This window comes from Octopus sinensis, linkage group LG3, assembly GCF_006345805.1.
Source record: "Octopus sinensis linkage group LG3, ASM634580v1, whole genome shotgun sequence".
Lineage (NCBI taxonomy): Eukaryota > Metazoa > Mollusca > Cephalopoda > Octopoda > Octopodidae > Octopus > Octopus sinensis.
The window spans coordinates 150,535,813-150,607,901 of NC_042999.1; the positions used below are offsets into that span (position 1 = coordinate 150,535,813).

The 72,089-nt window shown below is 38.3% G+C and overlaps 1 protein-coding gene and 2 non-coding genes across 3 annotated transcripts; 2 read left to right on the plus strand and 1 right to left on the minus strand.

The window, feature by feature from the left end:
• Positions 1 to 10,508: 10,508 nt before the first annotated feature.
• Positions 10,509 to 42,413, minus strand: LOC115209268 (ATPase family AAA domain-containing protein 3). The gene is made up of 15 exons (XM_029777570.2): positions 42,078 to 42,413; positions 36,643 to 36,719; positions 31,512 to 31,673; positions 30,357 to 30,426; positions 28,946 to 29,111; positions 27,666 to 27,735; positions 26,004 to 26,159; positions 25,343 to 25,399; positions 23,526 to 23,651; positions 21,039 to 21,163; positions 17,898 to 17,949; positions 17,389 to 17,459; positions 15,656 to 15,823; positions 12,497 to 12,605; positions 10,509 to 10,968 (listed from the first exon to the last, which is right to left on the minus strand). The coding sequence occupies exons 1-15, from the start codon at positions 42,286 to 42,288 to the stop codon at positions 10,660 to 10,662; spliced, it is 1,929 nt and encodes a 642-aa protein (XP_029633430.1). The 5' UTR covers positions 42,289 to 42,413; the 3' UTR covers positions 10,509 to 10,659.
• A 19,166-nt stretch (positions 42,414 to 61,579) lies between these two features.
• Trnar-ucg lies at positions 61,580 to 61,652 on the plus strand. Its single transcript has one exon. It is a non-coding gene; the product is annotated as a tRNA-Arg (tRNA).
• Positions 61,653 to 63,564: 1,912 nt separating this feature from the next.
• Trnar-ucg lies at positions 63,565 to 63,637 on the plus strand. Its single transcript has one exon. It is a non-coding gene; the product is annotated as a tRNA-Arg (tRNA).
• The last annotated feature ends 8,452 nt before the right edge of the window (positions 63,638 to 72,089 follow it).

Consider the following 72,089-nt stretch of genomic DNA (forward strand, 5'->3'; position numbering starts at 1 on the left):
AAATACAGGATTCATTGTAACTTTTTCCAGTTATCATGTTAAACAATAACTAAAACCAGTCAGGGAAAATACATGTGTGTATGTGTGTGTGTTAAATAAAATCACTCAGGGAATATATATATATAATATATATATATATATATATATATATATATTATATATATATATCATCATCATCATCATCATCATCATCATCATGGGTTGGACGGTTCGACCGGCGATCTGGGAAGCCAGAAGGCTGCACCAGGCTCCAGTCTTATCTGGCAGTGTTTCTACAGCTGGATGCCCTTCCTAACGCCAACCACTCCGTGAGTGTAGTGGGTGCTTTTTACGTGCCACCTGCACAGGTGCCAGGCGAGGCTGGCAACGGCCACGGTCGGATTGGTGTATTTTATGTGCCAACGGCACGGAAGCCAGACGAGGCGGTGCTGGCATTGGCCACGAGTCGGATGGTGCTTTTTATGTACCACCAGACCAGGGAACCTGGCTGGTTCGATTCGATTTCGCTTGCCCCAACATGTCTTCGCAAGCAAGGGGGTTGGCATGGGTGCCTGTCGTACGGTCAGATTGGTGTATTTTACGTGCCACCGGCACAGAAGCCAGTGGAGGCGGTGCTGGCATCGGCCACGAGTCGGATAGTGCTTTTTGGTTTGATTCGATTTCGCTTGCCCCAACATGTCTTCGCAAGCAAGGGGGTTGGCATGGGTGCCTGTCGTACGGTCAGATTGGTGTATTTTACGTGCCACTGGCACAGAAGCCAGTGGAGGCGGCGCTGGCATCGGCCACGAGTCGGATAGTGCTTTTTACGTACCACCAGACCAGGGATCCTGGCTGGTTCAATTCGATTTTGACTTCGATTTCGATTTCGCTTGCCCCAACATGTCTTCGCAAGCATGGGTGCCTGTCGTCGGATGAGGTTCTATATCGACTTCGCTTGCCTCAACAGGTCTTTGTGTCCAAGGGAGGAAAGGCATTCATAAGTGGGCTGGGATATATATATATATATCATCATCATCATCATCATCATCATCGTTTATGATGATGATATATATATAGCATAAAGGTTTCAGATCTTGTTAACACATGGTTGTAGATATTTAAGAAATAATAATATGTAAAACCGCACAGGAAGTTTGTGTAATAAAATGTATGCTAATATTAAGATCATAATGAAAGAGTTGTATTATAACATTAGATAATAAACTGGTAGTACTGGTTTCACGTCTTATGCTAATCAAACCTCTAAGGTCTTAGAATGACTGAAATCTAAGTCCTTGGATGTTTGATAAGCATAAGATGCGAAACCGGTACTACCAGTTTATTATATAATGCAACTCTTTGTTTCATTATGATTTTAATATTAGCATAAATTTTATTATACAAACCTCCTGTACATTTTTATATATTTTTCTTTCAGAGGAGCTTCAGACCTTGGACATAGAAGTAGCTGGAAATTCCTACGGGACAGCTTACTGAGTGCCACAGACCAAGTCTGTGAATGGTGCAAAGTCCTTTCCAGACCTAGAGTAACATGGTGGTGGAATAATACGATAGACAAAGCCGTTAGATCAAAGAAACAGGCCTGAAAAGCCTGGAAGAGTGGCAGTACCAGGGAACTGTACCAGATAGCCAGAAGGGAGGCTGGGTGACAGGTATACATAGCCTAGGGAGAAGCAGAAAAGAAGAAGTTTGCAAATGTCCAGCGAAGTGAGGACAAAAGAACTGAAGTATTTCGGATTGCAAGACAGTGTGTGAGAGAAAATTGTGATGTCACAGGAGAGAAATGTGTCCGCATGGATGATGGTGCACTTGCTTTTAATGATTTGGAAAAGAAAGAGGCTTGGAGAAGCCATTGTGAAAGACTGCTGAACATGGAGAATGAATGGGAGGAGGAGAGCCTGCCAAATGTTGACCCAGTAGAGGGACCAGCTATCCAAATAGAAAGCACTCTGGTAGATAAAGCAATTAGGGTTATGAAGCCAGGAAAAGCCCCTGGCCCATCAGGAATCACTGCTGAGATGCTTAAAACATCTGGTGGTGTGGGCTATGGCTTAGTCAACCATAGTCAACCAGGTAGTTCATGATGGAGTCATACTCAATGACTGGCATAGTAGCACCATAGTCAACTGCTACAAGGGTAATGGTGATGCTTTAGATAGAAATAACTATAGGGGTATCAAACTGCTAGATCAGGTGATGAAAGTCATGGAGAGGGTCATAGCCCAACTAATTAGGGAGAGAATCTGCTTAGGTGAGATTCAGTTGTGGTCCTCATGGATCATTTCAACTTTTCTTATTAATAACTGCATTCTCTCTTTCTAAGTAAACTGATTTCTGACTGTTCAAAGAAGACATCAGAACTAACAACTTGCAACTACTCTTAGAAATGTACAAAATTTTCATTATGGTATTATGAAGTATCTGCAGATAAAAGGGTTTAGCTTCCAACAACATTCATGCTGACATGATTGCTAGATTAAGGGATGATGCTCCAGTTTTATCAACAGTGCAAAAGTTGGCAGCTGAATTTAGGAGAGTCTTTAAGATGACCCAAAGTCTAGATGTCCTGCAACTGCACCCACTGAAGAAAGCATCGATTGTGCTCACCACATGCTGATGGATGATGGGTGATTTATTATAAGTGAAATAGCCAATACTATCAGCATATCCCATGAGAGAGTTGAGAATATTCTACACAATGAACTTGGCATGACAAAAGTTTCCGCTCAGCCAGTGCCACATCTGATGCTAGATCGAAAGGCTGACCACATCATAAGAAAATCTGAGGCAGATTCAGCTGATTTCTTTGAACATTTCCTAACCCAGGATGTGTGTTGGATTGATCACTTCAAGTCAGAGACAAAAAGATAATCCATGCAGTGGAAACACCCCTCCTCACCTGCTCTAAAGAAGGTCAAGATCATTTCATCTGCAGGGAAGGTGATGGCCTCAGTTTTTTGGATTTGAAAAGGAATTATGTTTATTCAAAAGGGCCACATCATTAATAGAGTACTATACCAAGTTGGTGAGGCAATTACGAAAGAGTGTCAAGATCAAATGCCCAGGGAAACTGGTGAAATCTCCATCAAACAAGCCCTTTTTTTCAGTGACTGTTGTGCATGTCTGGCTTTGAAGTAGTTAATCCCCACCCCCTATTCTCCAGATTTGGCCCATCTGACTATCGTCTGTTCCCCGACATGAAAAAACACTTGAATGTGAACCAGTATTGCAGTGATGTTGATGTCATATTTGCTGTTGATGACTTTTTTTGGACCAAAAGGATGAAAGCTTCTTCACCAATGGGATCCAATCACTGCAACACCGATGGAAGAAGTGTGTGGACTGCAAGGAGGACTATGTTGAGAAATAGATATCATTTGGTCATGTTCCATGAGAGTACATTGGTTGGCTTATGAACTTTTCATCCGACCCTCATATGTTGTATGTGTGTGTGTGTGTATAAATAACTTGAAATCATAGAATATAGAATATACTACGTGTGTCAGTTATTAGCTAACCCTAACTGCAGCCTTCAGAAATTTCATGCTTTCTAAAATTTTCCAACACTACTCCTGACTATTTAACCTTTTCTCCTTATGGTTCTTTTACTGTTCCCTTTTCTTCTTTTCATTACTTATTGATGCTTTCTGTCTCTTCTTTTAACCTTTTCCAATGAATTGTAGTGTGCCTGAGCATTGTCTATACTAAGCTCATCATACATGAATAGCAAAATCACAACATTTGTTTCTGCACTGGACAACAGCTTTAAGTTGATGACTTTACACTTACATATTATATAAGATTATTCTTTAGAATTACAAAATAATTAAATATTTTTCAACAACATCTGTGTGTGGAATGAATGCTTGATCACATTTAGTATAATCCTGGTAACAACCAAGTATTAGTGAGGCTGCATTGTGCTCTACAAGGCTTAAGACTCTTCAATACCCTCTATGCTATCTTTATTCACATTGTTCTCTGCTAATATTTTCTAAATGAGAGACAGGAAATGAATTAAAGGAGAGCTAAGAGCATAAAGCTAAAGTTTTGTTCTTGATTACAATTCCTCATCCGTCATCTTTAATCTATATTGGAGTCAATAAAATAAGGACTAGTAACATACTGGGATCAGTTCAATCAACTGTACTCTCTCCCTTGGCAAATGTTAACTAGTGCATTGTCAAAATTAATGTTGTCCATTGTGGGTAGCCAGCAGAGTAAATCCTTGGAATTAAGAGGATAATTTTTTTTTCCCGCTTAGAGTTGCGGAAACATTTTTTCATGCTAAGAGTTGCTGAAGCATGGAACAAACTGCCAGCATCAGTTGTTAGTTGTTGGAGCATTGCATCCTTCAAAACTTCCATGCTTCCTGAGATTCGTCAACACTACACCTGATTTTCTGCCCTCCATTCACACGCAAGCATGTATCTGACTCATACACTGTTTGCTTTCCAGACATTTGTACATTACTGCATATGCTTTATACGCACTTTTGACAAGTTGTGGTGCACCTGAGCACTGTATACAATAATTTCATTATTATTATTTAATCATATTTAATTTATCCCTCTCAGTTGTCACTTCAAATCTTATCAGAGTCAACTTTACTTTTCATCCCCCTCAGGTTGATCAGTTATATACGGAAATTGTGCCCCAAATATTATTTAAGCTGTAAATCAACTTTTATGTCTTTCACAATGTAATGTGAGAAAAATGGTATTTCTTGTCTGATATATTGTATATGCTCTAGTGTTGCGTCGTTTCACTGGTGAAAGCAGGTTTGATTCCGGAACTGGGTGACATGTGCAATTCCTTCAGCTCAACACTTCATTTCATACTGCCTTAGTTTATTCAGCTGAAAGTGTGTACCATAGAGTGTTGGTGCTGCCCTCTTTCTCATCAGCTGTCGCATAAATGTTCCAAGAGGATGTTTATGTATGCTTGTAAATACAGACACAGCATCTGGCAAAGGCATGATTCCTACTAATAGGTCAAAGTTGCTTGTGAATGAAGGCAATGTATTTATCTTGTATCATTTAATAACAAGCCATTTTCCTATCAATCTATCTGATAGCTGTGTAGCATAGAGGAAAGTATATAATGTTCAGTGTAAAGCATAGGAAGAAAGTTCAAACTCAGTTAATTTTAAGTATAAGGTTGTCCTAAAAGTTCGTAGAAAGTCTTGGAAAATAATGGTCTTTATTTTGAGGAATAATTTTTGTTAGTACTTGGCGAGTAAAAATTCAATTTTCGCAAGTGTTTACAAACTTTTGGGACAACCTAATATTATCGTAATTATATATATGTAAAGATTTTTATTTGTTTAAATTTATATATATCGTCACATCAGCATTACTATGGGTATGCAGGAAAAACTTTAAACTAGAAAACCCTACTGAAGGCTGTTACAACATACCATTAAGTTTCATTTAAAGTGGGGGTAAATTGTGATTTCAAACAAAGATGCTGTGAGTAAATGGAGAGTTTAAGTTTCACCTGCAAACTGGACTATTACTTGCTTCTGTTAGTGTGTTTACTTCCCCATAGCTTAGTGATTCAGCAAAAATAATCAATAAAATAAGTTACGTGGTTTAAGGAAAAAAAAAAGAAGTACTGGGTCTATTCATTTGACTACAAATCCCTCAAGGTGGTGCACCAGCATGGCCGCGCCTTATAACTGAAATAAGTAAAAAGAATAAATAATTTAAAATGTACAGCTTCCTTCTAAGCTAATGCCAGGAATAGGTAACTCAGTTGATCGGTGGACTGAGTTACCTGCTCATGTTTGACTGAATCCTCATCAAAGAAACTAACGGGGGCGGGGGGGGTCCATTTTTCATTACACACGCTGTAATATACAGCCTACATAAGGCGATGAGCTGGGAGAAACGTTAGCACGCCGGGCGAAATGTTTAGCCGTATTTCGTCCGCCATTCGGTTCTCAGTTCAAATTCCGCCGGGGTCGACTTTGCCTTTCGTTCTTTCGGGGTCGATAAATAAAGTACCAGTTACGCAAAGTGGTCGACTTAATCCGTTTGTCTGTCCTTGTTGGTCCCCTCTGTGTTTAGCCCCTTGTGAGTAGTAAAGAAATAGGTATTTCGTCTGCCGTTACGTTCTGAGTTCAAATTCCGCCGAGGTCGACTTTTCCTTTCATCCTTTCGGGGTCGATTAAATAAGTACCAGTTACGCAAAGGGGTCGATGTAATCGACTTAATCCGTTTGTCTGTCCTTGTTGGTCCCCTCTGTGTTTAGCCCCTTGTGGGTAGTAAAGAAATAGGTATTTCGTCTGTCTTTACATTCTGAGTTCAAATTCCGCCAAGGTCGGCTTTGCCTTTCATCCTTTCGGGGTCGATTAAATAAGTACCAGTTACACACTAGAGTCGATGTAATCGACTTAATCCCTTTGTCAGTCCTTGATTGTCCCCTCTATGTGTAGCCCTCTGTGGGCAATAAAGAAATAAATATACTGCTTATATTAAAGCAGTGAGCTGGTAGAATCGTTAGCACGCTGGGCAGCGAAATTTTTTCCCTCGAGTGTTCCGGACCACAGTAATGAACTCATTTGCATACCGCCAATCAGAGCTCACCTTGACCTTGTTGTCAAATTAACTAACACACTCTATCAAGTAAACTCTTGACGAAGAATGTTTTTGTAAGTCGACCGGTCGCCAAGTTATACCTATTATCGGATTTTGCTACGGTTGCATATGGTAAAGATGTGGATGGGGGAAAATGTGGATAGGGAGTGTTGTGCCAGAAACCCTCTCCCCTTACTGTTTCACAAAGTGAACAACAACACAAATAATTACGCAGAGGCAGCCATGGTAAAAACAAGAACAAGAAGCATTCTTAAAAAAAAAAAAAAAAAAAAAAAACAAGGTCATTCCTCACTCAAGTGACCTTATCTTATCGCCCAACACTTATGTGCTCGTAAATTAGTTTGATAGTTGAGCACTGATTGGAAGTATGCAAATGAGTTCATAACTGGGGTCCGAAACTTTCGTGGGAAAAAATATCGCCGCCGGGCATAACGCCTAGTGGCATTTCGTCCGTCTTTAGGCTCTGAGTTCAAATTCTGCCGAGGTCGATTTTGCCTTTCATCCTTTCAGGGTCGATAAATTAAGCACCAGTTGCGTACTGGAGTCGATCTTATCGACTGGCCCCTTCCCCCAAAATTTCGGGTCTTGTGCCTAGAGTAGGAAAGTATATACTGCCTACATATACATCCAGTCTTAGTTTTGTAAAAATATAGAAAATTTCAAGTCACCACCATCAACTAAACACAATTCATGCGTCTTATAAACCTGACCCTAAAATTACCATTAGACATTGTACAGTAATTAGATTCATTCATAATTATTTCCCTTTTGGACATTGTATAGTAATTAGGTTCATTCATAATTATTTCCCTTGTTTTCACTCTCGATGCTTAATTTACACTCCCAGAAAACATAGTTTTCTTAAGTGCCTTGAAACTGTTGTTTATCTTATATTTTTTACTTGTTTCAGTTGTTGAACTGTGGACATGCTGGGGCACCGACTTAAAGGGTTTAGTCGAACACATTGACCCCAATACTTATTTTTTAAAGCTGGTAATTATTCTATTAGTTTCTTTTGCTGAACTGCTAAGTTATGGGGAACTAACACATTCACAAACTCTCACACATATATATAACAGCAGGCTTCTTTTAGTTTCTGTCTACTAAATCCACTCATACAGCTTTGGTTGGCCCATTCGCCCAATTGAGAACCATGTTGTTGGGGGGTGAAAATTTGTTCTCACACAGCCATGCCTTCATAAAATTGAATTGAACAATGTCACTTTGATCAGTTTAGGATATCTACATGTAGATTCAGACAATTTGTTCCTCTTTTCTGCTTCACACTGATTCTTCCCACCCACTATGAAATAACGAGCAACCATGAATCTCCTCTACAGCTCTTTCTTTCCGTCATCTAGCACAGTGGTTCACTATCATTTATTGCTTATGGACCCTGATTTCTTCCTGTTTTACTCAAGGAGTGGGGTAACCTCACAACCATTCAATGTCTAATAATTCCTACACATACACACAAACATATGTATACATACACAGCCTATGATAAATGAGTATGGAGATGTAATGGCCCAATGATTAGGGCAGCAGACTTGTGGTCGTGGGATTGCAGTTTTGATTCCCAGACTGGGAATTGTGATTGTTTATTGAGCAAATCACCTAAAGCTCCATAAGGCTCTGGCAGGGGGTGATGGCGAACCCTGCTGTACTCTTTCACCACAACTTTCTTTCAATCTTTCTTCCTGTTTCTGTTGTACCCGTATTTTAAAGGGCCAGCCTTGTCACACTCTGTGTCATGCTGAATCTCCCTGAAAACAATGTTAAGAGTACACGTGTCTGTGGAGTGCTCTTAATTTCACGAGCAAGCTGTTCTGTTGATCACATCAAAGCTGAGGGAGTCCCACGATGAGATGAGTAGTTAAGGAGTGGCCATTAAGTTTACACACACACAAACATGTGTGACACAGATACACAATGTAAACTATTAAGGAGTGGCTCGATATATTCAGACCATTTTCTGCTTCCTGGTAAACCCATATATTGATACCTCAACACATACAGACAGATATACATACATATATAAATACATGTGTACATACTTGCATAGGCGCAGACATAGCGATGTGGTAAGAAGTTTGCTTTCCAACCACATAGTCCCAGGTTCAGTCCTACTGTGTGGCACCTTGGGCAAGTGTCTTCTTCTGTAACCTCGGGCTGACCAAATCCTTGTGGATGGATTCGGTAGATGGAAACTGAAGGAAGCCTGTTGTATATATGTATCTGAGTGTGTCTTTGTATTGGGGTTTGTCCCCCTTCGCCACTTGACAACCAGTGTTGGTGTGTTTATGTCCCCATAACTTAACAGTTTGGCAAAACAGCCTGATAGAATAAGTAGTAGGCTTAAAAAGAAATTAAGTTCTGTGTGTGTGTGTGTGTCTTTTTGTCTGTGTTTGTCCTCCACCATTCTTCAAAGTGGTACTCCAGCATGGCCGCAGACTGAAACAAGCAAAACTTATGATATATATACATTATTACATAGACGTATACATACACACATATGCATACATTCACATCTATACATGTATATACACACATGACTTGCGATGATTGTCTTTTTCTTCCGTGATAGGAATATTTATCGGATGGTCACTAAAACACTATCTGCCACCAGGTCAGGTCCATCATAGGGGCCTATCATTTCCAAGTAGTCCACCAAGGTCCCTTCCACCTATGGATTACGGTGGGGTTTGGAAAGTGCTCTCCTTCTTCTCACTGACTCGTTTTATATGTGTGTGTATGTGTCTTTGTTCCCCGCCACCGCTTGACAACCAGTGTTAGTGTGTTTACATCCCTGTGTCTAGCAGTTTGGCAAAAGGTTCCTGATAGAATAATTATCAGGCTTTAAAAAAAAAAAAAAAGTACTGGAATTGATTCGTTAGACTAAAATTCCTCAAGGTGGTGCCCCAGCATAGCCGCAGTCTAATGACTGGAACTAGGAGAAGATGAAAAATATGTATATATAGGCACAGGAGTGGCTGTGTGGTAAGTAGCTTGCTTACCACCCACATGGTTCAAGGCTCAGTCCCACTGCATGGCAGCTTGGGCATGTGTCTTTTACTATAGCCTCAGGCCAACCAAATCCTTGTGAGTGGATTTGATAGACAGAAACTGAAAGAAGCCCATATATATATATATATATATATATATATATATATGTGTGTGTGTGTATATATATTTATGTATAATGTTCCTTTCAAACATTGAGGCAATGACTGAAACCATTGGCATATGTCGTGCTTCAGAAGACCCATCAAGCTGAGCAAAATCGCAGTCGTGGCAGATACTGGTCTAATGCAAATTAGCACCTGTGCTGGTGGCACATAAAAGCACCCCGGTTTCACATAAAATCACACAGTACATTCTCGGAGTGGTTGGCATTAGGAAGGACATCCAGTCGTAGCAAACCATACCAAATCAGACTTGAGCCTGGTGGTGTGCCAGCCCGGTCAAACCGTCCAACCCATGGACAACAGACGTAAAATGATGATGATATATATCACCATCATTTAATGTCCATTTCCCATGCAGGCATGGGTTGACAGGGGCTGGCTATGCAGAAGACTGCACCAAACTTCACTGTCTGAGTTTGGCAGAGTTTTTACAGCTGGATACTCTTCCTAACACCAACCAGCACACATGGATGTCTCCTTGTCTTGACATTGTATGGCATTTGTAAACAAGTATCACTGTCATTCAAGCTGTGTCTACCATTTAGAATATTCTAAATGGAAGACACAGCAATAGGAAGGGTGTCCAACCCACAGAATATCTGCCTCAAAAGTTTTGTCAGACCAATGCAAGCATGAAGAATTGGATGATAAAATGATGATGAAGTTAGAGGAATGGTAGCCATAACTGGTGGAGAAAAAGAAAATCTTTACATATGAAGGCAGTTTCAAAATTGTTTTAATTTCCAATAATATTCTATCAATTTGTAAAATTCTAATATTTGAAACAATGATTATGTACAACTCATACAAGAATCATCACTCTGAGAGTAAGACTTTTTAAGTGCGAGTCTAATCATGGTCTATTATAATCAGCTTGTAGATGGTGGTGGTGGTGGCGGCGGCGGTGTTGGTGGCGGTGATGGTGGTGGTGATGACAGCGATGCTGTTGTTGATGATGGTGATGATGATGCTGATGATGGAGATGGTGGCTGTGTTGAAGGAGAAGCCTCGCTCTTCAGAACTGAACTGATTAAACTATCTTGAGGTTGAAGGAAGAGACTGGTTTGCTTATCATCTTGCCACAATACTTTCTGGCTATGTTGTCTAATAGCGTTATCTACGATACTATCAATCATTTGTTCTGTCAGCACACCATCATCAGAGGCATAGGCTGTGGCCTGAAAAACAAAAAGGAAACATAGTTTTAATAACACAGCAAAATTTATTAATTATCAAGAAAGTAGAACATTTATCAAACAGCATTTATCCTAAGACGAGGAAGGAGCAACACAAATGGCCACACAGCTAAACTAAATATTTTATCTTAATTACTTTAGGTACAAGCATAGCTGTGTTTTTAATAAGTTTGTTTTTCAGCCATGTGGTTTTGAGTTCAATCCCACTTGTGGCACCTTGGGTAAGTGTCTTCTAATATAGCCTTGGACTAATGAAAACCTTGTGAGTAGATTTAAAAGATAGAAACTGAAAGAGGCCTGTCTGTGTCTCTCTCTCTCACTCACTCACATTCACACACATGTGTATAACACAGACACGGATGTTTGGTAAGAAGTTTGCCTTCCAACCATATGATTTTGGGTTCAGTCCCACTACATGGCTCTTTGGGCAAAGCGTTTTCTAATATAGGTGAAGTCTTGTACTGGGATTTAGTTGACTGAAACTGGAAGAAGCCTGTTGTGTGTATAAGTGTGTGTTTTACTATCACTCTGCCTTGATGTCATGTGATAGTTGTAAGCAGTGTTTCTAATCTTCTGAGACATGTCTAATCATGGGGAGATATTACTTTGCTTGGAAACAAATGGGGTTAGTAACAGGATGGGCCTCTGGTCATAAAAAAATCTGCCCCAATAAACTTCATATGATAAGTCGTACACAGCACTTGTCAATGTTGAAAACTACTGAATGCTTTGTGGCATTTTGATAATAATAATAATAATAATGACTCTTGTGGCTTCTGATCTTAACTGATTGGAAGTGTTATCACGTACATTGTTTTTTTTTTGGTATAAAAGATGGCCTACAGCAAATATTCTGCTCAATACCACAGATTTGCTTGTCAGTTGTTTGACCTTAACCAGTTGAGCATGTCCCTTAGTGGCTGACGATATGTGCATCTCTGATCACGAGCAGTAGTAGTGGGGGGAGCATCAAAGCCATGTGTTGAGAGGGATTCTTTGGGGTTTGAATAATTCACCCCTGGAAACATGAGTGTTTTGTTCAACATCCTTAAACAACCCTTATTCAGGGACCAGAAGAAAATTTTAACTGGGCCCCACCTGCAAAGTTATGTGCTGTTTATCTTGATATGGGATCACCATGTCGTGCACATATGGTTGTGATGCATGTGCCTGGTGTACCCTTATCAGACGGGTAGTCATGATGGGTATACTGGGCTTCGTATATTTTACCCCAGTGTCACTTTGATGGCATGGACTACTCTCTCACTCAATAATAATGAAATTATTGTATACAGTGCTCAGGTGCACCACATTTTGTCTAGCATGCTAACAAGCCTGCCAGCTTGTTATCTTAATAATAATAATCCTATACTGGGAAAAAAAGGTATGGATTTGGGTCAAGAACAATGCCCTCAGTAATGTCATCATTCAGTCTATGTCTGCACAGAAAGTGAATGTTAAACAAACAAATAAAAGAATAAAAGCTGTAATAAAAATTTTCTCAACTAACCTGCCAGGCAACACCTAATTTAGCTATTTCTCTTCCGGAAAGACCATCAGTACGTACTGCAATTTCTGAACATTTTACACCATAATCAAACTGTGCTACCTTTAAACGTCTGCAACAAAAGGAAACAAAAAAAAATCGATTGAATAAAATGACAATTTCTTACATAAGCAGAAGGCCAGATATTTGGAGACAAGGGTTACTTGATTAACTTTTTGGTATTGTGATTATTCTGTCAAATGTTATGCTTAGCTGTGGAGGGAAACTGTGGATGAGGTAGATGCAGGAAAACATGGGATGAAGTAGTGAAGTACCATTACAATCAACACATTTTTGCCAATGAACATTGGGCCTCATGGAGTGACTGAGACCTCTGGCGATATGCTGTGCATGAGAAGATGATATTTCTTTTTTTTATTTTACATCAAAATAAAAATCAAATGGAAATTGTAGTTGTGACTAGCAGTATCGCCCGGTGTTGCTCAGGTTTGTAAGGGAAATAACTATAAAGCATTTTTAGAGAGTTATAGCCAAAAATAGCAAAAAATGGAAAAAAATGATGGTAAATTTTTTTTGAGAGTTAAAAAAGGTGGAGTTGCGCCCCCTAGACGGTCTGTGGTTTGGGTTCTGATTCTCGACCCCATGTCGAATTTATCGATTTTTTCAGAACTGGGGGAACTTTCAAAATTTTCGCTGCGTTAGTTTTGAATTATGACATTGGGCTATGTGTGTGTCAAGTTCATCAGAATCGGTTGAAAGCCGTGGTCAGAGTGAGGGTACAACCTGACAGACACACAGAAACACACACAGACAAACTGCCGTTTATATAGAGAGAGATACCCGTGCTGGTGGCATGTAAAAAGCACCATCCGAACATGGCCAATGCCAGCGCCGCCTAACTGGCATCCGTGTCGGTGACACATAAAAAGCAGTTTTCCAGCCTCCTCTGGCCCCTGTGCCGGTGGCACATAAAAAGCACCCACAACACTCATAGAGTGGTTGGTGTTAGGAAGGGCATCCAGCTGTAGAAACACTGCCAGATCAGACTGGAGCCTGGTGTAGCCTCCTGGCTTCCCAGATCCTGGTCGAACTGTCCAACTCATGCTAGCATGGAAAACAGATGTTAAACAATGATGATGATGATGATGAGAAGACTGGTCAGGCCAAGTGAAATCGTAGTTGTAGCTGTGCTGGTGTCATGTAAATGGCACCCATGAATCATAGTCATGGTTGTTATCAGTGCCATATAAATGGCACCCATGCATGGTAGTCGTGGTTGTAGCTGGTGCCATGTACATGGCACCTATGAATTATAGTCATGCTCATTGCCAGTGTCATGTAAAAGCACCCATTACACTCCTGGAGTGGTTAGTATTAGGAAGGGCATCCAGCTTTAGAAACCATGCCAAATCAGACTGGAACCTAGTGCAGCTCTCCAGCTCATATCAAACTGCCTATCCCATGCCAGCACGAAGAGTGGAGGTTAAATAATGATGGTGATCCTATTATTTATTTTTTAGAATGACATTGTAGAGTATGTATGAAAAGCCAGATCTGGCCAGTTTGAACATAAAACTGATAGAATATTTTAAAACAGATATGGCTGGTTTAAAATGCCAAAGAGTTAAACCAACTCCAGTGCTCGACTGGTATTTTGTCAACCTTGGAAAGTGGGAAAGCAAAATTGATCTGCTGGAATTAGCATCCAAATCCTTCCCAATCTACATCCGACTATCTTAAGAAAACACACATTGAATGATATAGTCCAACATGTGTGTGAGTGTGCCTCCTTGTCTTCACATGGCACACTAACTGTAAACAAATGTTACTGTGAAGCAGAATCATTCATCTGCAATCCTCCATGTAAACAGCTCTGGCTATTGTTCTGTTTGAGTTCATCTGCTTAGAAATAGGTGAGGGTTGGTGACGGGAAGAGCACCTGGCCACACAAAATCTGCCTCAACAAATTTCATCTCACCCATCCTAGCATGGAAAAGATGTTAAAACAATGAAGTCAAAACATGAAACTGGTCAAGGCTTGGTGGATTGCTTCCAACACCACTCCTCATGATCCATTCAGGTCAGTCACAATACCAACTTTCTGTCTTTGGATTACTCTCTTCTTAGTAACCATGGGAACAAAAATTTATTTATAAATTAGGGATATCATATCCCCATGGCATTAACAATTGTTTATACTTTACACCTGCTCCCACTACTTAGCACTCCAACTGACATGCACCCCCACCTGCCACACCAACTCTACAGTTGCTATTTTTCTAGCTTCCACACCCCTCTACCCAGAAACCACAGGCCTACATCTCCACTTCCTTCTGTGACTGTACAACAGCACACACAATTCTTCTTTCTTCTCTTTCTCAATAAATAGTCTGACTTTTAACGATCTGAATTATTCTTTTCCTTACAACTACATATATTTTTGAATAACCACAACTTTTCTAAAGAAATTTGTGAATAGAGTATTAAGCCTTTGACATATACACATTCATTTGTGTTTGTGTATGTCATATGCTTAACCATGTTCATATGAGTTGGACAGACACACAATACCGTTAACTTATTCACTGCTTCATTCCTATAACGTGTTTCCCCTAACACCCAAAGTGCTGATTTTCAAACAGCATATCTCCAACCGATCGTGGGCGATAAAGCACCATCCGAACGTTGCCAGCGTCGCCTTGGCTGGCTTCCGTGCCGCTGGCACGTTAAAAGCTCCAACTGATCGTGGCCGATGCCCCCCCCCCCCCACTGGCACCTGTGCAGGTGGCACGTATAAAGCACCCACTACACTCGCGGAGTGGTTGGTGGTAGGAAGGGCATCCAGCCGTAGAAACTCTGCCAGATCAGACTGGAGCCTGGAGCAGCCCCTGGCTTCCCAGACCCCGGTTGAACCATCCAACCCGTGCTAGCGCGGAAAACGGACGTTAAACGATGACGATGATGATTTAAAATCTAACCCCATTACATATCAAAATCTCTCTTCGACACATCTCTCAATACCTTTGGTACCTGGTACTTTTCTCAGATCTAGTGTCAGTCTTTCTCCTAAGTACACTCTATATATCAAACAAATTATATTTAACTCATCATTCATCTCCAATCTCTCTAAATTCTGAGCCACACCCACACACAAATACATACCTCTTGCCTTCTGTGGCTGGTTTCAACACAAACTCATCAAAGTATTGTCTAACCATACGTTCCCTCTCAGACAATGTGGGTAAGACAAATTCTACCATTTCGTCAAGACGATCGTTAATGGCCCAATCAAATTGTTCAGGTTGATTACTGGATAAGACTAACATAAACCTGAAAAATAAAAACACGAAAATATTAAAATAATTAAAAATAAAAATAGACTCATCTCGAAAACATAATAGTATGAAGGTCTCTGATTTGAAAGTCAAGAAACTGAGAAACAGTGACTGTGAGTTGTATAAACCTCTGAATGATTCAACAGTTCAGTTCTACCTCACTACCCATATTTTTTTCCTGCAGATACAGGTCAGGCATCACTCTCATCGATATCACCAGACTAGGAGGGCCACAAAGGTCAGAACACTGAATCTCTTCCCTTTACTATTTTAGTGGTTGTGGTTACCAAAGTATTTTATCAGCAGTAAATAATCAATATTGCCACTGATTCTGTCACATGCCCTTTGTATCTGCTTTCATTTAAATACGATAGGTAAATAAAAATCGAATTTATACTTTATTAAATACTAATACATAAAATTTTATTCTGGAAATTACAAAGAAAAATAACCTCTCTCTCTTTCTATCTTGTGTGTGTGTGTGCAATATGGATGTTGATATTTCACCTGTCACTGAGTGAAGTGTTGATAATGTTTATGTTATTTTTTACTAAGGTGGCGAGCTGGCAGAGTTGTTAGCATGCTGGGCGAAATGCATAACCGTATTTCATCTGCCACTACGTTCTGAGTTCAAATTCCGCCAAGGTCGACTTTGCCTTTCATCCTTTCGGGGTCAATAAATTAAGCATCAGTTACGCACTAGGGTCGATGTAATTGGCTTAATCCATTTGTCTGTCCATGTTAGTCCCCTCTATGTTTAGCCCCTTGTGGGTAGTAAAGAAATAAGATAATGTTTATGTTATGATCTGTGATTTCAAACACCTGTGGAATTTTAAAATCTTTTACCTGTTAAACAGGCGTGGTATGGCAAAAAGGAAAAGCATCTGACTGCAAGATCCTGCCCAAGCTATGATAGCACAGAAAAATGGATGTTTGAACACATTCCCATGGGGGACATAGGATGCATGCAGTAGCAAATTAAATGAAACAAGTATCACTTGTTGTTAGTTTAATGGTGCCAGCTGGCAGAAACGTTAGCACGCCGGGCGAAATGCTTAGCGGTATTTCGTCTGCCACTACGTTCTGAGTTCAAATTCCGCCGAGGTCGACTCTGCCTTTCATCCTTTCAGGGTCAATGAATTAAGTACCAGTTACGCACTGGGGTCGATATAATCGACTTAATCCGTTTGTCTGTCCTTGTTTGTGTGGGTAGCAAAGAAATAGGTGGTCAAGTTTTGTTATTTTAGTATGAACAATAAGCCTGTACATATCTGCTATGTGCTCTTGGGAAAGATGCCTAAGGCAGTGGCTCAGTGCATGTGTCTGTAAATAAGGACCAGAGGGGTATAGGCATTGCTGTAGGCAACAAGAGATGGTACTATATTGTTGGTAAAGATATTCTTAGCTTGTATGGATGAATTCAAAACACAATCAAGGACAATTCCAGTTTGTTCTCCTTCAAATCAAGGTAAATGGCTCTTGGTGATGCCTCACAGAAAAATTTAATATCAATTTATGATGTAAAAATAAAAAAAGTAAAATGAAAAAAAAAAAACTTACTTATTTGATTGCTCTCCAGTTCGGTACAAAAAGGCATTTAGTGTTGCTCTGAGATCCTCACTAATTTGTTCCTAGATTTAATAAAAAATTCAGATAATTAGAACAGTGAACAAGATGAAGAAGTTTTTATGCTCAATGTTCAATCTAAGAAATAGAATGAAAAAATGGTAGTTAAAAGATAGTCACTAGAATGTGAGGGAAATTACTGTTAATCTGCATTAAAAAGAGATAATTCAAATCAGGAAAGCCATAATGAATAATGTAGATCTACATATAGTAAGTTTGAAAAATAAAAATAAATGGGATGGCTATGTCTGGAATAACTCCTATCATAGATCTTCACTATCAAAGTTGTTTACAATTACAGGCAAAAATCTGATATCAGCCAGAGTATATAACATGCAGAATTATGCACGTCCCATATGTTTCAAATCCTATGTAGGTTAGTTGGTGTCTAACTTAACCTTCATTCTTATTATTAACTTTGGATTAAAACATTTGATTCTTACCCGATTCCTTTTTTTCAGAAATGCATCAGATTCATCCACGAATAACAGTAACCTACAAATAAACAGTAAAGGAATAAACTTGAGTTTAAAAGTCTGCAGCAACTGAGGACATATTTTAGCTGATAAAATCAAGAATGAGTATATGTATTGGGTTGTCCAGAAAGTTCATGCCGATTTTTAAAGGAAAGAAAAAGGTCAATAAGTACTTAATAAATAATTACATTTTCAATCAACCAAATATGAACCATTTTGTTGCACAATGCGTCTCTATCTTTCCTTTAACTTGAAAATACCCTCTTCCCAGAATTGAGGTGGTTTCATGGCAGAGAATTTATCAAGGTATCTTTTTATGTCATCCAAGGAATTGAAATTTTTACCATTAAGACTATTCTTCAGAGACCTAAATAAGTGGAAATCTGAAGGAGTAATATCTAGTGAATATGGAGGGTGGGATAACATATCCTAGCCGAGCTGCAGCAATTTTTGTCTGGTTCCAAAAGCATCAAGTGCTGAAAATGAACTTTCTTATCTTCCATTTTAAAGGGTTACAGACTTAGGAACATAAACCTTCTTCCACGAAAAGATAGCTTAAACTGTGCTCTAAATGGAGGTATAATCAAATCCTATTTTATGGACTCAACCATGTTCTAAAATAAGTCGAAAGGTAAGCTACTATAAATCGGCATGAACTTTCCAGACAACCCAATATATTATACAAATTACACACACACACAGATATATGTACGATGAATTTCTTTCTGTTTCCATGTACCAAATCCACTCACAAGGCTTTGGTTGGTCTGAGGCTATAGAAGACTATAGCCCAAGGTTCCTACAGTGGGACTGAACCTGGAACCAAGTGGTTGGGAAGCAAACTTCTTACCACACAGTTACACCTCTGCCTATATATATGAATTTTTTTTTTCTTGCATCCTAGGACTCAAAGAACTGGTTACCCAGTTATCATGGCTTATAAATAACCAAGATTACAACATTTCCCTTGAAAGTGACGCAAGTTCATTGTAGGATTCAAGGCCTGCAATTTTGAGGGAAGGGGACAAGTTGATTACATCAATCCCAGTGCTTGGCTCATCATCATCATTTAACATCTGTTTTACATGCTGGCATGGGTTGGACGGTTTGACTGGGGTCTGGAGAGCCAGCGGCTGCACCAGGCTCCAATCTGATCTGGCAATGTTTCTACAGCTGGATGACTGGCATTTTATTTTATTGATCCAAAAGTGAAGTAAGGCAAAGTCGACTGTAGCAGGATTTGAACTCAGATCATAAAAAGCCAGAAGAAATGCTGCTAAACATTTTATCCAAAGTGTCAATGTTTCTGTCAGCTTGCCACTTTATATGTGTGTGTATATTCATGTACATATTTGGCCCAATTAAGGACCCCATAACTTACTCTGGGTTGCAGTTAATGTCAATTTGAAAAGCTTATTTTATGATGAAGGCATTTGCTATGGTAATCAACTTGTGTTGATCCCAGTCATTAAATTGTTGGATAGAATGTCTCACAAAATTTGTTCTGACTCAACAATCTGGGTTCAAATTCTGCCAAGGTCAACCTTTTAGAGTCAATTTGGCAAATTGGCAGAACTGTAAGAATATTGAACCAGATGCCTAGCTGTATAAGTTTTGTCTCATTGTGTTCCGAGTTCAAATCCTACCATGGATTACTTGGGTAGTAGACTTCATCCATCGACCAGTTTAACACTACCCCTCACCCCGGGCACCAGTGCAGTTCCCTTTGCTACATACACTCAAGCCAAGTCTATTTTGAGGCTGCCCTGCTCCTTCCCTATCAACTAATCTTGGAGACCCTGTATTGGGTCATGGCCATACTACCCTCCCTCTTGTCTAAATGATGTTTTCTTCAGCCAGAAAGTATTTAACATAAAAGTTGTAGTCCTAAGTATTACAGTAACTGTACCTTTTCAGACGTTTTAAAAAACAGTTTTATACACAATAATTGTCAATGCTGAAAAATATCAAATGGTTTAGACAATATCAGGTAAGATTTTTTTTTAAAGGTGTTATAGTTTTGTGAACCTGTCAGTCATATCCTTGACTGAACTTGTTGTCTATTCACTTAGACTGCTGAAACCACTGGACAAGTCATATATGTTATTATTTCCAACTACTACTGTCCTAAAAATTCTACATTTCATATCCACAGGAAGTAGTTAATGGGAAATAAATCCAGCAATACTTGAAATGAGTTTATGTACGAGAAAATTTTCAGGAGGATGTTAAGAATGACCAACCATAATTATTGAGGTTGCTAATAGGCTAATAAAGAGGCAATAGGGTTAAAAGAAAAAGAAATTCCTATGGCAAATTAAATCACAATTGTTTTCCTTAATCCATTATTTCATACCTTGTATAAGAACATATTAACATGTCTAACATTACTATTGTTATTATTATTATTTTGGTTAAGGTGGTGAGCTGGCAGAATTGTTAGCATGCCAGGCAAAATGCTTAGCAGCACTTTGTCTGTCTGCACATTCTGAGTTCAAATTCCGCTGGGGCCCACTTTACCTTTCATCCTTTCAGGGGTCAAAAAATTAAGTACCAGTGAAACACTGGGGTCAATGTAATCAACTAGTCCCCTCCTCAGCAAAATTTCAGGCCCTGTGCCTTTTACTAGAAAGGAATATAATTATTATTATGGTGGTGATCTGGCAGAATCATTAACATGCTGGGCAAAATGCTAAGTAGCATTTCATGTTTTTATGTTCTGAGTTCAAATTCTGCCAAGGTGAACTTTGCCTTTCATCCTTTCGGAGTCAATAAATTAAGTACCAGTGAAACATTGAGGTTGATGTAATCAACTAGTCCTCTCCACCAAAATTTCAGGCATTGTGCCTTTAGTAAAAAGGATTATTATTATGGTGGCAAGCTGGGCAAAATGTTTAGGTGCCTTTCACCCATCTTTACATTCTGAGCTCAAATTCTGCTGGGGTCAACTTTACCTTTCCCCTTTTTGGGGTCAATAAAGTACCAGTTAAACACTGGGGTTGATGTAATCGACTTAGTTCCTTCCTGAAAGTGTTGGTCTTGTACCAAAATTTGAAACTGTTATTATAAAAGTTAAAAAGATAAATATTTAGAAAGTCCAAAAATTACCCCCTTCTGCTGGTTTTAGCCCAGTCAAACACTTTATGCATAGCTGTGACACCTTCTCGACCCATAGGAGCCACATCACCTCCAGTCATGATGGCGTAGTCCATTCCAGAATGTTCGGCAAGACTCTGAAATACAAAATGATACCCATTTTAAGACATTTGTCTTTAATAGTTCTAGATCTGTTTTCTCATGCTAGAATATACAGAATGATGTGTTTGGAAAATGCCAATGCTGTCAGGATAATTGTTTTTACAAAACTTTGATTGGTTGGCTTTTGACAAACAGGCATAAGCAGAGATATGTTGCAAATAAAACTTTACTTCAGCCTAAGTAATGAATAATGGTTCTAACTTTAATGGTAAATGTGCTTTATGCATACATGCATACACACACATAGTTGTATTAAAAATATATAAATAAATAAAAACGTATTTATACTTATACATATTTACATATATTTTTATACATATTTATATTTATATATTTTTAATACAACAATTATTTTCATACGTGTATATCTTTCTGAGGATTTTTGATATTGATTTCCTAATATTAATAACAATATATAATTTAAGAATATATATGTATATATATAGATATATATATATACACACACAGACATAATCATTGTTCTTTAACGTCCATTTTCCATGATGGCATGGGTTGGGTGGTTCAACAGAAGTCAACAAGTTGAAGGATTGCATCAAGCTGCAATGTGTGTGTGTGGTGTAATATTTCTCATTGTCATTTAAACACGAACAACACTGTCACTAGTCATGTCATCACAGAAGATTGTGAAGAAACAACACTGCTTGTATGACAATTGTTCCATTACAATTCGTGCACATCAAAACCAGGATATAAAATCACATACACACACTCACATATGTAACACATAAACACCCAGACACATTTTGTAGCCTTACAAACTGCATGGAGACCTTACTAGTGTTGGTGGCATGAAGAAGCACCCAGTAAATGCTGAAAAATATTAGCATTAAAGAGATACAGCCAGAGACCATGCCAAAGCAAATATTGGTGCACAGGACAGTTCTTGGACCCAATGGATCCTGTCAAACTGTCCAACCCATATCAACACAGAACATGGATCTCAAATGATGATGATATATGATTGCTCTCTTTCAGTTTCCATTTGTCAAATTCACTCACAAAGCTTTGGTCAATCTGAGGCTATATTAGAAAAATATTTGCCCAAAGGTGAGGTGAAGTGGAACTGAACATAAAACATTCTTTTCTACTCTAGGCACAAGGCCCGAAATTTTGGAGGAGTTGGGGACAGTCAGTTAGATCAACCCCAGTATGCAACTGGTACTTTATTTATCGACCCCGAAAGGATGAACGGCAAAGTTGACCTTGGCGGAATATGAACTCAGAATGTAAAGACAGATGAAATACCACTAAGCATTTCACCCAGCATGCTAACATTTCTGCCAGCTCACTATAAAACATTAGAAGGAAACTTGTTAACCAAACAGCCAGGCTTACATTATTTTATTTTATTTTTGCCAGAGCAGCTAACTGACTTCCATGCCGGTGGCACTTAAAAAGCACCATTTGAGTGTGATCATTACCAGCGTCGCCTTACTGGCACGTGAAAAAACATTCGAGCGAGGTCATTGCCAGTGCCGCTGGACAGGCTCCTGTGCAGGTGGCATGTGAAAAAACACCATTTGAGTGTGGCCGTAGCCAGTACCGCCCGACTGGCCCTTGTGCCGGTGGCACGTAAAAGCACCCACTACACTCATAAAGTGGTTGGCGTTAGGAAGGGCATCCAGCTGTAGAAACTGTCATATCAGATTGGTGCCTGGTGTAGTCATCTGGTTCACCAGTCCTCAGTCAAATCATCCAACCCATGCTAGCATGGAAAGCAGACGTTAAACGATGATAATTATGATGATGATTTTCACTTTTCAAAAGAATTTAATCTCAAAATCTAAATGACTCAAGTTAAACACTAAAATACTTAATCTGCTAATCTACCACTCAATATTAAGTGTTAATCTATAACTAATCTCTCTCTATATAAACGGCAGTTTGTCTGTGCGTGTTTCTGTTTGCTTGTACCCTCACCCTGACCACGGCTTTCAACCGATTCTGATGAAACTTGACACACACATAGCCCAATGTTATAATTCAAAACTAACGCAGCGAAAATTTTGAAAAGTTCCCCCAGTTCTGAAAAAAATCGATAAATTCGACATGGGGTCGAGAATCAGAAACACAAACCACAAACTGTCTAGGGGACGCAACTCCACCTTTTTTAAATCTCAAAAAAAAATTTACCATCATTTTTTTCCATTTTTTTGCTATAACTCTCTAAAAATGCTTTATAGTTATTTCCCTTACAAACCTGAGCAACGCCGGGCGATACTGCTAGTATTCTATAAGCTTGTCTAAGAATAAAAATTTAATATACATGAAGCATTATTCAAAGCAAGAAAATTAAACAGAACAAAATGCTATTACCTTAGCAAACATTGTTTTTCCAGTTCCTGGAGGGCCATACATAAGCAAGTTCCGATAATAACCTTTATTCTTTTTTGTGTGCTTAGTGGCAATGGCAATGTCTCGCAGTCGTCTTTCTAAATCGGGCTGTTAAAGAATAATAAAAGGGTGATCATAATCATAACCTAACCATTTTGATAACCCCCATCCCTGTTCTATGATACAACTTCCTGTTTTAAAGTGATTTTAAGTTAAAGCCTTCCATTAAAATCTCATAATTTATACAGCAAAATAATGACAAGTTGTCTTAGTAAATTATTAGGAACAAAAGCTGTGTATTTCAACAGAAATAAGGTAATGACACAGCAAAACAACACTTAACCCTTTTGTATTCACATTATTCTGCCTAAAGTATTGCTTATTCATTCTCCTTGTTTTGAATTAATCCTGTATTATTTTGTAGGTTTTGAGAGTTTGATGAACTAACTGTAAATTCTTAGAATGACATTGTAGGGTTGGTGTGAGAGGCCAGATCTGGTCAGTTTGAACATAAAACATTGGGAATATTTTGGCCAGATAAGGCCAGTTTAAATGCTAAAGGGTTAATAACAGCCACAACATAGTAAAAAAAAACTATCAAAATATATGTTGCACTAATAAAACACTAGTGTAAATCTGGGTTCTTTAAGCCTTTTCATACCAACCTGGCTGAAACTGCCTCTGGCTCTGTCGTACAAATGTCTTGTTTTCATAAGTTTTGAATTAAAATTTTCCACCAAGCCGTAGTCATAATTTATGTTCCTAACACTAGCATAATAATAACTAAGTTATTTAACTAAATTCTTTGTTATATTTAAAATAAAAACAGTAACAAGAGGGTTAACTGTTTAGAAAAAGCCATCATTTAGTGAGGGTCATTAATTTCCATGTTTTGGGGAGATGAGGATATTGATGTTTGACCAAGTCACAAAGTTCGTTGTAAAATTTTTTAATAACCACTATTAGTTTCTTCAGTCTGTGATTTTTAATAATTACTATCATTTAGTGCCGTTGGAGTCTCAGTCAGAACAACCTTGTCGGAGATAATAATTCATTGTAGAACTGAAATAGCTAAAAGACTGAATCATTAGCTTATATGATTTTGAGCTTAAATCCACTGCAAATGTTTGTGTATTTATACCTTTCTACACTGTATATTCACTTAGTATGATACATAGATGGTTGCTTCAATTTAATAGTGTTTCAGTTGCATTCAATAAGTTTTCTACAGTTTGGCAAGCATTCTGCAATATCAGTGAATGGATTATTTACTGCTTCTTATATATTGAGGTGCAAATTTTATTCAAGCAATGCGACAGATGGATATATCATTGACAAGTTCCAAGAAAAGTGAAACATCTGATATTCCCATGAGTCACTGCTGCAATGATATTCATTTTCTGTTGATATAGGAATTTTTAGCACAATATATCTATGAAAAGATTTTCTCTCACACAAAATCCACAGCAGCAAACCATTCTATATTATATATACATTTAGTATGATACACAGATTGTCATAAAATTTCATCATATGTGCATGTTCAGCTAGATATCAGGTCCAGGTAGCAAACTGTTTGGGACTGTTACATAAAAAAAACCTAGAGTCTTGTCTAGAGAAATATTTACTTCGCATCATGTTAATATCACACAAAGACACACATGAAACAGAAAAGCACTGGCTTCTTTTTGCATCTTATATGCACTGGAAATATCTACACTTTACATATAATATTTTCATGAGGAAATTCTCAGTCTTTGAGAAACAAAAGACAGAAGAAGACAAGTTGATTCACTTACATGTAATACAATACCTTTTAAGGAATCCTCTGCTTTGCTGGCAATACGCTTGTAAGTCTGGAAAAGAAAGGCAGGGAAATAAAGAAGTTTTCCTAATATTCAGTTATCTGCTTTATGTTCTTCAACATTTATAAATATTTTTCTAATAATTGAAAATTGAATGAATAAAATATCACGAATCTGAAATTCCTCAGATTAAAGATGAATGATTTTTGGTTGTTGGAGATGAAATGGTTCAAGAAACAAAAACAAATAAGAAAGGAACGTAAATAACACAATAGAAAGATTATTAAAAATATGTATATCATTAATTGTAGAGGTGCACTGGCCCAGTGGGTAGGGCAGCGGACTCGCAGTTGGAGGATCGTGGTTTCGATTCCCTTACCGGGTGTTGTGCTTATTGAGCGAAAACACCTAAAAGCTTCACGAGGCTCCGGTAGGGGGTGGTGGCAACCCCTGTTATACTCTTTCGCCCCAACTTTCACTCTTTCTTCCTGTTTCTTGAGTAACGCTGTGATGGAATGGCGTCCCGTCCAGCTGGGGGGAACACATACGCCACAGAAATGGGGAAACTGGGCCCATGAGCCTGGCTAGGCTTGAAAAGGGCACAGAAGAAGAAGATACGGTTAATTAAAGGACACTAACTGATAAGGATCCTTACCTTAACGGGATGTTTTACAGTTTCTGTTAATGAAAATCGAGATGTTTCTCGAATCAGTGATGGCTTCCCTAACCTAGCTTGTATGTAATTAGCTGCTACATTGGTACCATATTTTGCTGTGTATACTCCAATAGCCAACATTGTCAAACCAGCTACCTAGAAATAGAGATATGCATTCATTTAAAATTAATATTGTAACAAAGACATCAACAGATATAAAGAGTAGAATTCATTTTTAAGCATAAAAAAAAAAAATGATAATCCTTAACTGAGTGGTGCACGTCGTATTCTTGAACAGTTATTTCATTTCACACTGGTTCAGTTTATTCAGCTATGAATACCAGCTTAGTGGTGCTGATGTAGTTAACTCTCCCTCAAGCAATGTAAAAAAATGGGTATATCATTGACAACTTCCAAGAAAGGTGAAACATCTGATATTCCATATGAATCACTGCTGCAATGACATTCATTTTGTGTTGATATAGCGTTTTTAGCACAATATATCTATGAAAAGATTTTCTCTCACACAAAATCCACAGCAGCAAATCATTCTATGGCATATATGTCTGCTTGTGTCTACATGAGCAAATGAAACAATTTGCAAAAGTATTGTACATGTTGTCAAATCATACTCGTCTGTGTGTGACAGTTGGCTACACTTAAGACAAGGCATACTAAATCTCTATGTCCCTCTCCTCCCCTCTCACACTTATTCTCTCATCTCAGACCCTGCACTAAGCTGCCTCATTCTTTCTCATCATAATTATAACTCCCTGAAATATCCTCCCATCAAATTTTATCTGCAGACATTAACCCTATCGCTGGCTAAACTGAACATAACATTGACCTCATTAACTGGGAAGAGAAAGTGTAAAGGTTACAACCACTGCTCTTACTTCTCTAACAAACCTTTTTACAAAAGCAAATGATACAAAGCTTTATAAGCTTACATTTGCTTGATTTATCCATATCTTCTGTTGAAAAGCCCTCAAATTCAGTATCACTGTTTGATAGCATGAAACTGTTATCCATTTTAAAAGTTGAAAAAAAAAAAAAAAAATTGCCAAAGAAAAATGTGGAAAAAATTTTCTCCCAAAATTCACACAGCTCAGATATCACATCAATGTCAGATACTGTAACTTGACTATTTACAAAGTGAAATCATGTGTTTTCACGAATGTGCTAATGAGATTTGTGCTTAAATTCACATTTAAATATAAATGGGTTCACTCAGCTGGCATCGACTGAGTTGATCATTTGAGCCAAAAAAATTTTTCAGTTGGCTGCAGCTGGGTTGGTAACAAAAGGGGTAAAGGAGTGAATTATATATAAACTGTGGGACTTATTTGTAGCCAGGTAAACTGGGTTACTTTGAAGTTACGTGTTCTGATCATAAACAGAACTCTGGTGGTGACAGGATATAAACCAGTGAATCCCTGGTTAGTTAGCCACTTCTCTATCCATAGACTCAGTTCAATATATGCCTCTGTTTAAATACTGATATGTTGTGGTTGGTTATGGTGGTGGTATTAAGAAGATAATCTGAAAATATTTTTTATGCAAGCCCTTAACTAATTGACTTTTTGTCTCAGTCACAAAAGAAAGAAACAAAACAAATACATTTGAGAAAGAAAATGTAAAAAACAAAAAAAATTTCCTTACTGTAGCAGAAACTCTGTCCCAATCTTTAATAAAAGCCATGAAACCAGTTCCAAGAACATCACCAGCAGTTCTTTGTTGCAAAACAGAAAGAGAGAAATGTGTTACAAAATATTGCTTGTAGTAATAGAAGCATTCTAATAAAGAAAAAAAGGTGCATCATTATTATCAAGATTTAACATTCACTTTTCCATGCTTGCATGGATCAGATGGGATTTGTAACATTCCTGTTACCAACTCTCACTTGTTTCCAAGCAAGGTAATATTTCCCTGTGGTCAGACATATTCTCACAGAATATTGGAAATAAATGACATTGCCTGTATGACAGTGACACTTGTTTACAACTATCACACAATGCCAAGATAAGGAGGCACAAACACAAACAACAGGCTTCTTTCAGTTTTTGTCTAAGAAATCCACTCACAAGGCTTAGGTTGACCTGGAGCAATCATCATCATCATCGTTTAGCGTCCGCTTAAACGATGATGATAATAGAAGATACTTGCCCAAGGTGCCAATCAGTGGCATTAAACCCAGAACTATGTGGTAAGAAGCAGACTTCTTACCACACAGCCACATCTGCTCCTGCATGTATATTCCTATCAGGTTTTTCATTCCACAGGTCACAGAAACTGTAGAGCAATCAGAATGTAAAGATATCACTCCACTTTGTTCACACAAAGCCACAAGGTGTCAGCATTTGTGCACATTAGTATGCACAATCATCAGCATTTAATGTCTGACTTCTATACTGACAGGATCCAACCAAGTGGAAGTCTGCATCAAACTCCAGTGTCTATTTGACATGGTTTCTCTGGCTAGATGGCTGTGTGCTAAGAAGTTTGCTTCTCAACTGCACTGCTCCAGATTCAGTCCCTGGCATCTTGTGCGAGTGTCTTCTATTATAGACCTGGGTGGACCAAAACCTTGTGGGTGGATTTGGGAGACAGAAACTGAAAGAAGCCCATTATATATTTTTGTGTATGTGTGACTGTCTCCTTGCTTCGACACTGCATGATAGTTGTAAACGAGTGTCACTGCAATACAAGCGGTGTTGTTTATATTGAATATTCTGTGAAAATATGTCTGGTCATTGGGAAATATTTTACTTGAAAACAGGTGAGGGTTGGCAACAGGGAGAGCATCCAGCTATAGAAAATCTACTTCAACAAATTTCATCTGACCCATGCAGGCATGCAAAAGTGGATGTGATGACGATGAAGCTGACCATGTGTGAAATAATAATAAATACCAACTTACAAACACATAAACAGAAACTTACTCAATAGATTTCAGTATAGTTTCTCGATGCTCAGCTCCTTTCAGCTTGATCTCTTTCTGAATGAGATCCCAGTTTTCTCGATCTACTTTGGCCTTTTCTTGGATCTTGGCCCTCAACCTCATCATTTTGTGTTTGTGAAGGACATCAGCTTCATGTTCAACAGTGGCTGGAAAAAATAGTTATAAAATGAACAGGAATTTTGAAATTTAAAATGGAAGAGTAAGAAAAAATGTACATAAAAGAAAATATTGTGTGTACAGCTACAGAAATAGTTGATAGTTGAGTGGGTTGTAGCTATGTACATTTGTAAACAAGCAGAAACCTTTTTATACATACAGGTTTGATACACACATTTGTACTTTTTATGCAGCTGTTTTTTTTACACAAACATACATTCATTATTATTATTAAGGCAGCAAGCTGGCAGAATTGTTAGCATATCAGGTGAAATGCTTAGTAGTATTTCATCTGCTGCAATGTTCTGAGTTCAAATTCTGTCGAGGTCCACTTTGCCTTTCATCCTTTCGGGGTCGATTAAATTAGTACCAATTACACACTGGGGTTAATGTAACCAAACTTAATCCCTTCCCCCAAATTTGAGGCCTTGTGCTTCCAGTAGAAAGGATTATCATTATTGTTATTGTTATTATTATTATTATTAATAATAAAGCAGCAAGCTGGCATAATTGTTAGCACACTGGGTGAAATGCTTAGCAGCATTTTGTCCGTCCTTACATTCAAAGATCAAAGTCTGCCATGGTCAACTTTGCCTTTCCTATTTTTGGGGTCGATAAAATAAGCACCAGTTGAGCACTAAGTTTGATGTAATCAACTTGCATCTCTCCCAAGATTGCTGGCCCTGTGCCAAAATTTGAAAACATTATCACCTCTGCCTTAGTGAAGCTACGATATTAGTTTTACTTAACTCAACAAGTCTTCTCAAACATATCATATCACCCGACGCATCAGAGGTACTCTTAAACTGAACCAGACATGCGTGGTTGTGATCTCATTTTAGTTGCCGGCCCCTCTCAATCACATCACATCTCCAAAGGTCTCAGTCTCCTGTCATTGCCTGAGCCTCACTGAGGCAATGACAGGAGACCGAAACCTTTGAAGACAAGCTGTGATTGAGAAGACCCGGCAACTAAAGCGAGATCGCAGCCACGCATGTCTGGCCCAGTCTAAGAGTACTCCTGATATGTGTATATATGTTTATATATATATCTGCATATGTGTGTGTGTGCATTTACTGAATGATAAATTAAATTTCATGTATTAAATTACTATATTTATAATGAGTTGGGAATCATTTACTTATCATATAAAATAATTTGCGTTTTTAGGTTTAGTCTTGAAAAATCTACCCAGAAGCTATGTCTCACCAACACATGTATACAATATTAGTTACCTTTTTTAAGTGCTTCCTGTCTGGCTGTAGACTCTTCTTGTTTTTTCAGATTTTCTTCATTCATTCTTGCCTGAGAATAAATTAGAAAAGAATGTTCAAATACATACACATACATATATATCATCATTGTTTAATGTCTATCTTCCATGCATGCATGGGTAGAATGGAGGCTACTGAGTCTGCTTTGGCAGGGATTTTATGGCTGGATGCCCTTCCTGACACCAATTACTCTGCAGTGTGCGTGTTTGTCTTGACATTATATGATGGTTGTAAGCAAGCATCACCATCATATAAATGGAGTTCCAGTCTCCTGTGGAAAACATGTATGGCCATGGGGAAATATTACCTTGCTTGGAAGTAGGTGAGGGTTGGTGGCAGGAAGGGCATCCAGCCATAAAGAATCTGCCATAACAAATTTTGTCTGACCTATGCAATGATGGAAAAGTGGACATTAAATAACTGTAAAGATGATACCATTGTCATCATCACTGTTTTAACATCAAATCTGAATGGATCAAACCATCAAATCTGAAAGGGTCAAAGCAAGGTCAACTTTGGCTGATTTGAATTCAGAACTTAAAGATGGACAAAATGATGCTAAGCAATCTGCCCAGCATGCTAACGATGCTGCCAGTTCACCACCTTATTATATAATTAATGACTTGTAGGCATACAGTATTTCGTTATGCAACCACAATATACTATATCATTATCATCGTTTAATGTCTGTTTTCCATGCTGGCATGGGTTGGAGAGCCAGAAGGCTGCACCAGGCTCAATTTGATCTGGCAATGTTTCTACAGCTGGATGCCCTTCTTAGCGCCAATCACTCTGAGAGCGTAGTGGGTGATTTTTATGTGCCACCAGCACGGGAGGCAGTCAGGTGGGCCCGGCATTGAACACGTTCGGATAGTGTTTTTAACGTGCCACCAGTATGGGGACCAGTCAGGGGCACTGGCATCAGCCATGATTGTATGGTACTTTTTACATGCAACCAGCATGGTAGCCAGCCAGGTGGCACTGGCAATGGCCGATTTAAATGCTAAAGTTATTTTCATTACATTCATGAGTATTTTTTAAATTACTTGAAATAAAGAGGATGTATTTCTATGAAGAACAGAGTAACAAAAGGATTAAAGGAGATTAACAGTTTACCTGCTGAGCTAGTTGTTCATCATAACGTTTACGAGCTAACTGATCCTGGTATTGTGCTCTTTGCTGATACTGACGAGTTTCTTCAGCCATTGATTTTCTCTTTTCTTCTTGTATAACTCTCTGTTCTTCAATCTTCTGTTGGGCAACGTGAGCTTCATATTCCTGAGAAAAAAAAAAATTATTGAAATATGAAGAAAAAAAAAACCCATTCAACTATGTGACATGAACAATAACATTTTTCTCAATTAGGTGATTATTAGATTCTAGCTATTGTCATAGCTGTTTAACCTCTGAACAACTATGAGCAAATGTTTTCCAACCATGGCCATCCAATCTCTTTCTAAATCAGAGACTACATTCTCTGATGTATTGTTTTTTTATTATCATTTTTAAGTGAGCTGGGAGTAATGTGAGGGAAATTTGGCTGTTATTTCTGGCAAGCTAGATCACTTAGCAGCTTCCTTGACTCAAATTAATTGTAACAGGTGATAATGCATTCCAAACAAGCAACTTCAAGGGCAAAAAAAAAAAAAGAAAAAAAGTAGCAAAAAAATTACATTGTGGATTACATAAATATACATTATTTATAGAAGATGGACAGGTGTCGTTACCTTTGTTGTCAGGTATTCTGGTGGAATTTTGAACCCAACCCTTTATTTGATTAATAGTACTCTGTTCTCATTCTTAAGGTAAGGTATTCTTTTTTGCTGATGTTATTTTTTCTGTTGATATTATTTCACCAAGTCCTTGCCTGGGATTGAACTTAGAATCCAACAGTTAGTAGCCCATACAAGCATATATGCATAGTGGTAGTACCAGTTCTACATTCTTTACCAGTAGCACTACCAACACATAGCAACCTGACTAAAATCCTTCGACAGATTTGTATTATTTTTTTGTGTCCCAGGTAGTACTCCAGAAATCCTTCTTCAATGGAATTTTTTTTCATCATATTCTATTATTTCTATTTGTTGTGTCTTGTGTGTTTCCGAATTCTTCCTTGTTGTATCTCTCTTTACTCCTTTACTTGTTTCAGTCATTTGACTGCGGCCATGCTGGAGCACCGCCTTTAGTCGAGCAAATCGACTTATTCTTTGTAAGCCCAGTACTTATTCTATCGGTCTCTTTTTTGCCGAACCGCTAAGTGACGGGGACGTAAACACACCAGCATCGGTTGTCAAGCAATGCTAGGGGGCCAAACACAGACACACAAACACACACATACATATATTTATATACTAGCAGTATCGCCCGGCGTTGTTCGGGTTTGTAAGGGAAATAACTATAAAGCATTTTTAGAGAGTTATAGCCAAAAAATGGAAAAAAAATGGTAAATTTTTTTTTAGTTAAAAAGGTCGAGTTGCGTCCCTTAGACAGTCTGTGGTTTGTGTTTCTGATTCTCGACCCCATGTCGAATTTATCGATTTTTTTCAGAACTGGGGGAACTTTTCAAAATTTTCGCTGCGTTAGTTTTGAATTATGACATTGGGCTATGTGTGTGTCAAGTTTCATCAGAATCGGTTGAAAGCCGTGGTCAGGGTGAGGGTACAACCTGACAGACACACAGACAGACAAACTGCCGTTTATATATATATATATATACATATATACGACAGGCTTCTTTCAGTTTCCGTCTACCAAATCCACTCACAAGGCATTGGTCGGCCCGGGGCTATAGCAGAAGACACTTGCCCAAGATGCCACGCAGTGGGACTGAACCCGGAACCTTGTGGTTGGTTAGCAAGCTACTTACCACACAGCCACTCCTGCGCCTATCCCGCATGTTTTTGAATTCTTGTCACCGAATTTTTCCCTTTTGTATTCAGCAGTCATTGTTGTATCCTGCGTGTGTTCGAAACCTCTTTGCCACTGTTGTATCTTATGTTAGCAGTTTCGAACATTCCTTGTCACCACTGTTACGACTTCACTGCATGTTTTGCATGTTCTGATTTCAATTTCAGGGAAAGCACTAAGATGAATTCACGAAAATCAACTGAAGTGGAAAATGTCATGGCACAAGACACCTGAAGAAGGCTGGAGCATACAACAGTTGAAATGTAGTGGAAACAACAATCAAGATGAAGACAACAGTCTGACCAAATTAAATTCACTTCTTTAAATTTCCACCTCTGTTTCATTCTTTACTATAAGGATTTTACTTTTCAAAATATGTTTACATGGAATTCACCCCATGGCCAGACATATTTTCACAGAAGATTGGAAATAAGGGACACACCTTCTATGATGGTGACACTTATTTTCATTTGTCACACAATGTCAAAACAATGAGACACTAACACACACACTCCCATATATACACACACATACATCATCATCATCATCGTTTAACGTCCGTTTTCCGCGCTAGCACGGTTGGACGATTCGACCGGGGTCTGGGAAGCCAGGGCCGCACCAGGCTCCAGTCTGATCTGGCAGAGTTTCTACAGCTGGATGCCCTTCCTAACGCCAACCACTCCGCAAGTGTAGTGGGTGCTTTTTACGTGCCACCTGCACAGGTCCCAGGGGGTCCGGCATCGGCCACGATCAGTTGGAGCTTTTAACGTGCCGCCGGCACGGAAGCCAGCCAAGACGGCGCTGGCAACGGCCACGTTCGGATGGTGCTTTTTATGTGCCACCGGCACAGAGGCCAGTTGATATATAGTGAGACGTGGGCCCTGAATGTAGAGGGCATGCAAAGGTCAGAAAGGAATGAGGCTGGTATGCTCTGCTGGATGTGTAAAGCAAATGTACATGTTCGACAGAGTGCTAGTGTTCTGAGACAGAAGTTAGGCATAAGAGAGAAGACTGTGCTGGTTTGGCCATGTGATGCAGATGGACACCAACAGCTCTATAAAGAAGTGTCAATCTCACACAGTAGACAGAACATGTGGAAGTGGGGGACTCAGAAAGACATGGGATGAAGTACTGAAGGATGAACTCAAGATGCTGAACCTTTCAGGTGAGATGACAAAGGACCGAGATGTTTGGCGTCTTGCTGTACTCAAGAAGACCCATACTCCACAGCAGAAGTGCTAAGACTGGTCCCTCTGGTAGCGAAAAGCACTTGTGGTGGTGTCACATAAAAGTACCTGTGTGGCACCACATAAAAGCACCCAGCTGTAAAAAACATGCCAAATCAGACTGGAGTCTGGTGCAGCTCCCTGACCCTGGTCAAACTGTCCAACCCATGATAGCATAGACAACGGACATTAAATGATGATAGCCAGCGCTGCCTCGACTGGCTTCTGTGTCGGTGGCACGTAAAAAGCACCATCCGAATCGGGGCCGAAGCCAGTGCCGCCTCGACTGGCTTCCGTGCAGGTGGCATGTAAAATGCACCAATCCGACCGTGGCCGATGCCAGCCTCACCTGGCACCAGTGCAGGTGGCACGTAAAAAGCACCCACTACACTCACGGAGTGGTTGGCGTTAGGAAGGGCATCCAGCTGTAGAAACATTGCCAGATAAGACCGGAGCCTGGTGCAGCCTTCTGGCTTCCCAGATCCCCGGTCGAACCGTCCAACCCATGCTAGCATGGAGAACGGACGTTAAACGATGATGATGATGATATATAACACACACACATGAGTGAGTGGACAAATGAAAGAGGGGAGCGCTCAACACATTTAGAAGGAGTTACATGTATTATTTAATAGTTTGATTTGGTTCTGTGCTACTTCATGTTTTGCAGGCTCCTAATGGGAGCCCAACTCCTTTAGGCTATGGAATACCAACCTGAAGGAGTTGGGCTCACGTTAAGAGCCTGTGAAACTTGAAGAACTATTTTAAATAATATATGGGGCTGAATCTGAGACCGCATATTTGGGAAACAAGCTTCTAACCGCACAACCAAGCCTGCACCCAGTATGTACTGTCCAGCTTCTCCAGCACACATCAAAATCATCATTTAACATATGACTCCTATGTTGGCATGAGTTGGAAGTCAGCATCAAGCTCCAATGTCTGTTTTCGCATGGTTTTGATGACTGGATGCCCATTCTAATGCCAACATCACAGAGCATGCTTGGTGATTAAAAAAAAAATTTTTTTGTGGTACCAGCACTGGTGAGGTCACCAAGAAACATGCAGAGCAAGACAAGTCTGTTCAATGAAATGCGAGGGATTCCCTTTCTTGGTTGACCTGATCTGTGTTTTGTTTGTAAATTAAAAGTAGACACAAAACAGTTGCTCTACATTTGGTTTATGAAACTCAAAAGAGCCTCTAGTTGGTCACCGAAACTGTTAAAAATAGTAACCAAATTTCCCTCAAAACATACTTTACCATCTTTGAAAAATAAAAAAAGAAGACATATTGGGTAATGTAGTCTTAGATATACAAACAGATGTGATAGTCATAGTTGAAATGCCTTTTAAACATAAGTATGCTGGCTCAGCACTGACCTAGGGCTAGACAACATCAGAACGCATTCAATCTTCTCTAATAATAACATTAACTAAAAACATACAGCTGTACCATACATTCACCTTTGCTACACAAATAAAGCAGTTTTCAGCTTTAGCACAGGAGTGAAGTAACATAACTATTGGGTTGTCTGGAAAGTTTGTGCCGATTTTTAAAGGAAAGAAAAAGGTCACTAAATATTTGCCATTACATTTTTAATCAACCAAATATGAACCATTTTGTTGCACAATGCGTTTCCATCTTTCCTTTAACTTAAAAATACCCTCTTCCCAGAATTGTGGTGGTTTCATGGCAAACATTCATCAAGGTATCTTTTTATGTCATCCAAGGAATTGAAATTTTTACCATTAAGACTATTCTTCAGAGACCTAAATAAGTGGAAATCTGAAGGAGCAATATCTAGTGAACATGGAGGGAGGGGTAACACATCCCAGTCGAGCTGCAGCAATTTTTGTCTGGTTCCAAAAGCATCAAGTGCTGAAAATGAACTTTCTTATCTTACATTTTAAAGGGTTACAGAATTAACACAGGTTATAGGAACATAAACCTTCTTCTACAAAAAGATAGCTTAAACTGTGCTCTAAATGGAGATGTAGTCAAATCCTATGTTATGGACTCAACCATGTTCTAAAGTAAGTTGAAATGTAAGCTACTATAAATCGGTACAAACTTTCTGGACAACCCAATGTTATAGAAGTAATGAGTATACCTTCATTTCTTTCTGGTACTTTGCTTGCAACGTTGCTTCTTGCATTTTAGTCAAATCCAAAGCTTCCCTTGAGAATTCTAGAAAAATAAAAACGGGTATAGATATAAAAACCAAAAATATATTATGTACTGGCTCTCATAGCAGAATCACTACCGGAACTAGAAAAGAAATTTCGGGTGTGGAAGTAAGGGTTAGAATCAAAGGGCCTTAGAGTAAATGTAGCAAAGACCAAAGTTATAGTAAGCAGAAAGGCGAACTCAGCACACACACCCTCGGGCAGGTGGCCCTGCTCGATCTGTAGGAAAGGTGTAGGCAGAAACTCCATAATATGTACCCAGTGTAAGCTATGGACGCATAAGAGGTGCAGCAACATCAAAGGGAAATTAACTGATAAGATAGCTTTCATGTACGGCAGATGCACAAGGACAATAGACACCACAGATACTCAGAAAACAGATTCCATCACACTCCAGGGGAAGAAACTAGAAGTAGTTGATAGTTTCCACTACCTGGGTGACCAAGTTAATAGTGGAGGTGGATGCTCAGAGAGTGTCACCACTAGAATACGAATAGCCTGGGCAAAGTTTAGAAAGCTCCTACCCCTACTGGCGACAAAAGGTCTCTCGCTCAGAGTGAAAGGTAGATTGTATGATGCATGTGTGCGAACTGCCATGCTTCACGGTAGTGAAACATGGGCTGTGACTGCAGAGGACATGTGTAGACTTGAAAGAAATGAAGCTAGCATGATCCGCTGGATGTGTAATGTCAGTGTGAGCGCACGACAGAGGGTAAGCACCCTGAGAGAAATGCTGGACATAAGAAGCATCAGATGTGGTGTGCAAGAGCGACGCTTGCGATGGTATGGTCATGTACTGCGGATGGATGAGGAGAGATGTGTGAAGAAGTGCCGCTTCCAAACAGTTGAAGGTATCAGGAGGAGAGGTAGATCCAGGAAGACATGGGATGAGGTAGTCAAGCATGATCTCAGAGCGTTGGGCCTCTCAGAGGCAATGACGAAGGACCGAGATCTCTGGAGATATGCTGTGACTGCAAAGACCCGGGCTGCTTCCTGCACCAGTCCCGCATAGCCCCAGCCCATTCAAAGTACCTTGGATTCCAGAACATCCCGCTGTGCTTGAGGAGACCTATTGAGTCAAGTACATGAACATTGAAATAAATATCAATGGAAACAGTTGTTGTGATACCTGTGCCGGTGGCATATAAAAAGCACCATCTGAACGTAGCCGATGCTAGCGCCGCCTCGACTGGCTTCTGTGTCGGTGGCACATAAAAAGCACCATTCAAACGTGGCCGATGCCAGCGCCGCCTCAACTGGCTTCTGTGCCGGCGGCACATAAAAAGCACCATCCGAACGTGGCTGATGCCAGCTCCGCCTTGACTGGCTTCCGTGCCGGTGGCACGTTAAAAGCACCAACCGATCGTGGCCGATGCCAGACTCCCCTGGCACCTGTGCTGGTGGCACATAAAAAGCACCCACTACACTCGTGGAGTGGTTGGCGTTAGGAAGGGCATCCAGCTGTAGAAATACTGCCAGATCAGACTGGAGCTGGTGCAGCCCCTGGCTTCCCAGAGCCCGGCCGAACCGTCCAACCCGTGCTAGCAGAAAACGGACGTTAAACGATGATGATGATGATAATGTAATAACATGTCATTGGATGACAAAACGTGAAATACTTGAAGACAAAATGATACTAAATGGCTACAGACTGTTCATGTTATGGAGTAACTAAATGCTCTGACAACCTAAATACAATATTGAATCTGTTATCTGGCTTTCAGAAATTTGGGAATGCTGTGCAGAACTGTGCAATACCCTGTATTGAGTAAACAGACCCTGTTTTTGAAGGTGGTTAATTTTGCATATGGAGTGTTAAAAATAGTTTTGTTCTTTACTTTTTCATGTGAATTGACATATCTTGCTTCTCTGTATAAATTTGTATCTGTTAAATAAAATCATGTTTTTCATTTTTCTTCATTTAATTTCCATTCAATAAACATTATACTATATAATATGATATATTACAAGAATTTTAATTGGATTAATATCAGACCCTGTTTTAGAAGTGTATTAATCTGAGTCTGTTAAATACTAGTTAGCTTTTTACTTTGCATAGTTTATTTTCTATATTTTAAGTATACATTTAGACCATTTCCAGAAAACTAGAAAATCCAGAATTCTGGTACACTTCAGGTCCCAAGGTTGCCAGATAAATGGTCTAAGACATTATAATGTTATAAGATCTAAACATAACATGATAGCTATTATGTAGACCCTCCTTTGCTCAATTTTAACAATGCATCTGTACATTTGTGTATAGGCTGGAGAATCATTTTTTGAGAAAGACAAAGCAGCTGCTCATATATACAAGTCTCTACTTGCCACACCTTTGAAGTTAATCTAACGGAATGGTTTTCAACCATTTTTTACCTACAGACCCCTTTGATTAGTACCTTTATTCTGGTGGCCCCCATAACCGTGTGAGGTTTACTCTTTACTTGTTTCAGTCATTTGACTGCGGCCATGCTGAAGCACCGCCTTTAGTCAAGCAAATTGACCTCAGGACTTATTCTCTGTAAACCCTGGTACTTATTCTATTGGTCTCTTTTGCCGAACCACTAAGTTGTGGGGACGTAAACACACCAGCATCAGTTGTCAAGCGATGTTGGGGGTACAAACAGACACACAAACATACACAAGGGTTCTTTCAGTTTCCACCTACCAAATCCATTCACAAGGCTTTGGTCAGCCCAAGGCCATAGTAGAAGACACATGCCCAAGGTACCATGTGGTTGGTAAGCAAGCTACTTACCACACAGCCACATCTGCGCCTATGAGACTCATTTAAAAACTAGTTTTGTAAAAGGGGTCTCAAAATGCCTATTTTGTCTTTCACATATTCACTTATGTAGATTTGCAACAGAACTCTTTGAGAGAACATGTTAAACTATGTAAAATGTTAGAGAGAGAAACCTAGATGTTTCTTACAATAAATGTGCCTAAAGCAAAATTTTCTGCGTGGACCCTTAAAATACTACTGTGGATCCTCAATTTACAATTTTGCTAGCATTGACCCCCTAAAAATGTTGTATGAACCTCCAGGAGCCATATGGACTCTAGCTGAGAATACTGATCTGAAGGAAAGGTTGTTGTCATGGGCCGATACAATTTGACACCACTGTCATTGCAGGAGTAAGGCTTCTCACTTGGTGCTCTAATTGTTCTGACAATCTAATGCCTAGGATTGGGACTTTTTTTTTTATCCATTCTAAGGGGATAAAAAGCAAAGTTGACCTCAGCTGGATATGATGTATGTTTTCTTTTCTACAGCTTTCAGTTTATCTTACTAAATACAGTAGATCCTGCTTTATACATCCACTGATAATAAATCCACCCACTTAATGTATCCATAATGGGTTGGGACGGAATTTTTACACATAAAATCTCTTGTTTAATAAATCCAATTGTCACTGCTTCTTCTTAAATTGTCAACAAGTAGCAGCAAAATAGGCGTTTCCCCAGACAGATTTATAAATCAGGGTCTACTGTACCAATCCATATTGCAGTGAGTTGGGCACGATTCACACGAGGAAAGGATTTAATATTTGTGTGTTTGCCTCAACTTGTAAGTAAACAATGCCTACAAGATCTGCATTCTATTCTCTGTGCCCTTATTTCATCCTAACTGTTGTTAACAGATGAAGAGGTATATTGGGTTATAGAATCAAGTTTAATGCTGCAATTTTTCTGAATTAAGTTTGTAGCAGTTGACTTTCTGTTTTAACATTTTCGAAAAATTGATAAAATAAATATTAGTAAAATACTCTACTCGTAACTTTACAAAAATCTTTATCACAACTGTTGCTAGGTACTCAAATTTTTTTTTAGAACTACCGCCAAGAGTTACATGAAATCGTTCATTCATTGATTTTGTTGTAGTGTGTTTTACAGTTTAGTCCACGAATGTGAGGGATGTACTTAAAATGTGATGTGACCCTTTTATAATCCTAACTGTAAATGTAAAATCCATTCCATCAGAAACCCTACACTTGAAATGTCCCATCCATTTCGTTTTAGATTTTTACTTCATCTTTAAGGAAAGTAAAACTAAACGCATATCAGACGAGCCTTAATCCAAGTTCCGGAAAGTCTGCTGTTCGCAGCAGAACATCGAAACACTGTGTACAAGACGAATGCTTTGACAGATTATTACATTATTGAATCCAAATTCTAGTAGTTTAGAATCCGATAACTGTTCTCTTATTAAGACAGTAGGATGTGATTTGAAGAAATGTTACTACAATCAATTCCGAAGTAGTAATTGGAGGTACTTTTGTCTGTCTGCATCAGCTGTTAGTATTTTGTAAATTACTAAAATAGCAATTTTTAAAAATTTCAATGTGAATAGAAGATCAGACATCTATATTTGATTCTAAAAAAATACTTAATGATTTGATAATACATTTAGGTTATTAAGCTAAATCATATATTCATAATAACATTCCTCAAATAATTAGAATTTATAAATTATTGTCCTAAAAACATAATTTACCAGCTGAAGAGAATTACATTTTAAACAAGGACATCGAAATATATATAATTCTATAATTAAAGAAAGAAATAATACGATCGATCTTTTTCGAGAAACAGTTCAATAGTTTTGGTTTCAAAGTCCCAAATCACAAACATGTTTTCTAAACGACACATGAACCGGTGCCGGTTTAATGCTTGTAGTTATGTAAGTTTCCACACAAAAGTCATTAACAAGTATTTATATATTTTTCTATCTTTAAAAGAAAAAAAAAACCCTAAAAAACTGTAATATATTTACATAAATTCTTTGTATTTAAAATTCAAATAATATATAGATATTAGTAATAAGCGATTCCGATAGAGAAAATAACATGAGACGTTCAACTTGTAGCCAAGGTCACAAAAAGAAAAAAAACGACGAATTTATGACATAATTCAGATAGTTGGCTTTCGATCTGGTATATTTCTAGTAATAATAAGTAACGTGCTATGTACCATTCAGAAATATTGAATATTTTATATATAATGAGATACTGAGAATATAATATGATTAGCATGTACTTATTGAAGGGCACGAAAAGCTGGGAATTAGCTTTCTAGACTAAAGGGTCGAATGAAACTAGTTTGAGGGTCATCATTATAACATTGTCTATGAATCAGATACATGTCGACTATATTTATTTTTCATATTATTTCGTTTACATTTAATTCAAAATAACAAAAATTTGTTAATTAAATATAACCTTGTCCAATCACACACACATACCCATCACTCTTCATATATTTTCTAATAGCAATTGTTAATCGATATCATAAATGATGAAAGAAACAATAGCAAATATGATTGTAGTATTTCAAGAAAAGGCATAAATATTTTTCTTACTTGAGGATTCCAGGTCTTTGGCTGCTTTTGCTGCTCTTTCCAAAGCAGCTGAATCGAACCGGTAGGCTTCCATTTTTGAATTCAAAGAACTTGCAGAATCATCGTCACCTTTGCCACCAGAACCTCCTGAAGAAGAAGGTGGCATTGGTAAAGGGAACTGGGGTGCTTCCCCAATATGTTGATCTTTCTTTATTCCAAATAACCAAGACATTGTGACATTAATATCTCAACTTAACACAAGTAAAATCGCCGGAGAAACCCCCTTAGTCTAATCACCAACGTGGTTTCTCACATGTGCTCTGATCGGCGACTAAACTGGGCGGTCGTTTTATTGGAGTGAGCTCCCTTGAATTCACTCGCTTCCGAGTACGTACACACACACGGACGCACACACACTCAAACAGACTTGTTCACACACATATACAAAGATAACGCGACGCATATACATATGTGTACGAAAATACACCCAGACAAAGACAGCGGACGTAAACACACCTACATAGACACATACGAATTAAACTATATATATATATTCGTATAAATTAACAACAGGATCTTAATTTGTTTTTAAATATTGTTTCAGACATCATTCATTATCCTTGTCCAAAGAACATAATTTACAAAAGTAAACAATAAAAAAATTGAAAAAAAAACAACAAAAAAAACGAAAAACAAACAAAAACAACACAAAACAAATACGATGGTGGGGGAGGGGCAGAAATGTTACTGGGGCAAAATGAGTAATTTCTTATTTCTCTTCATTTTTTCCCTACCTGTTTGGAACCATTACATTGCAAGTATTGCATCATCATTTTGTAAGGTTGCATCATCTTTGGGAATAAAAGTATAGCCAGCATAGTTGTTACCGAAGTTGAGAGTTTGAAACAGTTAGGTGACAGGTATTCTTTTTTCAAGAAATTTTTCCTCAACTTTGATCCAATTGTAATTGAGGTGGCCAATAAAATATTTTTGGTGCTCAACAATAAATAGTCTTTTCTCTGTTGAATTCCAAGTCAGTTTTTTTTCTCTCATACTAATGTCTAATTTGGAGTTTTTCAATTTTCAAAAAATGATGTCTAAACTGGGCCAAAAAAAAGTAATGACTAATTTCAATAATTTCTTCTCTTTAACGGCATGGCACTTAAATAATAGGGAAGGGAGCCACTCCAGCAGCTCATGAAGAAGCTATAGAGAATATTTTATGTCGAGATTTTAGATTTAGTCGCATTTCGTTAATTTCATATCGTGTGCCATTTTTCCACGACTTTCTTTCATTTGTTCCGAATATTTAAAATTTTCGTTACATTTCTGATGTGTAAGAACGAATCCTTTCAAATTTATCTTATTTTATCTTACTCATTTTACCCCACCTGAATTTGTCTTTTGCATGCTCAAAGAAAACGGAGATAATTTTCTGAAATAGCGTTCTGAATATGATATAGAGTTTTTAATGCATAAGGCGGCGAGCTGGCAGAAACGTTAGCACGCCGGACGAAATGCTTAGTAGTATTTCATCTGCTGCAATGTTCTGAGTTCAAATTCCGCTGAGGTCGACTTTGCCTTTCATCCTTTTGGGGTCGATTAAATAAGTACCAGTTACGCACTGGTGTCGATATAATCGACTTAATCCCTTTGTTTGTCCACTCTATGTTTAGCCCCTTGTGGGTAGTAAAGAAATAGGTATTTCGTCTGCCGTTACGTTCTGAGTTCAAATTCCGCCGAGGTTGATTTTGCCTTTTGTCCTTTCGGGGCCGATTAAATAAGTACCAGTTACGCACTGGAGTCGATATAATCGACTTAATCCGTTTGTCTGTCCTTGTTTGTCCACTTTATGTTTAGCCCCTTGTGGGCAGTAAAGAAATAGATATAGAGTTTTTAATGCATTTTGCAAAGGTTTCAAAGTCAAAAATGCAGTAACTATTATTGTGTCCCAGTTACCAATAATGAATTAGAACCATGCACACCCTCTCAATTATGTATCTGGTAGTATTCAACTCTAAAAGATTTTGAGACATTCGCAAAACACTCGTAGGGTTACTGTGGGTGATTTGGAGGCGAGACATTAAAACAACCAAGCACTTTCCTGAACATCATAGTGTGAGATAGAGCATTCACGAAGTCAAAGAATTTCTCGTTACCGGTCCAGCGGTACCTCTCAAATGCCATAAGCTGAGAAATGTAATCTACCGAAAGATTACAGTATTGCAGTTTTTGTTGTGCTGTCTCTCTTTTTTACATGTTTTAGTCATTTGACTGCAGCCATGCTGGAGCACCGCCTTTAGTCGAGAAAATCGACCCCAGGACTTATTCTTTGGAAGCCTAGTACTTATACTATCGGTCTCTTTTGCCGAACGGTTAAGTTACGGGGACGTAAACACACCACCATCGGTTGTCAAGCAATGCTGGGGTGGGGTGGGGGGGGAAACACAGACACACAAACATATACACATACACAAATATATACATATATATGACAGGCTTCTTCCAGTTTCTGTCTACCAAATCCACTCACAAGGCTTTGGTTGGTCCGAGGCTATAGTAGAAGACACTTGCCCAAGGTGCCATGCAGTGGGACTGAACCCAGAACCATGTGGTTGGTAAGCAAGCTACTTACCACACAGCCACTCCTGCACCTATTACATTATTACATTTTGGCACATCTACACAAGTGTGCTCCCCATCACTGACTTGGTTTTCTCATAACTTCCAGTAAAATGGCTATTTTTTTAATGAAATTTTCTATTAATATGCTTTCATTTAGTGTAGATTCCGATGTTATCAGAATTATTTTTTTGTGAAAAACGTTTTCCAGGGCTGAGGAGATGAGTTTCGGAAAAGTCACTCGAGGCGACTTTGTTTCTCCATAACTTTCAGAAAAATGGGCATTTTTAAATGAAATTTTCTACAAATACCTTTCAGAGTGTGTAAATCGGAATTTAACCTGTTTACCAGGTCTGTTAATAAGGCTTTGGTTGGCCTGAGTCGATAGTAGAAGTCACTTGTCTAAGGTCCCACGCAGTGGGACTTAATTTCGAACCATGTGATTAGGAAGAAGCTTCTTTATTTTATGATATTGGCTATGGAAGCCATACATAGAGGGGACAGCACAAGGTGGGGACAAAAAAAAAAACGAATTGAATATGAGAAATGGAATGAAGCCGTTCGGCTCTACACACATAAATACACGACGGGCTTTTTTCAGTTTCCGTCTACCAAATCCACTCACAAGGCTTTGCTCAGCCTGAGGCTATAGTAGAAGACACATGCTCAAGGTGTCACGTAGTGGGACTGAACCCAGAATCATGTGGTTGGGAAGCAAGCTTCTTACCCCACAGCCACACCTGCACGTAATTAAAAAAAGAAGGAAAATAGTCGGTTCGTACACATACATACTGGTACACATCACATTTGTGTAGGTATGCCTACATTTCTTTATTTTTCTCTCCTTCCCCTCACAAACACCAAATCTTCTAGTTAAAGCGTTTCATTGAACTTCGGCATCTAGACTTTTAAGATAGGCGCAAAACTAAAATCGTACAATTTTGTATTCAAGTCCTTGACTGGAACCTTACTTTTATCGACCTCAGTGAGAATCAAAGCAACGTTGACCCAGATTTTAAAGAAGGATAAATAAAGGTATAAGATAAAATACAACTATGAAATTCGACACTTCTTATCTCGTCCAACTCAATTTAAGAATGGAGCACCTCACAGTGGTCACTCAACCTGCTAGAAATAGCAGCTAAATCTCTCAAATCATCACTTCTGTCTTAGAGGAAGAAAAGAATACACATTGGATAATAGAATCCGTTTTGAGGAGGATAAAAATAACTCGATTTAAAGCAATTGGGGAGATTTTCACATTGAAACCACATCGATCTGGTTTAGCTGTTGGAACTGGATTTCCATTTGGCAATAGCCACTGCTTCCTAAGTTTATTGTTGACATAGGCTATTCATTTCTCATCAGCTATTACAAGTGAAATCACCCTTTAATTGAAAACACATTGAAAAGTTTCATCGATCAAATCGTTTGTTTTTGAAAAACAACAACAAAAAAAAATACCGGTATTTTTATTAGCCTCGTTTGCTAAACCACTAAGTTCAAGGATGCAAACAAACCAACATTGGTTGTCAAGCAATGGCGGAAGGAAAACATAAAATGATACGTATTGAGCGAGGGAAGTTGCTAATGAAAACGTCAACAATTTAATAATTGGACTGAGTCATTAATCCAATGGCTGTGAAATGTCTCTGGTACAGTAAGTGACAACAACACTCGTATCCGTGTGTGAACATCTTCATGTCCACGGTTTTATTCAGATGCGTAACAAACGAACTCATACTATGAGCACACAATGTTCAATAAAGTTATCTGTGACTGAAGAAAAAGGTTCTGAATATCTTGCCATGTTCCATGATGACAGTGAGAAAAAAGGAGGAATTCAAACTACAAAAATTACTTTCAGACAAGCACTAGGCGTAGAATACCATAGCAAGTTGCTGGTAAGGCAGAATATCGAATAGGTGTGCTTGGCTCTCTCTCCGAAATTGACCTTGTTGTGACTAAAAGAAGACAAAAATTCAATCGGAATACGCTCTTAAAGAGGTGATATGCTTCTAACGCCCTCATGTGTGACGTTTAGCAGTTACGCCTTGTATGCTAGCAAAGGAGGAGCTAACCAATATTCGCTTGGGATGTTCTAGAACACTCGACAGTGGAGATAACTGTAGTTGACTCCCAACGAATATTTTGCGGGCTAAGAACCTGCTTCAAATAGCATTGCCCTACACGTACATACATATATACATACATGCACATATATATATATATGTATATGTATATATCTCTCTCTCTATATAAACGGCAGTTTGTCTGTGCGTGTTTCTGTGTGTCTGTTTGCTTGTACCTTCACCCTGACCACGGCTTTCAACCGATTCTGATGAAACTTGAAACACACATAGCCCAATGTCATAATTCAAAACTAACGCAGCGAAAATTTTGAAAAGTTCCCCCAGTTCTGAGAAAAATAGATAAATTCGACATGGGGTCCAGAATCAGAAACACAAACTGTCTAGGGGACGCAACTCCACCTTTTTTAACTAAAAAAATAAATTTACCATCATTTTTTTCCATTTTTTTGCTATTTTTTGGCTATAACTCTCTAAAAATGCTTTATAGTTATTTCCCTTACAAACCTGAGCAACGCCGGGCGATACTGCTAGTATATATATATTCTCTCCCAGCCTTCCCTATTCTTCACTCTCTCCTCTTCCCCGTTCCCCCTCACTCCTCCTCCTCGACTCTCTCGTTGCTTACACGTGACGAAAGAGACTCTATTTTTCTGCTCACTACCTTCCTAAAGACAACATGTGCTTGGAATTTCTTTGAGTAATGTATATATATACATTACTCAAAGAAATTCCAACTTTGACTTTTACATTTTATTTACAATCTTATAATGATATAAGAAAATATGATATATTGAAATAATAGAATAATGAATGTCTATTCAGATTTTATAACTTACAACTGTTGTAAATTATAAAACATAATTGCCGCCATTACTACATGAACCTGAAGATTGCATAGTTTAATGCATGAAAGTACTAGTTCAATCAGAATGGATATTTAATATTCTATCATTTCATTATATCATATTATCTTATATTATTATAAGATTGTAAATAAAATGTGAAAATCAAAGTTCGAATTTCTTTGAGTAATATATTCTTCTATACACAATCATACACACCAGCGTAGTTAAACTAAAAACCACTGATAGTTGTAATTCTGAAAGGGAATGAAAAATAAAAACATTTACCCTATTTTCCTGGACTATGCATAGTTTCAAGCAATCTTTTGCAATAAAATAAAATAATAGGGTAAATGTTTTTATTTCTTATTCTCTTTCAGGATTACAACTATTAGTGGTTTGTAGTTTAACTACTCTTTCTAGCGAGTCAGATATCCTGTTATGGCCATCTCTTATGTGTTTAAATGTACATTGTATTTTTATATGAATAATATATAGTCTATTGAAAAATTTTTTCTTCTAGCTAGATCACTGGTACCAAAGAATTTTTCTAAAATGTTTTTGCTACCCTAAGATTAATTATATATATATATATATATATATATATATATATATATATATAATATATATATATATATATATATAATATATATATATATATATGTATATATATATACCGGAGTAAACACATAAATGTGAAACAAGGTGGAAAAAAGAGTACTCAAATACCAGTGGTAGAGTAATATATATATATATATATGTTTGTATGTATATGTGCATGCGTACATATATATATATGTAGAAAAATATATATACGTGTGCATGTGTGTGTGTGTCTCTTCCTCTCTCTCTCTCTCTCTCTCTCTCTCTCTCTCTCTCTCTCTCTCTATATATATATATATATATATATATATATATATATACATTCATATACATATTGTTTGTAGAAAAACATAAATTCGGAGAAGCACACTCTAAGATGTAGAGCAGTTAATATAATATATATAGGTAAAAACTGTAAGATAAGAAAAGAAAAGAAGAGACCTCAATATTATGTAAATAGAGGAATTTATCTGTAAATGTAATATGTGACAATATGTAAAATGTAATATGTGAGGGTGGATGAATGTATGCATACGCATGTGGGTGTGCGGACGCACATGTGTAGGTATGAACAGGCGCGTGTACTATGAACTTTTTACCCCCTTTCCTTAATTAGCGGTCATTCAAATAGCGCTTTTGCCTAAATAGCGGTCAATAACACAATAATTTCCCTTTGTATAACGGTCATTTTTCATAGTGTTTTTCAGATGGCCGGATGACTGAAGAGATGGTGGTGTGGATTTCCACCTCGGCATCCGAAACTCAGAGTTTTATTTTGGCTACCGAATAATTGTCGCATATTACATTTACAGATATACATACATACATACATACATACATACATACATACATACATACATACATACATAAATACATATATATATATATATATATATATATATAATATATATATATACATATATATATATACATACACACACATACACATACACGCGTACATACATATATATATGTGTGTGTGTGTATGTATATATATATGTATATATATATATATATATATATATATATTATATATATATATATATATATATAATATATATATATATATATATATATATACATATGTGTGTGTGTGTGTGTAGTGGACTTCGTTTAGGCTTAGAATAGATTCGAACCTGAATCGGCAAATTTCCCATATTTCAACAACACTTTTCTCACTGCTCCTTACGTTTATTGTTGACATAGGCTGTCCATTTCTCATCACCTGTTACAAGTGAATTAAGAAAATGTGTTTGTTAATTCCTGATTAGGAAATTGTTGCAACTTGTTGAATGCCTGACTCTAATCTCGGTGCACAGCTTAGGAGGTACGCACTTCCCTCGTCTAAACAGTTTCCCAATCTACATGAGAAAACCTTACACAATGGATCAGAGTTCATTAAGCCTTCGAGATAATTAAGCCCCAGTAATTGAATCAGATCCTCTTGTAGTATATAAGATTATTTTCTTGAAAATACAGCACTTTTTGGTACCCCTAGTTTAAACATACATACATACATACATACATGCATACACCAAGTGTTGAAGTGCATCCCTTGACCAAGTTTGCATACATGAGGCTGATAACATCATGAGACTTGGAAGCCAGCTCCTTGGAAGGCAGACTCTTTGTCTGATAACCTAGAACACATACCCAAAGAAGTCGCACGACTCTACCGCAGCGTATCATCAGATGAACAGATGAGCCTATATGAGCAGAAGAATATGCATGGATATGTTAGTAGAAAGCTCCGTGATGATAGTAACATCGATCATCAAAGCAGTTTATTGTGGATCAGTAGCTGGATTACTACCTCCCACTTTGAAACGTATGCGTTTGCAATCCAGGAACAGGAAATATCAATCAAGTACCTGATGCACAAAAGGGAGAGAGATGCAGGAAAATCAATAAAATGTGACAACCAATGCAGACTTTGTGGAGTTCCCACTGAAGATATCACCCACATCATAAACAGTTGTCTGAAAATGTCACCACGGTATTATCTGCTGATGAGACATAATGTTGTAGCTAGGACAGTCTATAAGGAAATTCGTCGGAAGGATAAACCCGAGGACAAAGAAATAAGAATCCACAATATTGTAGAAGCCATAGCCACTCATAATAAAAATGTCCCAGTGAAGACCTCAATAAAATGTAAGCACAACAGACTTGATATAATGATTTGAGATAGAGAAGAGAAACTGTGCACAGTTGTGGAAATTTTCTGCCCAGCAGATGTTAACATAAAGCTGAATGTCAGTGAAAAAGAGAACATCTATGCTGAACTATTGAGAAATCTGCAGTTACTCTATCCAGATTGCAAGTCCAGGTTTATACCTGTAAATATTAGGACACTGGGATGTATAACACACTGCCTAAATACCAATCTTGAGAAATTAGGCTTCTCAAAGCCAGAAAGGAGAGAGCTGATTGGAAGATTACAGATCCAATCCATCACTGGAACTGTAAAAAATCTGTAAAACTTTTCAGAAGTTTATCATTTAAGTATGAATAGACATATGAGTATGTCCAGATATGCAAGTATATGCATAAGAATACATACATAAAGCAAGACATATAAAGCTGCACATATACATACATACACGCATGCAAAAATACCCTGTTGTTGATGCTGGAATTCCAATGAAGGAGCCATGGATCTAGGTTAGAAACCGGCTCTTTCTCTATTAGCAAGAAATCTTGAAATAAAACTGAATAATCACATACATACATACATACATACATACATACATACATACATACATACATACATACATACATGCATGCATGCATGCAAGTCCAGGTTTATACCTGTAAATATTGGTGTCCAAGGATATCTAACACACTGCTTAAATACCAATCTTAAGAAATTAGACTTCTCAAAACCAGAAAGGAGAAAGCTAATTCAAAGACTTCAGATCCAATCCATCACTGGAACTATAAAAATCTGTAAAACTTTCCAGAAGTTTATCATTTAAATATATATGAGCATGTCTAGATATGCAAATATATGCATAAGAATACATACATAAAACATACAAATCTGCATATACATACATACATACATACATACATAATACATACATACATACATACACATACATACATACATACATACATACATACATACATACATGCATGCATGCATGCAAGTCCAGGTTTATACCTGTAAATATTGGTGTCCAAGGATATCTAACACACTGCTTAAATACCAATCTTAAGAAATTAGACTTCTCAAAACCAGAAAGGAGAAAGCTAATTCAAAGACTTCAGATCCAATCCATCACTGGAACTATAAAAATCTGTAAAACTTTCCAGAAGTTTATCATTTAAATATATATGAGCATGTCTAGATATGCAAATATATGCATAAGAATACATACATAAAACATACAAATCTGCATATACATACATACATACATACATACATACATACATACATACGCACACATACACACCCACACACACATACATACATACATACATACATACATACATACATACATACATACATACATACCCTGTTGTTGATATTGAAATTCCAATGAAGTAACTTTGGATCTTGGTTAGAAACCGGTCCTTTCTCTATTGGCAAGAAATCTTGAAATAAAACTGAATAATGACATACATACATACAGTAATCCCTCGACTATCGCCCGTGTTACATTCTGGAACCCAAATATTGGGTGAAAATCCGCGAAGTAGAAACAGTACTGTAAATTATTTTAAAATTATTTTTATAATTTGTATATATTTATTTTATTATAAATGCAAAACAACACCACGGAGAAATTGACGTAAGCTTAAATAATAAACCGCGATAGGTGAACCGCGATAGGTGAACCGCGATAGGTGAACCGCGATAGGTGAACCGCGATATGGCGAAAGATACATACATACATACATACATACATACATACATACATAAATACGTACGTACATACATACATATATACATGCGAACGTACATATATACGTAGGTATATACAAATAGACACATATACATACATAGACGCATACATACAGACGCATTACATACAGGGACATACATCTTTATATATACATACGCACATGCATACATTGACATACATACCTATACACGTATGTAAATACATGCATATGCACATGCACATATGCATACAAAACACGCACACTCACACACACATTACAATTAATAACAACACATAATTAAGGAGCAAAAAAGCATTACGGAAAACTGAGGGTGTAATTATAAGAGTTACTTCCCTTACAGAAGTTACCTCCCTTACATTGGTAGTGTAAAAAAAAAAAAAATCCACCTAACAATTATTTTTCACAATCGAACTGTACTCAATCCATTCTCTTTTTTAATCGTTCTTCCTGACACTGGCATAGACATCCAAGTTGAGCCCCTTGTGATATACTTAGAAATATTACAGTATTAACAAATATCACAGAAATCCACTGAACGTGGAATGCTGTCTTCATTGGTGTGTACGTGTTTGTGTGTGTGTGTATGTGTGAGAGAGAGAGAGAGTGTGTGAGTGTGTGTGTGCATGTGTGTGCGCGCGCTTGAGTGCGTGCGCGCGCATGTGTTTTTGAGTATTAAAGCTTGTTTTTTATGTTATAATATTAGGTTGTTTCATATGAAATGTCGTATTTGAAAGGTAACAATAAAACGCTTCAGAAGTGTTTGATCCATGATCATTTATGACGTTTACCCAAGGTTTTTCTTTGTCATATATTCCATCTTTAAAAAAAAATCATCTTTGCTGTGATATACTGTCCGAATTCTTCAATTACCTCTTCTCTATTTAAGAATGTTTTATTGCTTATGAAAAGCTCAAAATGCTTAAATAAGTGATGATCAGTAGGAGAGATATCAAGGGAATAGGGAGGATGTTGCAAAATCTCATAATTCAGGCTTTGCAACTTTTGGACCGTAGCTTGAGGAGTGTGAGGACGTGCACTGTCGTAGAGCAAAATTGGGTCATCTCTATTGACTAATTTTTTACAAATTCTCATGCGTACAATCAGTTTCCTGGCAATACGATATTGCTGTTACCGTTTTACCTTCTTGCAAAAATGAATAATGAATAACTCCCTTCGCAAACCACCATACAATGACCACAAACATTTTAGAGTGCAATGGTAGGTTTTGGTAGAGTTTAGGTGACTCTCCTGCATCTAATCACTGTCCTGTTCTGTTGTCAAAGAGTATCCATTTCTCATCACAGGTAATGATTTAATGCAAAAATGGTCTTTTTCCAGTCGAGAAAGCAATAAAGAGCATACTTCGAGGCGTCTGATTTTTAAAAATCTCGTTCAGTTGATGTGGAACAAACCTATCCGTTTTCTTGATTTTTAAAGGTGTCCAAAAACAGTTGTGCGAGATATTTGGAATTCTGACGAAAGTTTACGAACCTTTGTGCTCGGATTTTGTTCAAATAAAGCATTTAATCCATCATGCCGAATAACTGATTTTGGTCTACCCCTTGGTTTATTTTCAAGGCTATCATCTCCTGAACGAGAGCTTTGGAACTATCTTTGAACAATTCTGATGTCGACAAAACCATTAACAAAGGCCCGCTTGATATTCCGTAGAGCTTCTGCGGCAGAGTAACCCAGTTTGTATTCATACGAGAAAATCCCTCAACGTAGTTTGGTTGTTATCATTTTCATAATTTCTGTGGGTACGAAGTTTGAATACCAATATTGCTGGGAAAGAAAAAGAGTCAAGATTAAATGCAAGGATATACATAATTGAGTTTTTAAATGACTGAAATAACAAGTAATTGAAAAATGCGACATTTCATGTGAAACAACCCAATAAAAGCTGTCTTACATAAAATTGAAAGATTACCCAATAGCATGTATATGTATGTATGTAAAAATTATAATAAGGGTGCTGAATGATTTCAACACCAATCTGCTAGAAATAGACCCCAAATGATCCATGAACCACTTAGATTATTACTCCAGTACATATGGTTGTAAGCAAGGAAAATAGACAGCGATGATTTATAGAATAATTATTAAATCAGAAACTACTGTTGCAAATATACAACTGTAATTTTTAAAAATATCTTTTAGTAGGAAAGGCAGGACCAATTTGCCAGCATTCATGCATGTGCAAGCGTGCATGCACATACACAGTGCATACATACATGCATATATATATACATGCATACGTATATATAGCCATGCATTTATCCATCCATTAATCCATTCGTTCATCCATCCATACACACATATAAATACATACACACGTATAAATGCATGCATGCATGCATCCATCCATCCATCCATCCATGCCTGCATGTATGTTTGTATGTATTGCTGGCCTTGTGCCAAAATTTGAAACTAATACATACAACACTTTTCTTTTCAGTTCTTCTTTCGAACCCTTTTCATGTTGCAGCTTTCGGCAGTTTTACTTGCCTCAGGCATCAAGTTGGCATTTGGATTGGATCTATAAAAAATAATTTACGATTCGCGCGAAATTCGAACTAGGAGCCTCTCCGGGCACCCGAAGCGAGAATCATACTCTAGGTTGTTTCTGATAGGACTCTATGGAGGAGGTGCCTGAGGACTGTATCCCCAGGAATTGTGGGTGGAGAAGATGGCTAGATGGACGGTCGGACGGTCAAATGGATGTTTTGTCTAGTACTTCTCTCGGGACCACTTTACTACATTCCTTTATCAGATGTGATATATTTTCACCTTTCTCTCCATTTATTATTTTATGTAATTATAATAAACAAATTGAAAGTATTTGGTACTCGGTTTATCAAGTCTCAGACGCTGCGCAGCACTTCATGGCTCAGCACTGCATAGCTCAGCACTGTATGACTCAGCACAGCAAGGCTCGGTACTGCATGGTTCAACACTGCATTGCTCAACACTGCATGGATCAGCACTGCATAGTTCACCACTGCATTGCTCAACAATGCATGGATCAGCACTGCACGGATCAGCACTGCATAGCTCAATACTGCATGGATCAGTACTATATAGTTCAACACTGCATTGCTCAACACTACATGGATCAGCACAGCAAGGTTCAACACTGCATGGATCAGCACTGCATGGCTCAACATTGCATGGGTTAGCATTACATGGTTCAACACAGCAAGGCTCAGTACTGCATGGTTGAACCAACACTGCATTTCTCAGCACTGCATGGATCAGCATTGCGTGGATCACTACTGCAAGGATCAACATTACTTGGCTCATCAAAACAAGGCTCAGAACTGCTTGGATCAGTACTGCATGGATCAGCATTGCATGGACCAACACTTCCGTTTCAGAATTCCTACTTGATTTTCACAGATAACTCTGACTTCATAATATTATTGATTTTATTTAGAACTTTATTATTTAACCTCATTCGTAATCGGTGAACAATAGCATTGTTGGTTACAGTTTTCCAACGGGACATAAGAAATATCATAAAGGAGTTCTAAAAATACTAATATTTTAGTTTCTCGGCGATGCTTACATCCTTCGCTGATAAACATCGGAAAAATTTATGCATCTTTTTCTTCCGCAAGAAAGGTACCTTCATCTCTATAGTAACCAGTACCATGATAGCAACAGTGCGTATGCAGACACAGTTCTCCTTGCGTTCCAGTTCGATCGAAGTGCTCCTCAAAGTTTCCTCATGCGTTAAAGCATGCAAGAAAGGAAAAAAGAAGCCATCCTTAAACAGACGACAAGCTCGATCCAGCGACCTCAGTCTCTGAAAGCAGGACTGAAATCGATTGCCCTTAGGACTGCCACCAACTAGCGATGGTCGAACATGCTGTAAGCCTAAGAGCGAAACTCCATATTTATTCATTTGTGAATAAATATGGAATTTCCATTGTTATTCATCTATCTATATCTATTCCAGGCCCACTTTATAATGCATTGCACGAGAAGACCGTTTCTGTGATTAGATCTGCCAATGATCGCATTATCATGCGTGTATCGGACAACACTATCCTCTTGGTATGGATCTTTGTCAAATATTTTAACCCTATTTTTAACAGGGGTATGGGTCTGAAGTTACTTACAGCGTCCGCCTTGCGCAAATCCTTCTTCGGCAACATCACCACTCCGTGGCTCTCAAGATTGGTTCCATTTATTTGCTACAAATGTACAGAATGAGCAAATTACAAAAATAGAAACAGTGTGGTTGGGGTAACCAAAAGAAACAGGAATTTTTGCAATATTATTTTATTCACTTAGCTTTACATGTTTACACTTTTATTGTTTTCAAAGTATTCTCCATTTGAAGCAATACATCGGTTCTGGCACGTTTTCCACTATTCGAAGTAGTCCTGGAACTCTTGCGAAGTGATGCCTTTTAACGCCGCCGTCATTTTTGTTTTTCGTCACCTCTTCCACATCTGCAAATTCCGTACACCAGCTTTCGTCACCAGTGATGATCTTCGAAAAAAGGTCTGGGTCAACTTCCAACTGTTCTTTCAGTTCACGACATGCATTCAGTTGTGGATGCCTTTGATCTTCCGTGAAGACGGGTAGCTTAGTGGTTAGGGGCATTCAGCTCATGAGCGTATGGTCATGAGTTCAATTCACGGCGGCGCGTTGTGTCCTTGAGCAAGACACTTTATTTCACGTTGCTCCAGTCCACTCAGCTGGCAAAAATGAGTAGTACCTGTATTTCAAAGGGTCAACCTTGTCACACTCTGTGTCACGCTGAATCTCCCTGAGGACTACGTTAAGGGTACACGTATTTGTGGAGTGCTCAGCCACTTGCACGTTAATTTCACGTGCAAGCTGTTCCGTTGATTGTATCAGCTGGGACCCTCGTCGTCGCAACTGACAACAAAATTTCGTGGAAGCACGCTGTCCCTTCGTTTCAGCCATCACAAAAAAGAAGCACTGCAAAACAAAAACGCACCACGTGGCAGTACGACTTCACCCGACAACGTCAGTCAAAAGACTGATGCCTGAGGGTCGCATCAAGTGGCTTCTAGTGGTGGAAGCCTGAAATACAACGGGTTTGTCCCACAGACGATGTTATCCCTTGGATAACATCGGTGGTGTGGAGAGGGAGGGGCAATCTAATACAAAATATGTGAAAACATTTATGATGAAGTCGTCCTTACACAACAAAACCTTCAACTAGAGTCAGTCAAGGAACCCCACAGATCCAATGTCACCCTGACAATCAAGGACAGAAGGCCTCGCCAAGCTGTTGTTCTCCAGTCTACAGTCACATGCTTAGAATAGGTCCATCTACCTAACCATTTTGGCCAGAGTCACCTACCTTTTGACAAATTCCCTGAGTGAGGGCACTTTCCTCTTCACCCCTATTTCCCTTTCCAAACGGAACCTAAAACGCCAATGTGGGCTTGACCGAAGAGGAAAGTGTCTGTCCTAAATCCTTTCAGCCTTGTCTACCACACAACTTCTTTCGCTATGGCCGCTAGACAGAGCAACACCGCCTGTCTTGTCTTGTCAAAGGTTGATGACGAGGCGATCCTCACGATGGACTCGGTCGATAGGGGGATTCGTCTGGTTTCAAATTTTGGCATAAGACAAACAATTTCAGGTTAGAGGATTATGTCGATTGCATCGACCCCATTACTCTACTGGTATTTATTTTATCGACCCTGAAAGGATGAAATGCAAGGTCAGCCTCGGCGTTTTTTAAAACTCAGAATGCAGTAGGAGCACTCCGTCAGTTACGACGACGAGGGTCCCAGCTGATACGATCAACGGAACAGCTTGCTCGTGAAATTAACGTGCAAGTGACTGAGCAATCCACAGACACGTGTACCCCTAATGTAGTTCTTAGGGAGATTCAGCGTGACACAGAGTGTGACAATGCTGGCCCTTAGAAATACAGGTACTACTCAATTTTGCCAGCTAAGTGGACAGGAGAAACGTAAAATAAAGTGTCTTGCTCAAGGACACAACGCGTCGCCGGGAATTGAACTCACGACCTTACAATTGTGAGCCGAATACCCTAACCACTAAGCCACGCGCCTTCACACTCAGAATGTAAGGCTGAAAGAAATGCCGCTATGCATTTTGTTCGACGCACAAATGATTTTGCCAGCTCGCTGCCTCCAGTTATAATGGTTTCAAATTTTGGCACTAGGTAAACAATTCTGAGGAGAGGAACAAGTCAATAACATCGACCCTAGTACTTGACGCTAAGCATTTTGTTCGACGCTCTGACGATTAAAGCAGCTCGCCGTCTTACAACGGTTTCTAATTTAGACAGAAGACCACTAATTCTGAGCAGTGGGGAATAAAATGCCAGAACATAGCCGGTACTTTATTTTACCGACCACAAAGGGATGAAAGGCAAAATTGACATGGATGGGATTTGAACTCAGAACATGAAGATCCGAAAGAAATACCACAAAATATCTTTTACGATGATTAACCGATTCTGCCAGCTAATAATCCTTTCTATTGTTGGTACAAGGCCTTGAGAGAAGGGACTAGACGATTGTGTCATCCGACCCCAGTTCATAACTGGTACTAATTTTTATCGACCCCGAAAGGTATGGAAGGAAAAGTTGACCTCGGCAGAATTTGAACTCAGAACATAAAGACGGACGAAATGCAGCTAAGCATTTTGTTCGGCGTGCTAACGATTCTGGCAGATCGCCGCCCTCTACCTGCTAATAATAATTAATTGATTCCGTCATAAGGGCAAGGTCTGACATTTGTGGAGAAGGGAGCAGTTTATTGAATTAACTCCAGTACTTTAATTCATTGAACCCAGAGGGATGAAAGGCAAAAGTTGACCTCGTCGGGATTTGAACTCAAGAACATAAAGAGCCGGAACGAATGCCGCAAAGCATTTCGTCGCCTCTCTAATGGTTCTGCCAATCCAATAAAAACAATAATAATGATGATGATGATGGTGGTGGTGGTGGTGGTGGTTGTGGTGGTGGGGTGTTGATGATGATGATGATGATGATGATGACGATGATGATGATGACGATCATGATGATGATGATGATGATGATGATGATGATGATGATGACGATGATGATGATGATGATGACGATGATGATGATGATGGTGGTGGTGGGGTGTTGATGATGGTGATGATGATGACGACGACGATGATGATGATGATGATGATGATGATGATGATGATGATGATGATAACGATGATGACGATGATGACGATGATGATGATGATGATGATCTAATACGCGAAAATACCACGACGACTCGGATGCTATTTAGCGATATGTCCAACGCCTGCCTGCTTCTTTTTTCTAATTTTTTTTTTTTTATCTATCTTCAGGGGCCATTGCTGTGGTATAATTATTAACTCTGCAGACACGCAAATTACTAATAACCATCTATCTCTGACAGCCGTTCAAATTATATATTTGTTTAATAAACAAGACATGAAGCGGGGCTTCTCAACCGTACCTTTTCGGCAACTCATTCAAGATTTATTTATTTACTCAACTGCAAAACAAACAATTTAATGGCACTTTTTACCGGTGTGATTTTACTGATTTTCTTTCGGTTGAACGATTGGACTTACGGACAGACGGATCCTTGTTCATTTTTTTTTCTTTTTCATTTTTAATAGATGTTTTTGCTGTTGGTGTTATGATTGTAAACAATTTTTTGGTGGAGGAGTGTAGTTGGATAAATTTTATAACGTAGCGGACAACCACACTAAGAGCTATTGGTTTGAATCCTTTCATTAGTATCACCTTAGTATTTTGTAGCTAAAACGGCCGACAAATATGGAGACCTGGAAATTGGGATAAACAAAACGTGGCAGCTGTGAGAGGCAAACATAAAAGTCGTCCCTGTTGTCACCGGAGCATTGGGTTCAATACCACCCAACTTGAAGAAACAGCTGGACACTTTAGAAATATCATACGATCTTGATGTATTGCAAAAATCAGCTTTACTTGGAATTGCATGCATACTGCGCAAAGTGCTGTTTGTCTGGGGTCCTTGTTGTGACTTGACAGACAGCACAAATCCCCCGGCACATACAATGTCTTCGAGTGGCCGTGTGGTAAGTGGCTTGCTTACCAACCACATGGTTCCGGGTTCATTCCCATTGCATGGATTTGGACGAAACTTTCAGGGATATTTGGCCTCGTGACTGGCACGAACTGATTAAATTTTGGGAGCGGTCCGGTGCCGGACAAGGATTCTGGATTATTTTGCCGTTTTTTTTTACTTAATCTTTGAGAGCAGTCGGGTTCATTTTTAGTATTCTCGTTTGTGAGAGCAGTCGAATTTATTTCAGACATTCCAATCATGCCCTACTCATGTTATTTTTTCAGCATAGAAGCAGCAGAGTTGGTACTCTACTGCTTCTATGCGCTCTCACCTTAATTAATAGGCATGATAGTGCCTATTAATTAAGGTTTGTGCCCCTCTCATTCTGAGTCCGAGGTGATTGTTCTTTTCTCGCTCCTTTGCAATGCATCTGGCCACGGTATTGATAAAACTACATATACTTACATCGATCCATCGATCCATCGATCCATCGATCCATCTATACATACATACATACATACATACATACATACATACTCTTTTACGTCATTTGACTGCGGCCATGCTGGAGCACCGCCTTTAGTCGACCTCAGAACTTATTCTTTGTAAGCCTAGCACTTATTCTATCGGTTACTTTTGCCGAACCGCTAAGTTACGGGGACGTAAACACACCAGCATCGGTTATCAAGCGATGCTGGGGGTGGGGGACAAACACTGACACACAAACATATACACACATATACATACATAATACGACGGGTTTCTTTCAGTTTCCGTCTACCAAATCCACTTACAAGGCTTTGGTGGGCCCGAGGCTATAGCAGAAGACACTTGCCCAAGGTGCCACGCGGTGGGACTGAACCCAGAACCATGTGGTTGGTAAGCAAGCTACTTACCACACAGCCACTAAGCTTCATACCCATTATTATTAGAACAAGACACATACCAACCCGTCTGGAGCAAAGTATGGCTGAACTTGGATCCTTAGGGGAAGAATGCAGATCCTTAATTCATTAGCTACAAATGATCCCGTTATCTTGAACTATAGAATTCTGCAAGACCTTAAGATTTACAGGATGATGAAGAAAACAAGGTGCTTTCATTTACAGCTTTGCTACCAAGTAGGTGTACGGTCAAAATTTATTCTAACTTAAATAGAGAAAGAGAATACATAAACCATTAGCATAACTGTTTTTCAATAAATTGGCTATCCAGATTCTTCATTTCCCAAGCATCACCGAGGGACTCGCTAGTTAATAAATGTGTGCGTATGTGATATAACATCAATTTATGTGATTACTGAAAAATAATAGAAAAAAAATTTATTTCATATAAAATATTAGTAATAATTTCTTAGCGGGTTAGCAGGATTGGCCGCGTGGCCTAATGGACAAGGCGTCTGACTTCGAATCAGAAGATTGCGAGTTCGAGTCTCGTCGTGGTCGAATAATTTTTATTTTTTTAACTTTTTTTTTTCATTAGGTGTCATTGCTGATAACATATGTGAAAACTATATATATATATATATATATATATATATATATATATTTAAAACACTTTGATTGGGTTCCATGCTACTGCAAGTTACGCAAGCCTCTAACGGGAGCCAAGCCTGAAGGAGTCGGGCTCCCCATAGGAGCCTGCGAAGCTCGAAGTAGCACGGAATTGAATCGAACAGTTTTGAATAATATACATAACTCCTACTAAATATTTGCCCTTTTCGTTTCTTTGTCTACTTACTCGTGTGTGTGTGTGTGTGTGTGTGTGTGTGTGTGTGTGTTAACCGCTAACTCCAAAAATCTTTATTTTTCTATTCCCTCTCTGTTTATTTCCCCGTGTTCCTTTCTGTTCAAGGGCGTAGGGTCCAAACGTAAAATATTTTCTCACCTTCCCGAGCGTTAAACTAATACACCACTATATTGTTTATACACCTATCTTCGTCTTTTGTCTTTCTGTATGTGTGTGTATGTATACACACACACACACGCACACGCGCACACACACACACACACACACACACACATGCACGCATACATCTATGCGTCTGAATTTCAGAGACCGTATTGTCGGTCATTCTGAAGGTGGACATAGTCAGTGTAAAATCGTAGAAAACCTTGGGATCCCGCTTTCTACAATTAATAGAGTGACTGCGCAATTCACCAGAGAGAGGAAGGAGTCCACATCACCTCGCTCAGATCAACCAGGGCCCTCTGACAGGACCCTTCTCTTTGTTAAGAGAAGGGTGGAGGATAATCCTCGTTGCAAGGCCTCTGACATAACAAAACAAGTTGATGTCAGTCCCGGAACAGCTATCGGGCATCTACATAAACTTGGTTACTATGACAGAGTAGCAAGAAGTAAGCCACTTTTTCAACAAGTCAACATCAAGTGGAGAAAAGATTGGGCTAGTGAGATGGTGGAGAGGCCACTAGCATTTTGGGTCACTGTAATATTCTCTGATGAGTCCAGATTGGCTGTATTTCTGCGGTCGAATGTGGGTCTGGAGAGTCTGTGATAAAAAATTTGAAGTGAAAAGATTACAGCCAACAATGAAACACGGCAGTTATTCTGTGATAGTCTGGGGAGCAATTTGGAGCAATGGTTGATCAGAGTTAGTGGAGTGTAAAGGAAACATAAACTCAGATAAATATGTGTCTATATTGTAGAAAGGGGTCCTAATTTTCTCCTGTGGTGAAATGATTAAAGCCTTTTTATTTATGGAAGATGAGGCTCCTTGTCACATGGATAAAATGACCCAAGAGTTGTTGAATGAGATTGTATGAACCCTATTGAACATCTCTGAGACACAATGGACAGGATACTTAATAAAAAGAACAAGAAAGCATCTCTAAAACTAGATCTTTTAAGATTATTGTATGAAAATTAGCAAGAAATTCCGCAAGAGAATATTCGTCATCTGATCGAATAAGGTCCTTGTACCGAAAAATGCAAAGGGCATGTCTACTAAATATTAAATATTCACATTATAACAATTAATAAATAATTTGAATGTATAATTTCAGATTTAAATAAATTTTAATGATTATAAGGGTGTCTATTTACTTCTGTCGTGTGTGTGTGTGTGTGTGTGTGTATGTGTGTGTGTGTGTGTGTGTGTGTGTGTGTGTTGTGTGTGTGTGTGTGTTGTGTGTATTCTCTTTTTATGAAAGAAATTATAATAATAATAATAATAATAATAATAATAATAATAATAATAATAATAATAATAATAATAATTATTATTATTATTATTATTATTATTATTATTATTATTATTATTAATAATAATTATTATAATATAATAATTATAAGTATTATGAAATATATTAAAAGTATTTTTAGCACCGTCTCTCGGTTGGCCGCGTGGCCTAATGGATAAGGCGTCTGACTTCGAATCAGAAGATTGCGAGTTCGAATCTCGTCGTGGTCGGCATAAAAGGCTTTTTTTGTCTTTTCTTTTTGATGTCTTGATTACTGTTAATATTTGTCTTCTTCGCAAACTAAACAGAAACAAAACTTGAAAGCATGAAAATTCAGCCTTTTGTTCTCGATTATCAGTCCAGTGTAATTACTTGGTCATTTGTTTTGCAGCAGGATTCAACAAAAGTACTCTCACGGATCTTTTATTATTGCCACTTGTTTATTCTCTTTCATCAATATAAAAATTGGCTAGAAAGGTTTACTTGCTTGACAAAGGCAAGAATAATAACAATCTACAGACTAACACCTTCTCTCGGTGAGAAGAAGGAAGACAGTCAGTGTCAGTGACATTTGTAGATGGCGTACGTTTGTAAGATCAATCAGATTACAATTGAGGCTGAGCATCCGGAGGGGAAAGATTGCCACAGTGGGAATTGAGGGGACTTTAAACCTTGAGAAGGGAAGATTGGATAAGTGTGTCGTAATTTTGTCATTAATAGTTTCCCATAGTTTTCTCTGTACACATACATTAAGTAAAGAAACGTCTGTTATAGCTTTTACAGGAATTGTTGAGTTAAGTCTCATTGGCCAGAGTTATATCATAAGCGTAGGAGTGGCTGTGTGGTAAGTAGCTTGCTTACGAACCACATGGTTCCCGGGTCAGTCCCACTGCGTGGTACCTTGGGTAAGTGACTTCTACTACAGCCTCGGGCCGACCAAAACTGTGTGCAGTGCTTTTTTTTTTTTCTCTGGGATGCTCCCTACAAACATTCACTTGTAGGGAGCATCGCATTTGTTTGTTTTTAAACTAGAGGCAAATAAAACTGAAATACATGCTTGTTTATTAATACTTAATTAATTGGGTAATTTTAAGATAGCTAACGGATTCATTCCATGAATGATTCGAATTTCATCCAATGCTTTCGTTGAATTCATAAATGTCCAGTTTCTTTTAATTGTTATTGTGGCTTAGTTATAGGAAGAAGGAGAGCGCCTTCGACTTTTTGCACTGGCAAGGAAGGCAGCGGATATCAGTTACTACAGTAAAGAGTATCTTGATACAAGTAGCTTTAGCCTGAAGATTTGATCAGAACGCTTACAATAGACTGAACACAGCTGAATGTACGCATAGAACAGGTGATGATGTTAAAACTGCGAGATAATATCTACTTAAAAACAGATATAAACCATACAATGACAATGAGTTTCCATACAGATTATGTCTATCTTCACAGTTTTACCCACGTTTAGGCAGCCCAGGTCAAACCTTTGGAGTTTTGATCTGTCGATATTATGGAATTCAGTGTTCTGAGTTTTCGTTCTCTCATACTTTGGACATTATGACTTTTTCCGGAATTTGGTTATTCGATCTTTTCGCCTTCGGAGGATCAATTTGAATAGATCCTCGTTGATCTTCGTTGGATGTTATGATTGCCATGCGCCTCCTCTCTATCTGTCTGCCTGTCTCTGTCTCTCTTTCACTCTCCCCCCTCTCTCTTGATTTATCTGTCGTATGCATTTGTGTGAGAGAGTTCGTATTTCCCTCGGATTCACTGGTTTGTAAACAATGGTTTCCTGATGTCGCTTGTTTGTAGTCAACTGCGAAAGCACGTCTGAGTTTTTCGACGCGTCATGACATGTCATGCGATTTTTTTATGAACAAAAGTCTCATGCATACGGTTTTGTTCGTTTCCAGTTCTCCGCTTTAAAACATGCCTGGGTTATTTGTTGTCTGACAAGCTGGGAGACAATTTGTTATCTGACATGCTTGGAAACAACTAGGGGTTGGCAACAGGAAGGGCATCCAGCAGTAGAGAACTCTACCCTAACGTATTCTTGTCAGACTTATGCAAGTATAGAAAAGGAGACGTTAAAACGATGATGATGCTGATGCTGAAAATTATGATGATAAGGAAAACACACACTTATATCGAAATACTGTAAATTATAAGATTAGAATAAGATAAAAGTTATTGTGCGTATAAGTGGATAATGAATGTAGATGAAGGCCAATATTTCAATATTCTTTTATTCTTTTATTCTTTTACTCGTTTTAGTCATTTTACTGCGGCCGTGCTGAATCACTGCCTTAGTCGAGTAAATCGACCCCAGGACTTATTCTTTGTAAGCCTAGTGCTTATTCTATCGGTCTCTTTTACCGAACACACACACAAACATATACACACGCTACATACATACATACATACATACATACATACATACATACATACATACATACGCGCATGCACGTATAGAGACTTACATACAGAACTTTAAGTTTCTGTGTCAACAATTCAGTGAGTGTTGCACGTCTTCAGCTGACGCAAGCTCAGTTTGCGTTGCACCATAGTCCTCTCTTCTTCCCAGCAATATTACCGTCACACGTAGTTTGTGGCTACACACACACAAAGACATATATGTATATACGTTAAGGTATGTATGTATTGATATGTTTACTCACGCGCGCACACATACAAACACACACACACACACACACACACACACACACACACACACACACACACACACACAACACACACACACACACACACACACACACACATTGCAACTGAATTCAATTGAATTAAAGAATATTTTCCACATGGAATTCTAAGATTTTTCTTTGTGTTTATATATATATTGGTTTTTATTTCACTTAGTCAGGGGTAAGAGCTATGCACTTGAAATTTTACAAGGTCTCCGAAACCAATACGAGTGATTATGGGAGCGATTCTCAAGCCAGAAACCTGACCTGAATGCTTGCAACATAGTGGCATACAATGTTCCAAGTGAAGTTTTAAACCAGATGAAAGTTAAAGCCTACCACCTAAATATTTATTTCAGTGTTTATCATAACCATATCAGTAGAATCTTTTTAAATTCCTTCAAACCACCAAAATGTTTTCAAATTTTCACCAGATTTTTATTTACGCTGATGTGATATGGTTTTGCAAGTGATGATGAAAATTACACTCATTTTACGAGAAATTGACGATAAAAATGTGACAAATCTTTAAAATTATGTTATTTTACCAATCGGAAGCCTCCATTGCCGACATACAAGAAATCACAATTGTCTGTGTCCATGGGAATAACATTAATGCTGCTTGGTAAGGCGGCGAGCTGGCAGAAACGTTAGCATGCCGGGCGAAATGCTCAGCGGTATTTCGTCTGCCGCTACGTTCTGAGGTCAAATTCCGCTGAGGTCAACTTTGCTTTTCATACTTTCGGCGTCGATTAAATAAGTACCAGTTACGCACTGCGGTCGATATAATTAACTTAATTCGTGTGTCTGAACTTGTTTGTCTTCTCTGTGTTTAGCCCCTTGTGGGTAGTAAAGAATTTATTAAGGCTGCTTGGTCGGTTCAACAGAGCCACTAACTCTACACAAGAACAATTAACAGATCCAGCACCACATGCACACATACTCGCGCACACGCGCATGAAGACGAGACGTTGGTAACTTTTTTTATTATTAATTTCAAGGAAAAGTGGAATGTAACTTTCATCAACAACATGCTAAACTACATCAGTGTAGAAGATTTGAAAATATTTTGCTGGTTGGAAAGAACTTAGAACGATTTTATGAGTAGATCTCAATAGTAGAACCTGAAGATTGAACAATAGGCAGACAAACTGCTTTGTTAAATAAAATTAGATGCTTTATAAATGTTAAACTGGTTCAGCATTGTAAGAAAAATAAAATAAACAAGAGCACTAAGAGAGCGCAGACCTTCACCAAGGCAACACCAACGTCCTCTCAACGATTAGACAGAGATGATTTTTAAAATGAGAATATTCAAAATAAACTCGACACCTCTCACAAACGAGAATACTAAAAATGAACCTGACTGCTCTCCAAAATTAAGTAAAAAAAAAACCGAAAAAATAATCAAGAATCCTTGTTCGGTACCGGATCGATCCCCAAATCTAATCAGTTCGTTCCAGTTACGAGGTCAAACATCCCTGAAAGTTTCCTTCGAATCCAACCAGCGGTTCTTGAGATATCATGTCCACGGACAAACAAACAAACTCGACTGAAGATAATACCTCCGCCTTCGCTAAGGAGGATGGAATTATAAAAGAATGCAAACTGTATTTTGCTGTGTCTAGGGAGGGCCATTACGCCAATAATAATAACACACACACAGGTTCAATTCCACTTCTTTATTGTTAACCAACTGGTTAAATATCTAACCAACTGACTAACATCAAAGGAATGGTATTGGATCTTTTCATTTTCAAGGCCTGATTGTCAGATTTTTCTAGTTAACTAAATAACTTGAAACTTCGTATACTGGTAGAGTGTCTCAAAAAAGAAAACACTAGTTTCAACTTGTTTATTTGAGAAAAATGTATTTTATAACTTTAAACGTAGATTAAATCTGCGAATTTTAACCAATCGTATTGTTTGTTTTCATTTGAAATAATTAACTGCATTATCTTAGTGTGACGTAGAAAGCTATTTTGTGACGTAGACAGCTGTGCGTAGGTCTGTTTTGTGTTTTTTCGGTGTATGTGTATATGTATGTATGCATGTATGTGTGTGTGTGTGTATGTATCTATGTATGTGTGTGTGTATGTATGTGTATGTATGTGTGTGTATGTATGTGTGTGTGTGTATGTATGTATGGAGGCGCAATGGCCTAGTGGTTAGGGCAGCGGACTTGCGGTCGGAGGATCGCGGTTTCGATTCCCAGACCGGGCGTTGTGTGTGTTTATTGAGCGAAAAAACACCTAAAAGCTCCACGAGGCTCCGGCAGGAGGTGGTGATCCCTGCTGTAATCTTTCACCACTCTAAAGGCGGTGCTCCAGCATGGCCGCAGTCAAAATGACTGAAACAAGTACAAAAAAAAAAAAAAAAAAAAAAAAATGTATGTATGGCCGATTCAGTGTTTACATTATTTCGAGTTAAAACGAAAGATTACCAAAAAAAATTTTGTCTATATCTTCGATCACTGTCATTGAGTCAACCTCATTATTTTCTACATAGCAAAGGTAATCTTTCGTTTTAACTCGAAATAATGTAAACACTGAATCGGCCATACATACATACATACATACACACACATACATACATACATGCATACATACATATACACATACACCGAGTAAAAAATTTCAGTTATCACGGAAAGGTCTACTACAAACGAAAGATTGCCAAAGATAAAAAGTTACAGAAATAAAAGTTACACGAATAAAGTAAGGAATAAAAATCACAAAAAATATACGAAAATTTACAAAAACTAAGTTAGTTATATAATATATAAGTTTAATATATAAGTTAGTTAATAATATATAAAAAATGTGAATAAAAACGAAAGGAATACGGTAACGGGTGTTTACATTTCACGTATGTTAACTACGTCAGCAAAATAGCCGTTTACGTCTATTGAGACGGAGTAAATAATATGAAGCCGAAAGACCGAATACCATTGGTTAAAATTCTAATTATTAAACAACGTTAAACTTAGAAATTACAATTCCGTTTTCATTCTGGTTTACAATTATGTTTTCTTTTGACACATTCTACCAGTATACGAAGTTTCAAATTGTTTGGTTAAGTAGGAAAAATCTGACAAATCAGGCCTTGAAAATGAAAAGATCCATGGCATTAAACCAGTGCTTGTATTATTACTGGGATAATGCCTCCCGCCAAGAGACAACAAAATTTGTTTCAACTCGCGAATTCACATCAAGAATGTTGCAGGTCAAATATAAAAACGAAGTAAAACTGTATTTTGTTTTCTCATTAAGAAGGTGAAATGGAAGGGACTGCAAAAGATATCTCTAAATATTTTTGGGAGAAGGGTGGAGTTTGATAGTTTGAGAACAAACGGTCTAATAGAGATAGCACTGCAGATTTCATTTTAAAAGCCAGGATGGTCATAGCTGGGATCTCTTTTATCATGTGTCTCCTCGGCCTGGGTTGAGTTGAGGCAACAGTAGCAGCAGCAGCAACAGCAGCGGCTGCAACAACAACAGCAACAACATATGTTAACTGTGTGGGTTAGATGATTGTTTCGCAACCAAGTGGTTTCGGGTTCAGTTTCTTTGCGCGGCAGTGGGACTGAACCCGGAACCATGTGGTTTGTAAGTAATCTACTTACTACACAGTCACTCCTACGCCTATATATTTATTTTATTATAAATGCAAAACAACACCACGGAGGAGTCGATAAAAGCTTAAATAATAAACCGCGATAGGTGAACCGCGATATGGCGAGGGATTGTTGTATTCCAATGACTTAAGCGAGCAAAAGAAAAGAATGCTATTCCCCTGTATTTGAAACCCTGAGCTTCTGTTAGATTAATGCCGCTTCCTTGTATTTGGTGCCTGTTAACAATCAATATAGAACGAGAGAAGTTGTCAGAAAGAAATGGAATGGGTGCTAAAGGGTTAGCAAAATGTCAGAAAATGGCCAGAATTTTATTATAAAGACAATAAATAAATTAATGAATAAAAGATATGAAGGCGAAAACGTAAAAAGGAAGAGAAACTGGGAGGATATTATCCAGAATCCGAGAACACTGATGAAGGGAAGGGTATAAAAAAGACGGCGATGATAGTTGCAGAAGAAGTAGGAAGAGTGATCAGGACGGGGATGTAAAACGATACAAAAATGAATAAATAAATGAATGAAAATTGAATAAATTACCCAAGTAAAAAATTAGAAATAAAGAGGAAAAACAAGAAAGTGAAAATAAAATAAGAAAAGAAAATAAAACGAAAGAAAAGAAGACGTAAGGCAAAAAAACATGTCGGCAAAAAAGTGAGTGATGTTGGCTCGGAGATAAGATGAACGGGTGAAGGTGAGCAAAAGGTCAGGGCTGGAAATAAAATAATGTAGGAAAAATGATATAAAAGTAAAGAGAAATAATAAAAAAATGAAGGGAAAGGCATAACTACGATCGGTAAAGTAAAAAGAGAAGATAGCTTAGGTAGATAGCTGGATAGATAGATAGATAGATAGATAGATAGATAGATAGATAGATAGATAGATAGATAGATAGATAGATAGATAAGGACAAAGAGAAAAGAGAGAGTAGGACAGAGAGCATCAGAGAGAGAGAAAGAGAGAGTAGGACAGAGAGCATCAGGGAGAGAGAAAGAGAGAGTGAGAGAGATCGTAAGGTAAAAGGATGATGGACAATAAACGGTTGGTTGTCGTAGCTGATGCTTCAAGAGAGAAACAATAATAATATAAAATAAAAAGACAGCAAAAAAGAAAAGCTAAACAAGTAGATACTATAAGGACAGTAAAGTAAGGAAGCAGAGTTGGGAGGTGGGGAATACAGAGATATGGTGAAGAGAAGAAAGAGAAAATGAAAGGGGAAAGGGAATAGACAAAATAGCAGAAAGAAGACAGGCGGAAAGAAAAAGCAAAGAAGCAAGGAAAGATAATTAACAAAAAAGTAGGTTCGGGTAGAGAAGAGAGGGTGACGAAATGGAAGAACGAAGAGTTTGGCAGAGGAAATTCGCTTACTGATGCTGGTGGATAAGAAAGTTCCAAGACCTCAGAATAACATGTTTCTTGTTTAGCTCGACGTCTGCTCAGCTCTGATTGTACAGACGACGCTCTAGATATGACCGATCCGCTTTTTATTTTCTAGACAGGCGCAGGCATGGGTGTGTCCTGCAACTACGTGGTTTTGGGTTCAGTCCCACTCTGCGGCATCCTGGGCAAGCGTTTGGTACGGCCGCAGATTGACCGACACTTTGTGAATGAATTTTGTAGGCGGAAACTGGGTGGAATCCTGTCGTATATATGTGCGTGTGTATGTGAGTGTGTGCGTGCGTGTGTGTGTGTGTGTGTGCGTGTGTGTTTGTGTGTGTGTGTGTGTGAGTTGGTCATTCCATACCACTTGACACCGGTGTTAGTTTGTTTACATTTCCGTTATTTAGGAATTCGGCAAAAAGTGTCCAATAGAGCAGATACCAGACTTTAAAAATAAAAAAAATGAGGTGGATTTATATGACTACATCCTTCGAGAATTTGCCCTAGCATGGCCGCAGTCCAACAACGAAAACAAGTAAAACGTAAGAGATGTGTCTCTTCGACGACATTATCTACTACCTTCTAGCTGTTATAGTGATTGATATCATCTGAAACCAGTTTTAAAAGAAAGAATAAAAAAGCGCGTTGTAGTTCGCTTGAAGCATTATAGTACAGAAGAAGAAAAGCGAATGGAAAGAGAAATAAGGGAAGCTTCTAACAATGCAGAAAGGTTTTTTTTTTAACCTTTATATTTCGGGCGCAAAGGCTAGCTTCAGAATAATACAGTCAACGAAATGTGTATTTACGTAGACCCTACCAATTCGAATAGTCCGGTGTTTGTGTTAGTAACAGCAGTTCCCCAAAATGACAGAATCTACGCAAGGAAACAGTCGGTGGGGTGGCAACACCTGTGTAGTAAGCCCATATATGCAAGTACATCCATAACTTTAAAGCTGTGGTTCC

Excerpts from the sequence above, each read along its gene's own strand:
- LOC115209268 (XM_029777570.2), bottom strand. The coding sequence starts at position 42,288 with ATGTCTTGGTTATTTGGAATAAAGAAAGATCAACATATTGGGGAAGCA. Across the intron at positions 25,400-26,003 it reads CTGTAAAACATCCCGTTAAG|ACTTACAAGCGTATTGCCAG; the intron begins GTAAGGATCCTT and ends TTTCTTTTCCAG. Across the intron at positions 15,824-17,388 it reads ACTGGAGAGCAATCAAATAA|GTTTATGTTAGTCTTATCCA; the intron begins GTAAGTTTTTTT and ends TTTATTTTTCAG.